Consider the following 69,686-nt stretch of genomic DNA (forward strand, 5'->3'; position numbering starts at 1 on the left):
GGCCGGTCGGGTCACTCCTGCCGTCCGTCCGTCTCGCCGCGGGTTGCTGGCCGGCCGAGCGTGTCTCACCGGCCAGCCGTCCGTCTCGTTGCCCGGCCAGGTGCGTTTCGGTGGCTAGCCAGAAAGTCGTCTCGTCGACTGGCTGCCTCTGGCAGGTCGGCTCCGGCCGGCTGGCACGGTGGGTCTCTCTGGCTCAGCGTGTCTCTGGCAGGCCGGCTCAGCGTGTGTCTCCGACTGGCCGGCTCGGCGTGTGTCGGTGGCCGGCTCGGGGTGTCTCTGTGGCTCAGCGTGTCTGTGGCTGGCTTGCCGAGCGAGCCGGTGGCCATCTGCGTGAGCGCGGCTCTCGCCGTCCCGGCGGGCCTGTCCACGTCCTCCTGGCCCCGGCCCCCGCGGCCTCGCCGGAGGAGAGACTACGGCTCCCAGAAGCGGGACCGGAAGCCGTCTGAGGTGACTCCCGGCCCCCGACCCCCACCCCCGCCGGGAAGGCCGGGGCCCAGGACCGAAGGCCGGGATGGACGGCGCCCGTGGATCTCGGGTCCGTCCCCGGGGTCACTCGCGCCACTCCCGGTCCCCCGGCCGTGGCCCCCGCAGGTATTCCGCACGGATCCGATCACGGCCATGAAGCTCCCGGACTGGCAGCAGCTGAATCCCGACGACTACTACGAGCTGGCCGACCCGTGGCGCCAGGAGTGGGAGAAGGGCGCGCAGGTCCCCGTCAACCCCGGGGCCATCTCCGGACCCGTCGCCAGGTACTGGGGGGCCGCCGGGGCGACCCGCACACCGAGACACCGGGGTCCACGCCCCCGGCTCGTGCCGCCCCCCAGGGTGGTGTCGGAGGGCAGCGCGCCGTGGGAGAGTGCCGGGGACCGGGCGGCGCGGACGTCCGGCCGGCGGCCGGCGGCGTGTGCCGCTGCGACGTCAGTGACGTGGACGTGGCCCGGCTGCGGCTGACCGACGAGGAGCTGACCGAGATGGGTGAGAGACCCCCGGCCCCGGGTTTCGGCCGTCGATCCGTCCGTCGGCGGGATTTGGCGAGCGCCGACCGTGCGCGGAGCACTGGGCTAAGCTCTTGGGAGAGGACAGTGTAACGGAATCGGTAAGCGCCGCTCAGTGGTTAGCGCCCGGGCCTGGGAGCCAAGAGGACCTGGGTTCTGATCCAGGCTCCACCGCTCGTCTGCTCTGTACCTTGCGCGCGTCACTTCATTTCCCTGTGCCTCAGTTCCCTCATCTGTAAAATGGGGACTAGGGCCGTGAGCCCCATGAGGGACAGGAACTGTGGCCGGAGGACCTGGGTTCTCATCCCCGTTCCACCTGCTGCCTGCCGTGTGACCTTGGGCAAATGACTCGACTTCTCAGGGTCTCAGTTTCTCTCGGGGGCACTCGGTCAGTCCCGCCGGTCACTAGAGCGGAAGCCCTTCTTGGGCAGGGTCGGCGTCACATGAGTCCGGGGGCGCTCAGCCGTCGTCTCCTTCCCTCCCGGGGCGTCCGTCCGTCAGGGCCGCCCACCCTGGACGAGGGCACCGTGGAGCGGGTGCTGGAGGAGTTGGACAGCATGAGGCACGCCGTCCAGACGGAGGAGGGGCTGGGCATCGAGTACGACGAGGAAGCGGTGTGCGACCCGTGCCGGTCCCCGGACACCGAGGATGGCAACCAGATGGTCTTCTGCGACCGACGCGACGTCCGCGAGCACCAGGTTGGGGAGGCGGCGGGGCATCCGGAAACCACCCGCCTCCCTGGGGGTTCCCCGGAAACCGTCCCCCCCGCCCCGGGGCTCCCGGAAACCATCCACTTGTCCCGGGGGGAGAGCCCGGTGGATTCTTGCCTGCGGCCGGTGTCTCCCACAGCCCGGTCAGCCTTTCCCTGGGTCTTGGTCTCTGGCCGTGTCTGGGCCTCTCTTTCCTTGGGTCTGGGCCTGCCTCCCATGGTGGCCGTGCCGGCCTCTCTCTCCCCTTGTCTGGGCTTCTCTCTCCTCATTTCGGGGCTTCTCTCTCCTCGTGTCTGGGCCTCTCTGTTCCATGTCTGGGCCTCTCCTCATGTGCGGGGCTCTCTCTCCTTGCGTATGGGCCTCTCTGTCCTGTGTCTGAGCCTCTGTGTCCCATCTTTGGGCCTCTCCTCATGTCTGGGCCTCTCTATCCCGTGTCTAGGCCTCTTTCCCTCCTCCTGTGTGGATCTCTCATGTCTGGACCTCTTCTCACGTCTGGGCCTCTCCTCATGTCTGGGCCTCTCTCTCTCCCTGTCTGGGCCTTTCTGTCTCACATCTAGGCCTCTTTCCCTCCTCCTGTGTGGGTCTCTCTCTTATTGTCTGGGCCTCTCTGTTCCATGTCTGGGCCTCTCTGTTCCATGTCTGGACTCCCCCCGTTTCTGGGCCTCTCCTCATGTGTGGACCTCTCTCTTTCTATGTCTGGGCCTCTTTCTATCTCGCATCTAAGCCTCTTTCCCTCCTCCTCTGTGGGTCTCTCTCTCATGTCTGGACCTCTTCTCAGGTCTGGGCCTCTCTCTCCCCGTGTCTGGGCCTCTCCTCATGTGTGGGCCTCTCTCTCCCCGTGTCTGGGCCTCTCTGCTCCCTGTCTGGGCCTCTTTCTCTCCTCGTGTCTGACCCTCGCTCTCCCCCGTGTCTGGGCCTCTTTCTCTCATATCTGGGCCTTTCTCTCCCGGACTGGCAGCAGCTGAATCCCGACGACTACTACGAGCTGGCCGACCCGTGGCGCCAGGAGTGGGAGAAGGGCGCGCAGGTCCCCGTCAACCCCGGGGCCATCTCTGGACCCGTCGCCAGGTACTGGGGGGCCGCCGGGGCGACCCGCACACCGAGCTGCTGAGCCGCTCTTTTCCCCTGTTGGGCCTCCCTCTCTGCCTCTCTCTCACCAAAACCGGGTTGGCCTGGGCCTGGGCCTCTCTGTCTCTGTCTCCCTCCCCGCGTGTCCGGGCTGGCGCCGCGGGGCGAGGTCGGGGGGCGCCCGCGGAAATCCTGCCTGAGCTTTGGACTCCCCGCGCGGGGAAGGTGAGAGGGCTTTCGGACGCTCCAGCGGCTCTGAGCCGGAGAGCCGAGCCCAGACGAGAGAGACCGGAAACGGCGAAGGCGCGTGGTTCCGCTCCCCCGACGCCCGGGGGGCGTACAATTCGGGTCCAGCCGGGAGGATCTCAATTTGTCCCGCTGGGACATTTATTGTCAAACACGGTCTCTCCCCGTGCGGAAGGACTCGAGCGAGAGAGAGCTTCGATAACCGGCACCGTCGTCTGTCCCAAGTCAGGACGGTCAAACCTCCGTAAGGTTGCCTGGGACATCTTCTGGAGAGCCATCGGCGACGATCACAGCCGCCCGGATCCACGTCGAGGACGTCCCTGTCCCGGAAATGTCCTATCTGGAAAGGGGTCCCGTGGCCACAGCTTTCGTGACCCTTGTTTTTTTTCACCGAGTGCCTCGCCTGGAGTCCTGTCGGATAAAAATCAGGGTGGGATTTTACGGAGGGAGAGAAAAACAGGGGCACGCGAAGAGTCGCAATCAGAAATCCAAACCGAGTCTCCGTAGAGAAGCAGAGTGGCTCAGTGGAAAGAGCCCGGGCTGGGGAGTCAGAGGTCATGGGTTCGAATCCCGGCTTTGCCACCTGTCAGCTGTGTGACTGTGGGCAAGTCACTTCAATTCTCTGTGCCTCAGTGACCTCATCTGTTAAATGGGGATGAAGACTGTGAACCTCACGTGGGAAAACCTGATTACCCTGTATCTCCCCCAGCGCTTAGTACAGTGCGTGGCACATAGCGCTTAACAGATACCCCAGTTATCGTTATTACAGTGATCGGCCCGTAGTAACTGCTTGATAAATAATAATGTTGGTATTTGTTAAGCGCTTACTGTGTGCCGAGCACTGTGCTTAGCGCTGGGGTAGATACAGGGTAATCAGGTCCCATGCGGGGCTCACAGTCTTAATCCCCATTTTCCAGATGAGGTAGCCGAGGCACAGAGAAGTGAAGTGACTCGCCCAAAGCCACACAGCGGACAAGCGGCGGAGCTGGGATTAGAACCCATGACCTCTGACTCCTAAGCCCGTGCTCTTTCCACCGAGCCACGCTGCTTCTCTATAATGTTGGTATTTGTTAAGTGCTTACTACGTGCAGAGCACTGTTCTGAGCGCTGGGGGAGAAACAGGGTCATCAGGTTGTCCCACGTGAGGCTCACAGGTAATCCCCATTTTACAGATGAGGTCACTGAGGCACAGAGAGGTGACTCGCCCACAGTCACACAGCTGACAAGGGGCAGAGCCGGGACTCGAACCCATGACCTCCGCCTCCCAAGCCCGGGCCCTTTCCACTAAGCCACGCCGCTTCTCTTGGGCCACCAGCGGCCAGGCGGCAGGACGGGGATTACTCGATACCTTCTGGGAGGCCGACGCGGCTCGCTGCTCAGCTTGATTCAGCCGGCTCTGAAGGCGCCCGATTTTCATCTGATGCTCCGTCGACAACCTTTCACTCTGTGGACGGGACGCGGCAGGTGGGTCACTCAGCGTGAGCGCTCCCCGTGTGCCGTGCCCTGTACCCAGCGCCTGGGGGAGGACGACGTGTAACTGATGCGCTCCCTGCCCGCAGCTAGCTTACAGTCTAGTGTCCGGGTTCAGCCCCTCGGGCCAACAGGCATTAGATGGGTGGTGGAGGTCAGTGCTCTAACTGATTTTTTAATGGCATCTGTTAAGCGCTCACCAGGTGCCGGACACTCTGCTAAGCGCTGGGATAGATACGAGCTCATGGGCGCGGACACACTCCCTGTCCCAGGTGGGGCTCCAAGTCTTAATGTGTGAGAAGGAGAGGGAGCCAGCGGGAGCCCGGGCCTAGGGGTCCGAAGGACCTGGGTTCTAATCCCTGCTCCGCCCCTTGTCTGCTCTGTGACCTCGGGCAATTCACTCCTCCGGGCCTCAGTTCCCTCCTCTGTAGAACGGGGATTGGGACTGTGAGCCCCAGGAGGGACGGGGCCTGTGTCCACCTTGAGGAGCTCAGACCTACCCCAGCGCTTAGTACGGTGCCTGGCACAGACGCTTAAGAAACTCCATGAGAAACCAAGAAACAAACGCAGAGATGGACCCAGGTGAAATCCATCCCCGTAGGCCTCGAGACTCGTCGGAGGAGCTCCCAAGAAGGTCGTCCCTCTGAATTGGAAGCTCGTTGTGGGCCGAGAAGGTGTCTGCTAAGTCTGTTGTATTGTGCTCTTCCAGGCGCTTAGTAAAGCACCTAGGACCGTGCCCAACCCGATTTGCTTCTACCTACCCCAGTGCTTCGCACGGTGATTGGCGCGTTGTAAGTGCTTCACAAATACCGTGATGATTATTATTACTGTTATTAAAGGGCTCTGCAAACAGTAAGCTCTCTGTAAATAGCAGCTCGGTGTAATGGATAGAACCCAGGTCTGGGAGTCAGAGGGTCACGGGTTCTGATCCTGGCTCGGTCACTTGTCTGCTGGGTGACCTTGGGCAAGTCACTTCACTTCTCGGGGCCTCAGTTCCCTCATCTGTGAAGTGGGGATGAAGACTGTGACCCCCAGGTGGGTCAACCTGATGAACTCGTGTCTACCCAGAGTTTACAACAGTGCTTGGCACGTAGTAAGCGCTTCACAAATACCATCGTTATTATTACTGATCGACCGATGACTGAGGTCGCCCTACCTCGATGGCCTTTTCCTTTGCTGTCTCCAGTTGAGAAATCAAATCCTGTGTGTGCAGCTTCTGATGACTCAGTTGACTTCTACCAATCAGGAGAGACCAAGGACATGGATTAAGGCAGCAGAACACTAACTTTTTTCTTTTTGGGGGGTATTTACTATGTGCCAGGCACTGAACTAAGCACTGGGGTCAATACAAGCCATTCAGGTTGGACCCAGTCCCCCTCTCACGTGGGGCTCGCGGTCTACATCCCCCTTTTACAGATAAGCTAAATCTGCAGCAACAGATATTGAATATATCGATGGGAAATGCTTTCATTCTTCTTTTATTGGTTCAGTCGTCTCTACTGAGCGCTTACTGTGTGCGGGGCACTGTGCTAAGCGCTTGGGAAGTACACTTCGGCAACAAATAGAGACAATCCCTGCCCGCTAAGGGCTCACAGTCTAAACCGTGAGCTCCATGTGGGACAGGGACTGTGTCCGACCTCATGATCTTGTATCTACCCCAGCGCTTAGAACAGTGCTTGGCACATAGCGCTTAACAAATACCATCATTATTGTTCCTGGAAGCCCTGTGTCATTTATCTCCCCCAGTGCTTAGTACAGTGCTTGGCTCACAGTAAGCTCTCTGCCTCAGTCACCTCATCTGTAAAATGGGGATTAAGACTGTGAGCCTCACGTGGGACAACCTGATCACCCTGTATATCCCAGCGCTTAGAACAGTGCTCTGCACACAGTAAGCGCTTAACAAATACCAACAGTATTAACGTTATTATTAAGCACTTAAGTGCCACAGTTATCATTATTAAACGGTAAGTTTGTCGTCTCAAGGCTGTAAGGTCAGTAGGGGCAGGGGATATGTCTTCCAACTCTGTCGAACCGTTCTCTCCCGAGCGCTCAGCACAGTGCTCTGCACACAGTGGGAGCTCTGTAAATACCACTGATTGATTTCTGGACCTCCCCAGTGGAAGAACCGTGAGCCCGATTAGACCGTGAGCCCGTCATCGGGCAGGGATGGTCTCCATCTGTTGCCGACTTGTCCATTCCAAGCGCTTAGTACAGTGCTCTGCACATAATCAGCGTTCGATAAATACCACTGAATGAATGAAAGAAGAGTTCTCCCTGCGGTCCTTCACCGCCGAGAACACGAGACCCAGAAATGTCAGTCACTTTGGGTTCTGTGGATAGAAATGTCGGCCACGGGACAGAGGCGGCGTGGTCTGGTGGAAAGACCTTGGGCCTGGTGGGGGTCGGAGGACCTGGGTTCTAATCTCAGCTTTTCCACCTCTTTTCTTTTCTACATATGGTATGTGTTAAGCGTTCACTATGTACCAGGCACTTACTAAGCCCCGGGGAGATAAAACCAACTCAGGTCGGACGTAGTCCATGTCCCACATGGGGCTCATAGTATTTTTTTTGTTTCACGGCGTTCGTTAAGTGGCAGGAACTGTACTGAACTGCTGGGGTAGATACAAACTAGTCAGATTGGACACAGTCCATGTCCGGCCTTCCAAGCTTTAGTGAAGGCACACCTCCTCCAAGAGGCCTTCCCTGCCTACGCTTTCATTTCCTCTTGTCCCACTCCCTTTTGCGTCACCCTGACCCGCTCCCTTTATTCATCCCCGTCCTTGGGAGAGGATAAAAGAGGGGGTAGACAGTATCCCCCGATTAGACCGTAACCCCGTCAAAGGGCGGGGACCGTCTCGATCTGTTACCGATTTGTCCATTCCGAGCGCTTGGTACAGTGCTCTGCACGGAGTAAGCGCTCAATAAATACTACTGAATGAATGAATGGTCCTGCCAACAAAGAGTATACAGTCTATCCTGAGCATAGCACCGTACTAAGCGCCTTCATTACAAGCGAGTTGGTAGACATGAGCTCTGCCCTCAAGGAGCTGACAGTCTACCGTGGGCAGAGCTCTGGACTGAGGGCTTGGGAGAGTCCAACAGAGTGGTTGACGCCATCCCTCTCCTCAAGGAGCTTCCAGTCTACCGCCGTGTGCACAGCACTATGCTGAGCGCTTGGGAGGGTACGGCAGAGGTAGCAGGCACGATCCCTGTCCTCAAGGAGCGTCCAGTCTACTGTGCGTGCAGCACTGTGCCATCACCACCACCCCAACTACTGCCCAGGGGGCGCTCAGTACATTCATAATAATAGTATTCGTTAAGCGCTTACTCTGTGCCAAGCACTGTTCTAAGCGCTGGGGGAGATACAAGGTGACGAGGTCGTCCCCCGTGCGGCTCCCGGTCTTAAGCCCCATTTTACAGATGAGGTGACAGAGGCACAGAGAAGTTAAGGAGAAGCAGCGGGGCTCAGTGGCAAGAGCTCGGGCTTGGGAGTCAGAGGTCATGGGTTCGAATCCCGGCTCCGCCACGTGTCAGCTGTGTGACCTTGGGCAAGTCCTTTCACTTCTCTGGGCCTCAGTGACCTCATCTGTAAAATGGGGATGAAGACCGGGAGCCTCACGTGGGGGACGACCTGATGACCCTGGATCTCCCTCAGCGCTTAGAACAGTGTTCTGCACATAGTAAGCGCTTAACAAATACCAACATTATTAAGTGACCTGCCCAAAGTCACACAGCTGAGAAGTGGCGATTAGAACCCACGACCTCTGACTCCCAAGCCCGGGCTCTTTCCCTTAAGCCCCGCTGCTTCTCTAATTCATTCAGTCGTATTTACTGAGCGATTACTCTGTACAGAGCACTGTACTAAGCGCTTGGAAAGTGCAATTCGGCAGCAAAGAGAGGCGATCCCTGCCCACGCTGGGCGTACGATCTAGAAGGGGCTCCCGTCCCACTGCTGTTGCAGCCAGGGAGCACTCGAGCACTGTCTCGGGACCGGCAGCCCGTCTGTTTTTTGTCGCGTTATACTCTCCCCGGTGCTTAGTACAGTGCTCTGTCCACAGAAAGCACTCGATAAATACGACTGACTGTGCGGCTCTACGCTGTAAACCCGTCAGAGGCGGGGAATGGGTCTGCCCATTCTGTGGTCCTCTCCCAAGGGCTTGGTGCAGTGCTCTGCACATAGTGAGCGCTCAATAAATCCCACTGAATGATTAAAACGTTACTGTTATCAAGTGCCCTCGAGTCGTTTCTGATTGATAGCGACTCTAGGGATGTATTTTCCTCTCTCTCTCTCTATAATAACAATAGTAATAATAATGTTGGTATTGGTTAAGCGCTTACTATGTGCAGGGCACTGTTCTAAGCGCTGGGGGAGATACAGGGGAATCAGGTCGTCCCACGTGAGGCTCACAGTCTTAATCCCCATTTTCCAGATGAGGTCACTGAGGCCCAGAGAAGTGAAGCGACTCGCCCACGGTCCCACAGCTGACGAGTGGCAGAGCGGGGATTCGAACCCATGACCTCTGACTCCCAAGCCCGAAGATAGATGCCATAATCCATAACCTCGCTAACGGTTACTCTTTCCTCATTATTACGTCTTCTCTCTAGCTGCCCGTCTGCCTCTTCCACGCTTTCCGTGGACTTTTCCTAGCATCGGTGTCTCCTCCAGAGAATCGATCCTAACCGATGATGTGTCCAAAACACGCTCATCCAAGTCGAGTCGTCTGGCCTTCCGAAGACCACGCCGACTTGATCTGCTCCAAAAGGCATGCGTTTGCCCATGGCAAGAGCCTCCTCCCGCACCACATTTCAAAAGAATCGCCGCTCGTCTTCCCGGCCCAGGACGGGAAAGAAAACGGCCACCGGCGTCACTGACTTGAGGTGACCGATCCTGGCTTCGGCCGACTCGGTGAGCTTCTTGGTTTCCTCCTTCCAGCGGTTGGTGGCCTTCTGCTGGGCCACCAAGAGTCGTCTCAGCTCCTCGGTGGCGCTTCGGTGGCCCTCTTCCATCTCGCGCAGCTGCGCTTCGAATCCGCGCTCCTTCGCCGAACGCTCGTGCTCCAGGGCGCCGATCTGGGGAATGGCGTCGGTATGCCTCAGTCTCCTCAGTTGGAGAGAGGGGGAGGGAGAGGGGAAGAGAGAGCGCGAAGGGTCTGGGCGTTGGAGCGTTCTGGACTTAAGTAGGGAGGTTGTCGGCAGGTGCGTACGGGAGGCAGGAAAATAAGGTTCGGTGAGTACGGCGTGTACGTGAGGGCGGGCGTGCTCGCGTGTAGGGGGATGACACGCCTGTCTGTAGATCTAGGGAGCCAGAGAGGTGTCCGCTCCCCGTTTTACACAGGAGGCAACTGAGGCAGAGGTAAGGAAGCGACTTGGCCGAGGTCACCCGCCAGTAAAGGAGCAGAGCCGGGATTAGAGCCCAGGCCCCCCCGGGCCCGGGCCCTTGCCGCCAGGCCACCCTGCTTAGCTGAATTCTCCCAAGGGTGTAGTGCGGTGCTCCGCAGAGAGTAACCGACGGCTCGGTAGGCGCTACCGACCCATCGGCTCGTCCACGTCCTCGAACGTTTCCCTCTACTTAGATGATGATAATGACGCCGTTGGTATTTGTTAAGCGCTTACTACGTGCCCAGCACCGCTCTAAGCGCTGGGGTGGACACGGGAATCAGGTTGTCCCCCATGGGGCTCACCATTTTCCAGATGAGGTCACTGAGGCCCCGAGAAGTGAAGCGACTTGCCCCAAGTCACACAGCTGACAAGCGGCCGAGCCGGGATTCGAACCCATGACCCCTGACTCCAAAGCCCGGGCTCTCTCCACTGAGCCTCGCTGCTTCTCTGGGAGCCCGGGAGCCGCACGGGGGACCACCTGATGATCCGTCCACGCTCCTCGGGGATTTTCCGATGAGCAGACCGGGGACAGTTTCAGCCCGTCAGGCAGGCGGTCGTACCGATGGAACGTTAACCGTGTGCACGGCGCCGTACTAAGCGCTTGGGAGAGTGCAGTGCGACGATATAACCGATACATTCCCTGCCCACGAGGAGCTTCCGGTCTGAGCGAACGGTTGAGTGAATGAATAAGAGGCCTTTCCTTCAGCGGCCCCGGAGCCGGAGGTGGTTCCCGGGCCCTCGCCGGTACGGCGCACTGTGCTGAACGCTTGGGAGAGAGCCCACCGAGAGATCCCCCGAGAGCCCCCGGCCCCGGCGATACCTTCAACGTGGCTTTCCGCTGGGCTTCCAGGGCGCTCCTCCTCAGCTCCTCCGCCTCCCCCTGCAGCTGCTCGTTCTCCTGCTGAAGCTGGAGCCGCTGCTCGCTGACGCCGCGACAGTGCTCGCGCTCCGCCTCCAGCGCGCTCCGCAGCTGCCCCGTCGCTTCCCGGCTGCGGGAGGCCTCTTCCTCGGAACTGGAGGGAGGGAGGGAAGGGATGGGGCGATCCCGGGGGGGGGGGGGGGGGGGGGGTCCGAGGAAGCCCCCGCCGCGGGGGCGGACGGGGATTTCGTTCTTTGCTTGGGTTTTCTCCTCTTTTCCAAGCTGGGTCGTTGGCAAGAGGTAGGGAGGGAAAACGGTGGGCCAGGAATCGTGTCCGGCCCGGCCAACGGCAGGACTGCCCGGCCCCAATCCATCGGTCGATCGTATCTATTAAGCGCTCACTGGGTACGGGGTGTCGTGCTCAGTGCTCGGCTGAGGGCGACAGGATCGGTAGATAGGATCCCCGCCCTCGAGGAGCGTCCAGTCTCCCGTGGGCAGAGCGCCTGGCAGAGGGCGACCGAGGAGGCACCGCTCCCCGCCCTCGAGCAGCGTCCAGTCTGCTGCGGGCGGAGCGCTGGACCCAGCGCCTGGGAGAGGACGACGGAGTAGGTAGACGGGATCCCAGCCGGCAGTCCGCTTGCGGGCAGAGCACCGTGCCGAGCGCTTGGGAGGGGACCGAAGCGTCAGGAGACGGGATCCTCGCCCTCGAGGAGCTTCCGTTCTCGGAGGGGAGACGGGCATGAAGAAATTACGGGTAGGGGGAGAGGAGAGCGATCTGGGGGGGGAAGGGGCGCTCGGTACTGAGGGGCGGAGGACTCGAAGGGGTCGGTGAGGCAGAAGTGGGGGAGATAGGGAGCGGGTCTCCTCTCTCTATCCTCTCCCAAGCGCTCGGTCCTGGAAGCTCCTCCTTCTAGACCGTGAGCCCCTTGTTAATAATGTTGGTATCTGTATCTGTTAAGCGCTTACTACGTGCAGAGCGCCGTTTTAAGCGCGGGGGTAGACGCGGGAATCAGGTCGTCCCACGTGGGGCTCACAGTCTTGATCCCCATTTTACAGATGAGGTAACTGAGGCACAGAGCAGTGCAGTGACTCGCCCACAGTCACACAGCTGACAAGTGGCAGATGGGGGATTCGAACCCATGACCTCTGACTCCGAAGCCCGGGCTCTTTTCACTGAGCCACGCTGCTTGTTGGCTGGGATCGTCTCTATCTGTTGCCACATTTATTTTCCAGGCGCTCGGTACGGTGCCCCGCACGCGGTAGACTGGTAACTCTTCGAGGGCCGGGAGAGCGTCTCCTGACTACTAATTTTAACGTCCTCCCCGAAGCTCCGCCCGCAGCAGACGCCCCGGAAACGCCGGTGAGCGATGCGGGCGGACCCCCGTGAAGACCATCCTTGGCCGGAGGTGAGGCGGAGGGTGGTGATAACGGGGAATTTGTTAAGCGCTTACTACGTGCCAGGCACTGTGGTAAGCGCTGGGGCGGATGCAAGCAAATCGGGTTGGACCCAGTCCCACGTGGGGCTCCCGGTCTTCGTCCCCACGTGACAGATGAGGGAACCGAGGCCCGGGGAAGCGAGGCCACCGGCCCCGGGTCACCCAGCCGGGAAGTGGCGGAGCCGGGATCGGGACCCACGACCGAGGGGAGGCCAAGGGGCGGGCGAGGGGGCCGGGTGAGGGAGCCGGCCCGAGGCGGGGCCGTGGCCGGCACTTACGCGATCTCCAGTTGCCGCATCTTCGCGAGGGTCGTCCGGAGCCGGAGCCGCAGGTCGTCTCTGGCCCGTTCCACGAGCAGACATCTCCGCTGCGTCTCTTCCAGCCTCCCGTCGGCCCCTCCGTCGCCCCGCCCTTCCTGGCACCTCTGCGGAACAGCGGGCTTTTTTAAAAAACGATGCCCGTCGCGCGCTCACTAGGCGCTCGCTTACTCCCAGAGCACTGGGGTAGGTCCGAGGTAGTCAGGTCAGTCCCACGTGGACTCCCGGTCTTCATCCCCATTTTCCAGAGGAGGGAACTGAGGCCCAGAGAAGGGAAGCGACTCGCCCGAGGTCACCCAGCGGACCAGCGGCTGGGCCGGGGTGAGAACCCAGGTCCTAATGACTTCCGGGCCCTCGCACTGCCTCTCGCTTCCTCAAAGCCCGTCCCCAAGGGGCAAAAAAGAATAGCCTGCTTACAGAATGGCCTAATAATGATAATGTTGGGATTTGTTAAGCGCTTACTCTGTGCAGAGCACCGTTCTAAGCGCCGGGGGAGAGACAGGGGAATCGGGTGGTCCCACGTGAGGCTCGCAGTGAATCCCCATTTTCCAGATGAGGGAACTGAGGCCCAGAGAAGTGAAGTGACTCGCCCACGGTCACACGGCTGACGAGCGGCAGAGCCGGGAGTCGAAGCCATGACCTCTGACTCCCCAGCCCGGGCTCTTTCCGCTGAGCCACGCTGCTTCCGGTGGTTAGGGCCCGGGCGTCGGAGTCAGAAGGACCTGGGTTCTGATCCCGGCTTGGCCACTCGGGCAAATCACTCGACTTCTCTGTCCCGCAGTGACCTCATCTGTCGAATGAGGACCGCCGGCCCCGTGTGGGACGGGGACTGTGTCCCACCTGATTAGCTTGTACCTAGACCAGCGCTCGGTACAGTGCCTGGCGCACAGCGAGCGCTGAACAATGCCGCCGTTATTACTGCAGCGTGGCTTAGTGGCAAGAACCCGGGCTTGGGGGTCAGAGGTCATGGGTTCCAATCCCGGCTCCGCCGCTCGTCAGCCGTGTGACCGTGGGCAGGTCACTTCCGCTTCTCCGGGCCTCAGTGACCGCATCTGGAAAATGGGGATGAAGATCGCGAGCCCTGCTTGGGACAACCTGGATTACCTTTACCTACCCCAGCGCTTAGGACAGTGCTCGGCACATACAGGCGTGTGACAAATGCCAGACGAGAAAGAGACTCGGTGGCCAGCGGCCCAGTAGGGGTAAAGCTACTTAGCGAGCGCCCGTTAGGTGCAGTGTGTTGTGCTGAGCGCCCGGGGAAGTCGCGAGGCGAAGAACTGGGGTCCCCTTCCCCGATTCACCTTCGCGAGTTCGTCTTCCAGGGTCCGCTTCTCCCGGCCGAGCCGCTCGATCTGGTCCTGCTTCTCACCGCACTTCTGGGAAACGAAGGCCGGGCGCCCGGTTATTCCGTCTGGAGGTAGGAGGGGCCTCGGGGACCCTCAGAGGCGGCTCGGGATCTTAGGGCGGTCGGTCGCCACCCCTGAGGGAAGGAGCCGCGCGGCCTGGCGGGTGCGGCCCGGGCCTGGAAGTCAGAAGGACCTGGGTTCGAATCCCGGCTCCGCCACGCCTCTGCCGGGTGACCCGGGGCGAGTCGCTTCGCTTCTCTGGGCCTCGGTTCCCTCAGGTGTCAAATGGGGATAAGGCTTTGAGCCCCGCGTGGGACGAAGATTACGTCCAACCCGAGTAGCTTGTCCAACCCCGGCGCTTAGCACGGAGTCTGGCGCGTAGCGAGCATCTAAGAAATAACTTTTAAAAAAAAAAGTGTTCCCCGAATAAAAGCCAGGGACGTTAGAGCAAGGAGGGTCAGCCGGAGGTGGTGATAATGTTGGTATTTGTTAAGCGCTTACTATGTGCACAGCACTGTTCTGAGCGCTGGTACCAGGCTGGGAAGCCTAGGAACTCTCTCAGATGTACTCACGAAGCGATGTGGTCTAGCGCAAGGAACCCGGGCCTGGGAGTTCGGGGACCTGGGTTCCAATCCCGCCGGGTGACCGCTGCCAAGTTTCTTCTTTTTCAACAGGGTACTCGTTAAGCGCTTACTAGGTGCCAGGCCCTGTGATCGGCGCCGGGGTCGATCCCGGCTCATCGGGTTGGACCCGGTCCCTGTCCCCCCGTGGATCTTCGCCCGCCTTTTTCAGACGGGGGGGACTGAGGCCGAGGGAAGCCCAGTGGCCCGCGCCAGGACCCCCAGCACCCTTCTGCCTCCCGGGTCTGGGACCCGGCCCCTCTCTGGCCGAGCGGGACGGTCAGTGGAAAGAGCCCGGGCTTTGGAGTCAGAGGTCATGGGTTCGAATCCCTGCTCGACCACTCGTCAGCTGTGTGACTTGGGGTAAGTCACAACTTCTCTGGGCCTCGGTTACCTCATCTGTAAAATGGGGATGAAGACTGGGAGCCCCCCGTGGGACGACCTGATTCCCCTGTGTCTACCCCAGCGCTTAAAACGGCGCTCGGCACATAGTGAGCGCTTAACAAATACCAACATTATTATTATTATTATTATTACCGCGGGGGTCCGGGGGTGGAGGAGGGGGTCCCGGGGGCGGTCCGGCCACCTACCATCTCCAGGTCGGAGATCTCTTCGGTCAGCCGTGCGATCTGCCCGTTGAACAGCTTCCTCGTGCTCTCCACCTGCCAGGCGGGAGATGCGCCCCAGTCAGGGTCATTCGTTCATTCATTCAATAGTATTTATTGAGCGCTTACTACGTGCAGAGCACTGGACTAAGCGCTTGGGACGAACAGGTCGGCAACAGACGGAGACGGTCCCCGCCGTCCGACGGGCTCACGGTCCGATCGGGGGAGACGGACGGACGAGAACGATGGCGATAGATAGAGTCGAGGGGGAAGAACGTCTCGTCAAGACAATTAAATAGAATCGAGGCGACGTACATCTCATTAACAAAATAAATAGGGTAATGAAAATATATACAGTTGAGCACATGAGTACGGCGCCGAGGGGATGGGACGGGTCGTACGGATTGAGGCCGGCGGGGCGGTGGAAGTGCCCGGTGGGCTTCCGCGGGGGTCTGCCGGGCGCCTACTGCAGTACGCTGCGCTCGGCGGGTGCTCAGTAGATCACCCGACTGCCGCCGGGACGGCCACCGCTAGCGGTGTTCAGTACGGTGCACCGGCTTGAGCAAATCCCCCGGAGAGAAGCAGACTCCCGCTAATACCGTCCCCACGCCGAGGCGCTCGGCACAGAGCGGTTTCAGGGTGGTCTCACTAGCAGTCAACGCCACGAAATGGAAGTGAAACGAATGTTATTTCCTGGGCGTAAACTGAACGCAACGCACTGTACCGAGAGCCTGGCGGGACCGATGTCATAATCGTGTGTGGCACTGGTTAGGCGCCTGCTACATGCCGGGTACCGTACTGAGCGCCGGGGTGGATACGAGTAAATCAGGTTGGACGCAGCCCCTGTCCCAGGTGGGGCTCACGGTCTCAGTCCCCATTTTCCAGATGAGGTAACCGAGGCACGGGGAAATGAAGTGACGTGCCCAAGGTCACCCAGGGGACGAGTGGCGGAGCGGGGATTGGAACCCAGGTCCTTCCGACTCCCAGGGCCGTGCTCTATCCACTATACCGCGCTGCTTCACAGCGTTAGCAGCCGTCACGCGGTTTGCTGAACATATACTAAGCACAGTGCGCTGTACTAAGCGCCTAGTAATAGTGGTAACATTACTGCAGCGCGGCTCAGTGGAAAGAGCCCGGGCTGGAGAGTCAGAGGTGATGGGTTCGAATCCCGGCTCTGCCGCTTGTCAGCCGGGTGACTGTGGTCAAGTCACTTCACTTCTCTGGGCCTCAGTGACTTCATCTGTAAAATGGGAGCCTCACGTGGGACAACCCGATGACCCTCTATCTCCCCCACCGCTTAGAACAGTGCTCTGCACGTAGTAAGCGCTTAACAAATACCAACATTATCATCATCATTATTATTATTATTAATAAGGGTCATGTCATTTACTGAGCAAAGGCCCCGGGATGGAGAAGTGACCGAGCTGGGATTAGAACCCAGGACCTCTGACTCCCAGGCCCGGACCCTTTCCATTAGACCGCGCTGCCTCTAGAGACGGAAACCCCCCGACCCCTTACTTCTTTCCTGGTCCGGTCAGCGGCGTCTTGTAAGATCTGCGAAATGGCTCTGTTCATTTTCTCTATTTCTTCTTTCTTTTGCTTCTCTTCAAACAGCACCTTTAAGGAAACCACGAGGCGCGGCAGGACGGCGTGGTGAGTAGCGATAAAGACGGCCCACGGGGCCGGAAAGATGGAATTATTTTTTTTTATGCCGGGGGAAACGCTGATCCAACAGACGGGGGATTCACCGAGCGGCGGTTTGGAGTTCGGGCAGCACACGGATGGGTTGTGAAAGGATGTTCTTTCTTTGGCGATCGTCGGGTCGTGGTATTTATTGAGCATTTTCTACGTACACAGCACTGTACTAGGCGCTTGGGAGAGGGTTTTTTTAAATGGTATTTAAGCGCTTACTATGTGCCAGGCACCGTACTAAGCGCCGGGGTAGATATAAACTAATCAGGTGGGACGCAGCCTTCGTCCCATGTGGGGCTCACAGCCTTATTCCCCCATTTTACAGATGAGGGAACCGAGGCGCAGAGAAGCCAAGTGACTTGCCCGAGGTCACACAGCAGGCAGGTGGAAGAACCGGGATTAGAACCCAGGTCCTTCTGACTGCCGGGCCGGGGGTCTAGCCACGCCGCCTACCCAGCAGAGACGGCAGGCGCGTTCCCTGCCCACAAGGAGCCGACAGTCTGTCGATCGATCAATCCGTGGTATTTACTGGGTGCTTACTGCGTGCAGAGCACTGTACTAAGCGCTTGGGGGGGTAGCGGAACGTATGGCGTATAGAAGAACGTAAGAAGAAAGAAAGGTGACTTGCGGGGATTCGGAAGCCTCCATGGCCTGTTTTTAATAATGTTGGTATCTGTTAAGCTCTTACTATGTGCACAGCACTGTTCTAAGCGCTGGGGGAGAGACAGGGTCATCGGGTCGTCCCACGTGAGGCTCACAGTCTCCATCCCCGTTTTACAGAGGAGGTAACCGAGGCACAGAGAAGTGAAGCGACCTGCCGAGCCACGGCCACCCGGCTGACGGGTGGCGGAGCCGGCATTCGAACCCATGACCTGGGACTCCCAAGCCCGGGCTCTCGCCACCGAGCCACGCTGCTTCCCACAGATGAGGGAACCGAGGCCCAGAGAGGTTCAGTGACCCGTCCAAAGTCACAGATCCCAGAGCCGGGCCCTCCGTCCATCCGTCGCGGAGAGGGCGTCAGAACCCGGGTCCCCCGGCTCCCGGGCCCGGGCTCTTTCGGCGTCGACCCGGCCCGGGCCGCCCCGCCCCCGCCCGCCCCCGCCGCCCGGCGGCTCCCGTCACCTGGCACTTCTGAAGGTTGGCCTCTTCCAGGAGCTGGGTGCTGTCGCGGACTTTGAGGAAGGCTTCGTACTTCTCCTGCTCCAGCCGGACGCATCTGGCCCGCAGCTCCTGGGTCTCCTTTTCCAGCTCCGCCCTCTCGCCGCGGAACCGCTCGACATCCCGGCTGGCCGCCCGCCACCTGGGAGGGAGACCGTCGCCGCCCACTGCTGGGTGAGGGGCGGCCCGGCGGAGCGGCCGCGGCCCGGGACTCAGGAGGTCACGGGTTCCGATCCCGGCTCCGCCGCTTGTCCGCTGGGTGACCTCGGGTAAGTCGCCCCACTTGGGACCCATCCGTAAAACTGGGGATCGAGACTGTGAGCCCCACGTGGGTCGGGGGCTGTGTCCAGCTCGATTTGCCCGTATAATAATAATCGTTAAGCGCTTACTCTGTGCAGGGCACTGTTCTAAGCGCTGGGGGAGATACGGGGTCGTCGGGTGGTCCCACGTGAGGCTCCCGGTCGATCCCCGTTTTACAGATGAGGTGACCGAGGGCCCAGAGAAGCCAAGTGACTCGCCCACGGTCAGCCAGCTGCATTCGAACCCAGGACCTCCGACTCCCAAGCCCGGGCTCTTTCCACTGAGCCACGCTGCTTCACGTTGGTATTTGTTAAGCGCTTACTATGCGCAGAGCACCGTTCTAAGCGCGGGGTTAGAGACAGGGTATTCACCCGTCCCTCCGCCCCACAGCCCTTAGGTCTAAATCCATGATTTTTTTTATTTCTACGAACGTCCGTCTCCCCTTCTAGGCTGGAAGCTCGTGACCGACGTGGTTGTGCCGGACTCGCCCAAGGGCTCAGTCCAGTGCTCCGCACAGAGTAAGCCCTCAATAAATGCCACTGATGGATTTCCTTAATAATAATGTCGGTATTTGTTACGCGCTTACTATGTGCAGAGCACCGTTCTAAGCGCTGGGGGAGATGAGGGGTCGTCGGGTCGTCCCACGTGAGGCTCACGGTTAATCCCCATTTTACAGATGAGGGAACTGAGGCACAGAGAAGTGAAGCGACTCGCCCACGGTCACACAGCGGACAAGTGGCAGAGCCGGGAGTCGAACCCACGACCTCTGCCTCCGAAGCCCGGGCTCTTTCCACTGAGCCACGCTGCCTCCCTAATGTAATAATAGTAATAATAATGTTGGTCTTTGTTAAGCGCTCACTGTGTGCAGAGCACTGTTCTAAGCGCTGGCGTATACAGGGTCGTCGGGTCGTCCCACGTGAGGCTCACGGTCTTAATCCCCATTTGACAGATGAGGGAACTGAGGCACAGAGAAGTGAAGCGACTCGCCCACGGTCACCCAGCTGACAAGTGGCAGATCCGGGAGTCGAACCCACGACCTCTGACTCCGACACCCGGCCTCTTTCCACTGAGCCACGCTGCCTCCCTAATGTGGATGCGGTGTTCCATACAGCGACGAATCCTCACCGGTGGAGCCCGAAGGGCTTAACGGGTTTTCTCATTTAGCTCTTTACCTGGTTTCTAACAGCCTCATATCCGACTGCAGCTGCTGGGAGAACCGCTCGGCTTCTTCCTCCCTCCCCTGGGCAGACGACAGATCTTCTTCCTGGACGTCGGAGAGAGCGGAGCACGCGCTTTGAGGTGACCACAGAACCGGGACTTAAACCGGTAGGTATCGAGCGCTTGCGGGGCTCCGTGCGGAGCGCCGGGGAGGGTGGACGCTCTCCCCGCCCACGACGAGCTTCCGGTGTAGAGGGCGAGACGGAGGTTAATATACGTAACGGCCGCCTGACGGCCAGCGAGAGCCCCCTCGTCCGGATCGAAAGCCGCTTGGGCTCCGAGGAAGCGTTTCTCGTGTCGGCTGCAAGTTGGGATTCGGGCTAGAGAGGGGCGGCGCTTCGCACGAGGTAGACGGTAGACCCCTCCAAGCCCCAGCGGTCGGGAGCTGAGCCGAGAACCTAGAACCCCCATTTCCTCTTCTCCCGCTCCCCTCTGCGTCACCCCGACCTGCTCCTTTTATCCCCCCAGCCCCTCGGCGCTTAGTTCCGCATCCGTCATTTATTGATTTTTATTAGCGTCCATCTCCCCCTCTAGACTTGAAGCTCCTCGTGGGCAGCGCGTGTGTCCGTTCTGTTATTCTCCTGTCCCTCTCCCAAGTGCTCAGTCCAGTGCTTTGGACACGGTGAGCTCTCGCTCCCCATCTCCCCCCTCCCCAGACCCGGATTATGTCCCCGAGCCCCCTTCCCCCCCCCCGCTGCGGTACCTTTTTTTGAACCTGAACTACGAGGTCTCCCATCTCTTTGGTCAGCGCTTCCACTTGGCAAGTTGCTTTTCTGAGATCGGATTTGGTCTGCCTGCCGGGGACAGGAGGAGAAGTCAGTCACTCGGTCGTATCCACTGAGGGCTTACTGTGTGCAGAACGCTGGCCTGAGCACTGGGGACAGGACAATACAACGGAATCGGCAGACACCTTCCCTACCCACCAGGAGCTCAGAGTATAAGAGAAAGAAGGCAGCAGCGTGGCCTAGTGGATAGAGCTCGGGCCTGGAAGTCGGGGACCCTGAGTTCTAATCCCGGCTCTGCTACCTGTCTGCCGTATGACCTCGGATGAGTCAGGCGTGGCTCAGTAGCAAGAGCCCGGGCTCGGGACTCAGAGGTCGTGGGTTCTAATCCCGGCTCCGCCGCCTGTCAGCTGTGTGACTGTGGGCGAGTCACTTCACTCTTCTGGGCCTCAGTGACCCCATCTGGAAAATGGGGATGAAGACCGTGAGCCTCACGTGGGACAACCCCATTACCCTGTATCTACTCCAGCGCTCAGAACGGTGCTCGGCACATAGTAAGCGCCTAACAAGTCCCAACGTTATTATTTCACTTCTCTGGGTCTCGGTTTCCCCACCTAAAATGGGAATTCTCCCTCCTAACTACGCCGGGAGCACCATGCGGGAGGTGGACTGTGTCCGCCCTGATCGGCTCGTATCCACCCCGGCGCTAAGTACAGTGTCTGGAACATGGTAAGTGCTGCGGGGCTGGTAGGTGGGGAGGTGAGAGTAAAGGGAGCAAGCCGGGGCGACGCGGAAGGAAGTGGGAGAAGAGGAAATGAGGGCTTAGGAGAGGCCTCTTCGAGGGGATCTGCCTTCAGTTAAGGCTTTGAATGTGGGGAGAGTCGTCATCTGTCAGTCCCGACAGAGGCGGGACGTGGGGGAGAGGTCGGCAGCGAGACAGACGACATCGGTGAACAGATTGGCCTTAGAGGAGCAAACTGTGCGGGCTGACCTGTAGGGTAGGAGAAGAGTGAGATGAGGGAGGAGAAGGGAAGGGGATTGACTGCTTGAAAGCCAATGTGAGGAGTTTCTGTTTGATGTGGAGGTGGATGGCCACCACTGGAGGTTTCCGAGGAGTGGGGAAACACGGCCTGAAGGTTTTTCTAGAAAAATGATCCGGGCAGCAGAGGGAAGTACGGCCCCCCACGAAGAGGCTGATGCTGTAATCAAGGCAGGACAGGATAAGTGGTTGGATTAAGATGACGGCAATCCGTATGAAGAGGAAAGGGTCGACTTGAGTGATGTTTTCAAGGTAGAACCGATAGGATTTAGTGATAGATCGAATATACGGGTCGAATGAGAGATAGGAGACAAGGATAACACCTAGGTTATGGGCTTGTGAGACACGAAGGGTGGCGGTGCCGTCTACAGTTACGGGAAAGTTGGGGGAGGATGGGGTTTGGGTGAGATGACGAGGAGTTCTGTTTTAGACATGTTCAGTTTGAGCTGACGGCGGGATATCCAAGTAGAGATGTCTTGAAGGCAGGAGGAGATGCGAGACTGGAGAGGGAGAGAGAGAGGGGCCGGAGAGATTGATCTGGAAGTCAGTCATTCGCTGTTATCTATTCAGCTCTTTCTGTGTGCAGAGCACTGTACTAAGCACTCATCTGCACAGAGGTGTAGTTGAAGCCATGGATGCAAGTGAGTTCTCCAAGGGAAAGGGTGTAGACAGAAAATAGAGGGGGACCCAGAAGTGAACCCTGAGGGATTGCCCCGAAGTTAGAGGGTGGGAGGCGGAGGAGGAGCCCGCGGAAGAGACCGAGAAGGAGCGGTCAGAGAGGAGGAGAACCAAGAGAGGGCAGGTGTCAGTGAAGCCGACGTCGGATGTTTCCAGGAGCAGGGGGTGGTCGGCAGCGTCGAAGGCAGCTGAGAGGTGGAGGAGGATTAGGACGGAGTAGAGGCCGTTGGATTTGGAAAGGAGGAGATCATCGGTGAGCACGGAGAGGGCGGTTTCTGTGAGGCGAAGGGGAGGGAAACCAGATGGGAGGGGGTCAGGGAGACGATGGGTGGAGAGGAACTCGAGACGATGGGTGGAGTCAACTCAAAGGAGTTTGGAGAGGAATGGTAGGAGGGAGACGGGGCCAGAGCTGCAGGGAGCCGGCGGGTCGAGGGAGGGTTATTTTAGGAGAAGGGAGATAGAAGCATGTTGGAAAGCAGTGGGCAATCGGTCGAAGATGGTTGTTAGGGAGGGGGCAAGTGTTTTGATGAGGGGTGAAGAGATGGGGTCGGATGTGCAGGTGGAGGGGGTGGATTTTGAGAGAAGGCGGGGGATCTCCTCTTGAGATACTGCTGGGAAGGATGGGAGAGTTGAAGGGACAGGAGGCGGGAGGGACTGGGAAGGAGCTGGGGAGATTTTAGGGAGCTCACGGCCGATGGGTTCAATCTTCACGATCAAGTAGGTCGGCAGCTCGTTAGGGGTGAGGGACTGGGGAGACGGGGGTCGGGGGTTCGAGGAAGGAGTTGACCATCTGGAACAACTGGTGAGGGCGAAGACGGTGGGTGTCAATAAGGTGGGAGAAATAATTTTGCCGGGCAGAGGAGCGGGAGGATTTAAGGACAGAAGGATGAACTTGAGGTGGTCGAGGTCAGCCGGATACCTAGATTTCCGCCAGCAGCGTTCTGTGGCTCGTGCACGAGAGCGAAGGAGGCAGACTGTAGAGGTGATCCAGGGGTGACAGTCGGTGCTGCCAGATGGGCGAAGGGACAGTGGAGCGAATGACTTGAGTTCAGTAGAGAGGGCGGAGTGGAGAGCGTCGATGTGGTCATCGAGGGAAGGTAGTTTGGGTATGCAGGCGAAGGGGGGCATGATGAGTTGAGAAAAACTAGATGGGGTTAAAAGCCGGGAGGTCCCTGCGGGGGAACGGCACGGATGGGCGGGGAGGAGGTGTGGGTGGAAGAGAAGGCAGGGGAGGAGGCTGCGGTCAGACAGGAGAGGGATTTCAGAGTTGGTGAGGGTAGAGACGGTGCAGCGGTTAGAGGTGACGATGAGATCGAGTGTGGGTCGAAGTTGGTGAGCCAGAGAGCTGGGGTGGACCTTCCCGGGTCCTAACTGTGTGCAGAGCAGTGAACTAAGCGCTCGGGAGAGGACAGTAGAGTTGGTAGACACGTTCCCTGCCCACCAGGATGTTGCAGACTAGATGGAAAGACAGGCATTAACAGAAATATATTAGGAATATGGACATAAATTCTCCCTGTTACTTAGGAAGCCCGAAGTGGGACAGGGACTGTGTCCGGCCTAATTAACCTGTAATTACCTCAGCGCTTAAAACAGTGCTTGGTTCAGAGTAAGCGTTGAACACATACTGTTAAAAAAAAAAAAAAATTGCGGTGGGACTGCGGGTGAGGTGAATATCAAGTGCTTAAACAGGCCAGATCCAAGTCCTTGGGTGATCCAGAAAGGAGAGGGAGCTGTATCGAGGAAGGCTTCTTGGAGGAGGTGTGCTTTTAGGAGGGTTTGGAAGGAGGGGAGAGCGGTGGTCGGCAGGATGTGAGGGCAGGGGGGAGGCGTTCCAGGCCAGGGGCGGGATGTGGGCGAGGGGTCAGCGGCCAGATGGAGGTGCGGTGAGTAGGTGGGCGTACGAGGAGCGGAGTGCGCGGGCTGGGAAAATTCATCAGAGTGGAGTTGGCGGAAACAGTTCCTGCCCACGAGGAGCTTATAGTCTACCGGGGGAGACGGACATGACAAATACTGAGTCCGTCGGTCAGCGATGGTAGGAGATGGGTAAGGTAAGGTGGGCTGGGACGAGCCGTCGGAGCGTTTGAAAGTCGGCAGCGAGGGATCTCTGTTGGATGCAGAGCTGGATGGGCAACCGCCGGAGTTTCCCGCGCCCTTTATTCTCCCCTCCGTTAGCCCCGCGGCCCTTATGTCCAAATTCATAAGTGAGTCACTCATATTAACGTCTGTCCTCCTCGTCCAGACTGGAAGCTCACCGTGGGCAGGGAACGCGTCTACCAACTCCGTTAGACTGTCGTCTCCCGAGCGTTCAGCGCCGTGCTCTACGCACGGCGAGCGCTCGGTGAATTGGATTGATTTTGAGGGGTAGGGAAACGTGGACTGAAGATGTTTTCAGCAGAACGATGCGGGCAGCAGAGTGACCGGAGCGGGGAGAGGCGGGAGGCAGGGAGGTCGGCGAGGAGGCCGACGCAGCGACGGGGAGAGGATGAGGGTCGGACGAACTTGGGAGCGGTTGGGACGGAGAGGAAAGGGCGGATTTTTGTGAAGGTCCAACTCCCAGGGTTGCATAAGGGGGTGGAGTGAGAGGGACGAGTCGAGGACAAAGCCAAGTATATAACGGAATACAGGGAAGCAGCGTGGCCTAGTGGGTGGAGCCCAGGCCTGGCCGTCAGAAGGATCGGCGTCCCAATCCCCGCTCTGCCACTTGTCTGCTGGGTGACCACGTGCAGGTCTCTTCTCTGGGCTTCAGTTCTCTCATCTGTAAAATGGGGATGCAGACTGGGAGCCCCACTTGGGGCAGAGACTGTGTCTAACGTGACAACCTTGTATCTACCACGGCGCCCGGTACGGTGCCTGCCACGCTGGAAGTGCTTAACGGATACCTTAAAAAACACACAAAAAACAAAACCCCAAACCAGAAGGTATTAGGGAAGGATTTTTGCGAGTACCTAAGTTGTGTCCGCAGCTGCTCGACTTCTTCCCTCTGCTCGGTCATTGCTTTCAGAAACTCTTGGTTCGTCTGCCGGAGAGAACCGAAATCAAGTGGGAGAATCTGGGGGTTCCACTGGGTTTCTCAGTTTGAGGGCCTGGACCTTTAGAGAAGCAGCCTGGCTTCGAGGAAAGAGCCCGGGCTTGGGAGTCAGAGGTCGTGGGTTCTAATCCCGGTTCCGCCACTTGGCAGCTGTGGGACTCTGGGCAGGTCGCTCAACTTCTCTGTGCCTCAGTGACCTCATCTGTAAAATGGGGAGTAAGCCCGGGAGCCCCACGTGGGACAACCTGATGACCTTGTATCTACCCCAGCGCTTAGAACAGTGAGCGCTTAACAAATACCACCATTGTTATCATTATTAATTGACAGAGCCCGGCCCTGGGAGTCGGAAGGACTTGGGTCTCATCCCGGCTCTGCCACTTGTCTGCTGCGTGACCTTGGGGAAGTCACCTCGCTTCTCTGGGCCTCAGTGACCTCATTCGGAAACGGGGATGAAGACTGGGAGCCCCATGTTGGACCTGGACTGTGTCCGACCTGATTACCTTTGCGTCTACCTTAGTGCTTAGAACCGAGCCTGGCACGTAGTAAGTGCCTAACAAATACCATTCAAAAAAAAAATATATAGCTCGGTTTGCGGCTAGGAATTGAACGTCGCTAAAAATGAACACGAAAGACCAGGAGGCTAAGAGGGCTCCTTATTTGCGCGGTACGGATTCCTCCCGAGGGGCCTTATCGAAATGAAAAGATTCTTCCCGTGGACATCTTTTCTCTATTCACGACTCGGAGTCTGTCTCTCCACTTACCGCCTCGATGTCTTCATTGGCTACGTGGAGCTTCCGCGTCAGCTGCTGGAAGTTGTTCAGTTGATCCTAAAGCCATCAATCAGTCAATCGGTGGTATTTATTCAGCGTTCACTGGGTGCAGAGCACTGGATTGATAGTAAGCACTTGGGAGGGGACAGTAGCATAGAGTGGCTAGACACGTCCCCTGCCCACAGCGAGCTCACGGTCTAGAGACGAGCTTATGAAGGTAATTATAACGGGGGGATTTGGTAAGCGCGTACTCTGTGCTGTGCATCGGGGCAGATATATGAGATAATCAGGTTGGACACAGTCCCCCTCCCACATGGGGCTCACAGTCTTAATCAGTTGAGCCCTTACTGAGTGCAAGGCACTGTACTAAGCGCTCAGGAGAGGAAAGCAGAATGGTCCAGTGCTCACGGTCAGAAGACCCGGCTTGGCGTCCCGGCTCCGTTAGCGTTCTGCTGGGTGACCTTGGGCGCTTCTTTTTGCCTTCGTTCCCTCATCTGGAAAATGGGCATTAAGACCGAGCGCCCCGTGTGGGAACTTTTCTACCAACTCTGTGGTGGTGTCCGAGCGCTTAGTACAGTGCTCTGCACACAGAAAGAACTCAAGAAATCCCACTGGCTGACTGACAGGGACTGGGTCCAACCCGATTAGCTTGGATCTACTCCAGTGCTAAGTCCAGTGCCTGACACGTAGGCCGCACTTAACAGATACCTCAGTTTCCTCATCTGTAAAATGGGGATTGATTCTTGGAGTCCCACGTGGGACAGGGCCTCTATCCATCTCCATTGGCGTGCGTCCAAGCCCGGCGTTTAATGCAGTGCCTGGCACAGAGTAACTGCTTAACAAATACCATAATTATTCATTATTATTAATGGCATACAGTGGGCGCGTAGCAAAGACCACATTTTTATTTTTTTTTTCGGAGGTGGAGTGTAGGACCAGACTCGTGTCCGGGGAGCAGAGGGGGCGAGGCGGAGGCCTTTACCTTTTGCTTTTGCCTTTCGGCTTCATGAACGTAGACGTCGCTTACGTGTTCCCGGTAAAGCCGCTGCAGCCTGGCTAGTTCTCGAGACACCGTCTGCCACAGTTCCACGGCCTGCTGCTTCTCCTGGAAGACCAAATCGAGGCACCGTTCAGCAATACCATCGGTGGTATTTATTCAGCGCTTACTGTGTGCTAACCACTGGGCTCAGCGCTTGGGAGAGGACAGCACAGCAGAACTAGCAGACGCGTTCCCTACCCGGCAGGAGTTTACAGTCTAATAAGAAGAAGAACGTTGGTATTAGTTAAGCGCTTACTATGTGCAGAGCACTGTTCTAAGCGCTGGGGGAGATACAGGGTAATCAGGTGGTCCCACGTGAGGCTCCCAGTTAATCCCCATTTTACAGATGAGGGAACTGAGGCACAGAAGTGAAGTGACTTGCTCATGGTCACACAGCTGACGAATGGCAGAGCCGGGATTCATTCATTCAATAGTATTTATTGAGCGCTTACTATGTGCAGAGCACTGTACTAAGCGCTTGGGATGAACGAGTCGGCAACAGATAGAGACGGTCCCTGCCGTCTGAGGGGCTTACGGTCTAATCGGGGGAGACGGACGGACGAGAACGATGGCAATAAACAGCGTCGAGGGGAAGAACATCTCGTAAAAACCCATGACCCAAGCCCGGGCTCTTTCCACTGAGCCACGCTGCTTCTCCAGCGGGGAGGAGTCTAGAGGGGAGAGGACATTAGTATGAATTAATCAGCAATATATAATGGGTAATTTAAAGATTCAATAGTATTTATTGAGCGCTTACTGTGTGCAGAGCACTGTACTAAGCGCTTGGAATGTACAAATCGGCAACAGATAGAGACAATCCCTGCCCATTGACGGGCTTACGGTCTAAGCGGGGGAGACAGACAAAAACAATAGCAACAGAATCAAGGGGATGTACATCTCCTTAAAACAATAGCAATAAAAGTCACTCGGCTTCTCTGGGCCTCAGTTCCCTCATCTGTAAAGCGGGGATTCCATACCTCTTCTCCCTCGTACTGAGACTGTGAGCCCCACGTGAGGTCTGATGGTGTTGTGTCTACCTCAGTGTTTGACCCTCCGCTTAACTCCGCTGCCCGGATCGATTTTCTACAGAACCGTTCAGTCCACGTTTCCCCGCTCCTCAAGAACCTCCAGCGGTTGCCCGTCCACCTCCGCGTCCACCAGAAACTCCTTACCCTTGGCTTCAAAGCCCTCAATCAGCTGGCCCCTTCCTACCTCACCTCCCCGATCTCCTTCTGCAACCCAGCCCCCACACTCCGCTCCTCTAGCGCCAGCTTACTCACTGTACCTCCATCCCACCTATCTCGCCGCCGACCCCTTTCCCACCTCCTCCTTCCGGTCCCCTCCGGAGACGCCAGACCGCTGCTCTCCGCACCTTCAAGGCATTACTACGGTGATTCTCCTCCGAGAAGCCTTCCCCGCTAATCCCTCTTTTCCCCCGCTCCCTCTTCCTTCTGCGTCTTCTATGCACGTGGACCTGTGACTTTTGGATATTGGCTCTTCGCGCCACCTTCAACCCCGCCTATCTCCAAATTATATATCGTCAATGATTTATCTCTATCAAGGCCTGTCTCCTCCTCTAGAACGGACGCTCGCCGTGGGCAGCGAACCCGTCGACCAGCTCTACTGCACTGTCCCAAGCGTTTAGTTCGGTGCTCCGCCCTCAGTAAGCGCTCCATATATAGCACCGGCTGATTGACGGATACCACAGTCATTACTATTACGCAGTAAGCACTCGGCTAATACATTAATAATGATCCCGATGGTGATTGTGATAACGACGATGACAGTGATAATCTGGTTCCCACCCACGGAATCAGGTTTCCACTCACTTGGTTAGCGAGCTGCAGCTGTTCTTGCAGGTTCCTGACGGTTTCTCCATCCGCAAAGGACTCGGTCTCCGAAGCCAGCGCCGGGGGAAGACCGTCCAGCCGCTTCTCGACGGCCTGTTTCAAGGCGCCGTGCAGCCTGGAGGGGGACAGAGGGGTTCACGGGCCGGAGTCAGCCGCGTCGTCCCGGCCTGCGCCCTGGGTTCCCGATTTGCTTCTGCCCCTTGGTGACGGTGTCTGTTTCTTTCATTTTTTTTTTCTAAGCGCTTATTCCCCTCTCAGGATGGCACCTGGAGAGTTGCCAGTCCTCTACCAGTCTCGGCTACGGGAGGGAGGGTCGAGCAGAGGCTTGGCCAGTGGCTAGCGAGCGGCAGGCCACCTGCTACAAGGCAAAAGTCCCCCGTGCTGGGCAGCAGCGGCACGGGAGAGGGTCGAGGGCGGAGACTCGAGTTGATTGCGCGGAAGACGGCGCTGGTAAAACACTCCCGGATTTTTACCAAGAAAACTCTCCGGATGCACGACCGGAAAGATCGCGGATGGAGAGCGGGGCGCCGTGAGAGAGATGCGCCCGTGCTCTCGCGAAGGCTCGGAAACGACTCCGCGCCATAAGACAAGCGCTTACTAAGTGCCGGGCACTGTTCTAAGCGCTGGGGTGGATCCTGGATCGCCAGGCCGGGTCTCTGTCCCACCTAGAGCTCACACACGCTCTTAATCTCCATTTTCCAGATGAGGAAACTCTGGCCCAGAGATGTGAAGCGACCGGCTCAAGGTCACACAGCAGACAGGTGGAGGAGCCGGGATTAGAACCCAGGTTCTCTGACTCCCAGGCCCGGAGTCTTTTGGAGATTTATCTGACTAAATTTGGCACTCTGCCGGTGACCTGAAAACCGGTTGGAAGAAAACCCATAGGAAAACTTCTCTGACGAGGCAGTGAATGTAAAAAGTGGAATTTAGAAGATGGAGGGTCGTTGGTTTTTTTTTTTTTCTAAATACATGTTTGTTAGTTTAATTACATCGTGTGCCCAGAAGGAGAGAGACTTTCATCATCACATCAAAATACTTTTGAAGTGGATAATACTTCATCTTTCCTTTTACCAAAAGTCTGAATGGTCTCAGTTCCGATTTTCCAAAGGAAACCTCGCCTCTCTTTTGAAAGCACGCAAATCAATTTAAATCTTCAAGAACAGTTCTCAGAAAGAGACGACTGAAGCTTTGAAGCTGTAGCAAGCTGGGTAATGAGCGAAAGGAAAAGCTCAAAAGAGAAACAGGGTATCCTCTACTACTTAGGTGGAATAACTTTGTAAAATGAAAAATTTAATTCCTATATACAGCTCGCTGACATTCACTGTCAAGAAAGATGCTTTCGGAGAAAAAAAGGAGATTTTTGAAAGTAGTTTTAAGCAAGCCAACTAGGAATTCTTTAGTTCCTAGAGGGTGAGCTCCACAAGGGACAAGAATTGTATCTAATTGCCACCTGCGCATTCTCTCCCAGTGATGAGTACAGTGCTCTGCACACAGTCGATGCTTCTTAAATGCTATTATTCATTCATTCATTCAATAGTATTTATTGAGCGCTTACTATGTGCAGAGCACTGTACTAAGCACTTGGAACGGACAGATGGGTAACAGATAGAGACAGTCCCTGCCCTTCGACGGGCTCACGGTCTAATCGGGGGAGACGGACAGACGAGAACAATAGAAATAAACAGAATCTATTACTGCTGCTGATAGACGGCGCAAAGTATTCACCTGGTATAAACTGTCTGCACAGAGTTCTCTCGAGTTGATCTGATCATGAAAAAGGTTTGGTTTTCACTGATTCATTCGATCGTATTTATCGAGCGCTTACCGTGTGCAGAGCACTGTCCTAAGAGCTTGGAAAGCGCAATTCAGCCACAGATAGAGACAATCCCTGCACACAACGGGCTCACAGTCTAGAAGGGGGGAGATTTATGCCTCTTTTGCCTCTACTTTATGAGGTTTTAGTGGTTTTAGAGTAGAGGTTTGAGGCCTCTACTTCAGGAGAGTGCTATATCCCCAAGTCTACTTTTAATCCTATGGCACGTGCCGTTTAATCTGGCCATAAATGTTATTTATTGAGCATTTAATGTATGCAGAACACTGTACTGAGTGCTTGGGAGAGTACAAGCGTAGCTCAGTGGAAAGAGCCCGGGCTTGGGAGTCAGAAGTTGTGGGTTCGAATCCCGGCTCTGCCACTTGGCAGCTGGGTGACTGTGATCAAGTCGCTTCACTTCTCTGCGCCTCAGTTTCCTCACCTGTAAAATGGGGATGAAGACTGTGAGCCTCACGTGGGACAACATGATGACCCTGTGTCTACCCCAGTGCTTAGAACAGTGCTCTGCACATGGTAAGCGCTTAACCAGTACCAACGTTATTATCACAGAATTGGTATATTTCATGCCCACAATGAGATGCCAGTCTAGAGAGGGAGACAGGTGTTAATAGAAATGATTAAATTACCGATAAGGGCGTAAGTGCTATGGGGTTGAGAGTGGGGTGAATAAAGGGTGGAAATCCAAGTGCAGGGGTGACACAGAAGGGAGTGGGAGAAGAGGAAATGAGGGCTTAGTCAGAGGAGGCCTCTTCTCCAGTCTTCACCGTCGCTAATGTTTCCCTTGAATCCTTCTCTGTAGAAGTAGCGACCCGGACTTCAATCGCGACTCCTACGATGTGAATCTTGTCACCCTGCACGTACAGTCTCCTGTGCTGAAGACAGCTCCGTGGTTTTTCTCTCTGGGGTAAGAACTTCTTCCTTCTTTTGGTCTCAGACTGGCTCCCTTCAAGGTTTGAGGGCCTAATTCATGGTCCTGAAGGGTTTTCCAATCAATCAGTGGCATTTACTGAGCGCTTGCTGGGTGCAGAGCACAGTTCTAAGCTCCTGGGAGGGGACAATCTGAGAGCCTTCTTGATTTTGCAGACGTCAAGCTTTTAGCCTCCCATCTGAGAAACGATACAGCCTCTGGGCCTCAATTCCTCATCTGTACAATGGGGATTCAATGCCTGTTCTCCCTCCAACTTAGACTACTTAGTGAGGCCCACATGGGACAGGAATGCGCCTGACCTCATGATCTTGTACCCACTCCAGGGCTTAGCACAGGGCTTGGAACATAGTTACGACTGTCTCTGTCACCGATTTGTACATTCCAAGCGCTTAGTACAGTGCTCTGCACGTAGTAAGCGCTCAATAAATACTATTGAATGAATGAAATACCACCGTTAATATTATTATGTCACCCTGCCCAGGCACTTCTCTTAAGGGAGGTTACCCAGTCTTCTAGCAACACACATTCCCAAGCTGAACCAACTGTCGGATTGTACTTCTGACACTTCTTATGATTATTATGATCTTGTCCCTTTGGTGAGTTCTGAGACACGGAAGATGGAGAGTGAGGAATCAGTGTCATTGATTCTCTTCCTTAATATAATGTTAGACCCTGAGCTGGTCCTAGTGATTTACGAATTATTATTATTATGGTGTTTGTTGAGCACTTATGACGCGTCAAGCACAGGTGAGTATTGAATGGAATCCAGAGGTATTCATTTTCTTCTTACTATCCTATCCAACCTGATATGCTTGCATTCCCCGACACTGGTTGGCCAAAATCCCAGTGCTTAGTACAGTGCCTAGTGCCTAGTAAGTGCTTAAATTCCACAATTATTATTATTACTAGACTGCAAACTCGTCTCTAGACTAAACTCGTTAAGGGGAATGGGTCTGCTAATTCTGTTGTCTGCTAATTCTATCCAGCGCTTAATACAGTCGATCAGACCGTAAGCCCGTCAAGCGGCAGGGACCGTCTCTATCTGTTGCCGACTTGTTCATCCCAAGCGCTTCGTACGGTGCTCTGCACATAGTAAGCGCTCAATAAATACTATTGAATGAATAGTAAGTGCTGAATAAATACTATCGATCGATTGATTAGTATAGGCTGAATTAACATCCCTGAACATCTCAAGGAACGCAAAACTATTTTCAGGATCGTTGCCGAGGACGAAAGGATTCACCCTGCCTTTAAATAATAATAATTGTGCATTTCAAGCGCTTAGTACAGTGCACATGGTATGCGCTCAATAAATACTACTGAATGAATGAATGAATACTTAATAATATGGACGGTGTCTGTTAAGTACTTACTGTGTGCCAAGCCCTGTTCTAAGCGCTGGGGCAGATACAAGGTAATCAAGTTGGACCCAGTCTCTGACCCCCATGGAGCTCACAGTCTTAATCCCCATTTTAGTCAGAGCCCCTCTGACTCCTGTGGCCGGGCTCCAGCCACCAGGCTGTGTTGCTTCCAGCATGGGGAAGAAGGTAGGGGTGGGGAGAATTCCCCAGATGGTGCACAAAGCCCGAAGGGAAACAGACAGAAAACCTTCTCGGCACCCAGGTTCACGCTGGAAAAGAATCGCGATGCGAAGCGTCGTCACTGCCGAGACCTCAGATTAATTCTCATCCTGAAGAAAGGTACCTTTTGATATTCACGGAAACGTGCATATTTACAAATGGACACACACATATACAAACGCAATCGACCAGTGGTATTTATTGCGCGCTTTCTGTGCGCGGAGGACCGTACTAAACGCTTTTCTTAACGGTATTGGTGAAGAAGCGCTTACTATGTGCTGGGCATTAAACTAAGTACCGGGGTAGAAACAAGATAATCAGGTTGGACACGGTCCCTGTTCCACGTAGGGCTCACAGTCTTTATCCCCATTTTCCAGATGAGGGAACTGAGGCCCAGAGAAGTGAGGTGTCTTGCCCAAGGTCACAGGGCGGACAAGTGGCGGACCCGGAATAAGAGCCCAGGCGCTTTCCACTAGGCCGCGCTGCTTTTACACTTGGGAGAGGACGATATTAGAGCGGTTTTTTTAACGGTATTTGTTAAGCACTTACTATGTGTCAAACACCGTTCTAGGCACCGGGGTAGGTACAAGTTTATCAGGTTAGACACAGTCCCTGTGAGTTGGTAGGCGTGTTCTCTGCCCAAAAAAGAGCTTACGGTCTCATCCATAAATACTATTGAATGAATCCATCCATCCATCCATCCATGCTTAAACACATACACACAGGCACACACACACTCCCTCGAATGATTTCATCTTTGGCTGGATGGTTCCATACCCATTTGGGATAACGTGTTTTAGTGGCTGCCGAACGAATAACCACACTAACTGTACCTTGGTTTCGTCTATTTCACCGCTGACCCCTCGCCCACGTCCCGCCTCTGGCCTGGAACACCCTCCCTCCCTCTTATCCCGTGGATGATCACTACTCTCCTCTCCCTCAAAGCCTTTTGGAAGGCACATTTCCTCCAAGAGGCCTCATTTCCTCTTCTCCCACTCCCTTCCGCATCACCCTTGCACTTGAATTCACTCCTTTTATTCGCCCCTTGGCCCCTTATCGGTCATTTATTTGTATTAATGTCTGTCTTCCCCTCTAGATTGTATGATAGCCGTGGGCAGGGACTGTGCATACCAACTCTGTCGTGTTTTGTTTAGTACGGCGCTCTGCACACAGTAAGCCCTCAACGGATACGTCCGACGGACTGATCGATTACAACTGGGCAGAGATTTTCCCTTTGAGGTGAAGAGGAAAAATCCGGGGCCGCTTCCCTGATGGTTTACCTCTCGTTCTCCTTGGTGACGCCCTCCAACTTGAGCCTCATCTCGCCCATCTGCGTCTGTGAGAAGAGAATGGGAGAATCCGTTTTTCTGATGGGACGGAGGTACGGTGAGAAGGTTGGTATCGGATGGGCCGAGTGTGCGGGCCGGGCTGTAGCAGGCCAGTAGCCAGATGAGGTGGGAGGGGACGAGGTGGTGGAGGGCTTTCAGGCCGACGGGGAGGGGTTTCCGCGTGATGCGGAGGTGGAGGGGCAACCACTGGAGGTTCTCGAGGAGCGGAAACAAGGACGGAACGTTTCTGTAGAAAAATGATGCGGGCAGCAGAGTGAAGTCTGCACTGGAGTGGGGAGAGACGGGAGGCAGGGAGGTCAGCCAGGAGGCTGATGCTGCGGTCATCCAGGTGGGAAAGGATAAATACTTGGATTAACTTGATGGCAGTTAGGAAGGAGAGGAACGCGTGGGTTTCCGGACCGAGAGCCCCACGTGGGACAGGGACTGTGTCCAACCCGATGAGCTTCTATCTATCCCAGCACTCGGTACAGTGCCTGGCACATAGTAAGCGCTTAAATGCCAGAGAGAAAGTGCCTTCTCTCTTTTGCTGAGAGTATGCAGGAGCGTTAGGCCACCTCTTCTCAAAGGCAATTCTTCCAGGAATCTCAAAGGAAATTCCTTCCCAATGATAATAATAATAATAAAAATAATGGCATTTCTTCAAAGATCGCTATGCACCAAACACTGCATCGAGCGCTGGGATAGATAATTAATTAATTAATGTTGGTATTTGTTAAGCGCTTACTATGTGCCGAGCACTGTTCTAAGCGCTGGGGTAGACATAGGGGAATCAGGTTGTCCCACGTGGGGCTCACAGTCTTAATCCCCATTTTACAGATGAGGGAACTGAGGCACAGAGAAGTGAAGTGACTTGCCCACAGTCACACAGCCGACAAGTGGCAGAGATGGGATTCGAACTCATGAGCCCTGACTCCAAAGCCCGTGCTCTTTCCACTGCGCCACACTGCTTCTCCAATACACGATACACGATAATCAGGTCCCATTTGGGACTCACAGTCCAAGTAGTGGCGAGAGCTCGTCTCAGTGGAAAGAGCATGGGCTTGGGACCCAGGGGTCATGGGTTCGAATCCCAGCTCCGCCACTTGCCGGCTGCGTGACTGTGGGCAAGTCACTTCACTTCTCTGGGCCTCAGTTCCCTCGTCTGTAAAACGGGGATTAAGACTGAGCCTCATGTGGGACAACCTGATTACCCTGTATCTCCCCCAGCGTTTAGAACAGTGCTGTGCACATGGTAAGCGCTTAACAAATACCAACATTATTATTATTATTATTCTTAACACCCAGTCTGCAGGTGAGGGAACTGAGGCCCAGGGAAGTGAGGTGACTTGGTCCAGGTCACACGGCAGACAGGTGGCACAGCAGGGATTAGAACTCTCTTCCCCTCTTCAAAGCCCTGTTGAGAGGTCACCTCCTCAGGGAGGCCTTCCCACACTCAGCCCTCCCTCTCCCTCTGCTCCTTCTCCCCTCCCCATTCCCCCATCTCCTTTCCTCTGCTCCCCCCCCACCCCCTCCCCACAGTAAAGGGAAGAGCCTGGGCCTGGGAGTCGGAGGACCTGGCTTCTAATCCCCCTTCTGCCACCTGCCGCTGTGTGACCGTGGGCGAGTCGCTTCACTTCCCTGGGCCTCAGTTCCCTCACCTGTAAAACGGGGATTAAGACCACGAGCCCCACGTGGGACCTCGGCTGTGTCTGACCCGACAAACCTGTATCCACCGAGCCCAGAGAGCGGCGTTTGATGCACAGAAAGCATTTAACTGATACCGTAAAATGATTAAAAAAAAAAAGTGCCGCATCCAGGATTAAAACCCAGGTCCTCTGACTCCCAGGCCCGAATGCTTTCCACTAGACCACACTGCTTCTGGTGCTGTTTTCCTGCTGGACAAGAGATTACGTACTGTGGCACAGCCAGAGCCTCGTACCTGATAATATTCCAGTTGTCCATTCATCTCTTCCAGATGTGCATCAAACTCTTCAATGAGGGGAGCCAGAAACCTAGAGACACAAGTCAGTCACTCATTCGTATCGACTGAGTGCTTTACGGTGTGCCGGGCACTGTACTAAGCCCTCGGGAGAGGACAACACAACAATATAAGAGACACATTCCCTGCCCACAACCGGCTTCCAGTCTTGGAAGTCTAAGGCAACCTCGCCTTAATGTCCGTCAGCTCTTCGAGGGGAGGGAATCTTCCTGCAAATTCTCCATCTCTCCCCCGAGGGCTCAATACAGCGCTAAGCCCACCACTGGTGCTCAGTACACTCCACTGACGGATTGATGATTGTTCAAATGGACAGTGGACTCGTCGGCGAACCATTCCACTTTGGACGAGTTAAATCCATTTTTTTCAAAAGTGTGAGTCTTCCTTTCTAAGTCCGTTTTCAACTCTCTCTCTCTAAAGACCGGCCCTTCCAAATAAGGATAACATCACGCTCTGAATATTTCTTTGCTCAGAATTAACGACTTGCTCGGTTGGAAAATCTTCCGTGGGCCTGTTTTCTTGTGCTCTGTCCCTTCTCTACAACTTTTTCAACTTTCTTTGCTTTCCAAATTTCACACCCTCCTAAAATCTCTGCGACCTGCCAGCCCGAATGACTTTCTGTGAATTTTCTTTAGTTTTCCATTGAGTTAGACTTGTGTCTTGGGGCTTTGTGATCATAGACCTGCTTTTATTTTTTTAAAACGTATCTGATAGAGTGCCTGGCACGTAGTAAGCGCGTAACACCTACCACCGTTATTATCTGTTGAACGCTTACTGTGTGCCAGGCGCTGAATAAGGGCTGGGACAGATGGAAGTCAATCAGGTTGTCCCACATGGGGCTCACAGTGTTAATCCCCATTTTTCAGATGAGGTACCTGAGGCCCAGCAAAATGACTTACCCAAGGTCACACAGCAGACAAGCGGTGGACCTCGGATTAGAACCCAGGTCCTCTGACTCGCAGGCTCGGTCTCCGTCTGCTAGGTCTCGCTGCTTCTCCGGCAGCTATTGAACCGAGATGCTGTTTATGGCCCTTAGATTATCTGGTGCAGTGATCTGTAATAAATTCTTAAATAATAGCACCCTACAGTCTCACCCTCTGTTGGCATCCAGGGTACTTAAGTCCTCACTATACGCTGAGTGCCAGGGTGGATACAAGACAATCAGATGAGATCCGGTCTATCGATCAATTAATCAGTCTATCGATCAATTAATGCTTACTGTGTGCAGAGCACGGTACTAAGCACTTGAGAAAGCACAATATAACAGAGTCGGTGGTTCCTCTCCCACCTGGGGCTCACAGTCTAAGGAGGAGGGAGAACCGGATCCGAATCCTCATTTTACAGGTGAAGGAACTGAGGCATAGAGAACGTCTTGCACTGTGAAAAAAGTTCTTCCTTGATGCCACACGGTGTCTAGGAAATGGGGGAAATGATATGTTTGATTAACTAGACTCACCTGCTGTCGGCTGTGAAGGTCTCCATAGTGCCGTCTTCGAATTTTTCGGAGACACCTGAGAAAGGCAGAGATTTTACGCTTTCAAATCAGTCGATGGTATTTACCGCCCGTTGAGTACGGTGAGCGGCCCTGAGGTGGCTTACTCCCGTCGCTTGAACTTAACCTGTCTGAAACAGAACCCTTTACCTTCCGACCCAGACCCGTCCTCTCCCCGACGTTCCCAGGACTGTAGACGGCCCCACCGTCCTTCCCGTCTCCCAAGCCCCTAACCCTGGTGTTATCCTTGTCTCCTCTCTCTCGTTCAACCCCCGGATTCAATCCATCGCTCCATCCTGTCGGCCCCACCTTCACCACGTCGCTGAAACCCGCCCTTTCTTCTCCATCCCAAGTGCCACCGCCTTAATCCGGTCCCACCTTGCTTAGAGGATCAGCCTCCTCGCTGACCTCCCCGCCTCTTGCCTCTCCCCATTCCAGTCCATACTTCACTCCGCTGCCGGGGTCATTTCTCTACACAAACGTTCAGGCCGCGTTCCCCCTCTCCTCGGGAACCTCCAGGGGTTGCCCACCCACCTCCGCATCAAACGGAAACTCCTCACCGTCGTCTTGACGGCGGGCGATCACCTTGCCCAATCCTAACTCGCCCCACTACCCTCCTACTCCGGCCCAGCCCGCGAACTTTGCTCCTCTAATAGTAAACTTCTCACTGTCCCTCCATCTTGTCTACCTCGCCACCGACCTCTCACCCAAGTCTGGCCTAGACTGCCTTCCCTCCTCATCTCCTTGTAGGACGACGAATCTCCCCCGCTTCAAACTCTTGTCGAAGGCCCATCTCCTCCAAGAGGCCTTCCCCGACTAAGCCCTCCTTTCCTCTTCTCCCCCTCCTTTCTCTTTTTATCCCCCACTTGCTCCCTTTATTCAACCTCCTCTCAGCCCCACGGCAGTCAGGTATGTATTTGTAATTTATTTCCATTCATGTAAGCTCGACGTGGGTGGGGACGTGGCTGTTGCCTGTTGCTCAACTAATCTTTGGAATCAGATCATTTTGTTTGCCATCTTTGGAGTCTAGGGGATTCAGGTGATTTTTGTTTCCTATCTTTGGAGTCCGGCGCTGGCTCTTTGCAAAATACCGTCACCGCATTTTGGCAGATCGACTCTGTAGTGTTTATCCACGCAAAAGCCTGTTTAATTTTTAATCTTAGGGTGGACTTTAAAACATAAAGTCTTTGGTTTGACTATTAAGTCAGGTCTTTTCTGCCTTATAGTAATAGAGGCATATTTCATCCCCTGAAGTAGTTTTAATTCGCCCTTCTAACCTGATCTTCTCCTTACACAGATCTAGAAATGTCTGTTTTTGGGTGGCGGGAGGCGTGGGCTTTATATTTTAAAATCCTCTGTGGATTCAGGCAGAACGACTAGATCCAGTGAGAGCGAACCGTCCCGTGAAAGCATAGCGTGGCCTCGGCAGGGACTGTCTCTATCTGTTGCCGAATTGTACATTCCAAGCGCTTAGTACAGTGCTCTGCACATAGTAAGCGCTCAACAAATACCATTGAATGAATGAAAGAGGCCGGGCCTGGGACTCGGAGGACCTGAGTTCTAATCCCAGCTCTGCCACTTCTCAGTCAGTCAGTCATATTTACTGAGCCCTTACTGTGCACTGAGCACTGTACTAAGCACTTGGAGAGTCCAGTACAAGAAGAAAAAGACACACTCCCTGCCCATGATGAGCTTAGGGTCTAGAGGGGGAGACAGACATTACTCTAAATAAATAATTGACAGAAATGGACCTTAGTGGTGTGGGGCCGGGAGGGGGGACGAATAAAGGGAGCAAGTCAGGGCGTCGCAGACGGGAGTGGGAGAAGAGGAAATCAGTCAGGGGAGGCCTCTTGGCGACTGTGTGACCGTGGGCAAATCACTTCACTTTCCCGGGCCTCGGTTCCCTCATCTGTGAATTGAGGATTCGATCCCTCTTCTCCCTTCTACTTGAACCTAGAGCCCCGTGTGGGACCCGATTAGCTCGTATCTACCCCAGGGCTTAGGGCTGTATGTGACATAGAATGAGTGTTTAATAAATATCATTAAAAGTGAAATACAGTAGAGCTGGTGGACATAATCCCTGTCCACAAGGAGTTATAGGGGGTGACAGGCAGTAATTTGAGTATAAGAATATCCCTCTCCAGCCTCCTGCTCCATGTGGGACGGGGGCTGTGTCCTCCCTGATTAGCTTCTATCCACCTCTGCGCTTAGAACAGCGCTTGACACATAATAAGCGCTTAACCAACAGCATGCTCATAGAGCTGAAATGCCACCGAACCAACCCCATTTCGACGAAGGTCTCACTACAGTTAAACTCTTGCCAATTCCCTCCGTAGCCGTCAGCCCTAGAATTTGGATCTCATTTTCACAAAATGTGAAACTCATTATAATGAGAGGTTTCCCCAGATCAGTCACCTTGGGCTTTTTACTTTGAGCCTACTTGTGCCGAATAATTAGGATTCCCGTCCGTTCCCTTTCTCTCCCCACCATTATTTTAAAATTCAGAGCTTCGGGTGAGCAGTCCTAGGGGTGGGAGTCATTTTTGCTCTCGCCTTGCTTACCGATTCCGTTCCTTTAATTTCCTACATATCAGACTTATCGACCCGTCACTCAAGGTCTTAGTAGCGTCCGGTAAGCACTCAATAAATATGACTGATTGATAATCGGTGAGCAGTGGAATTTACTGAGTGCTTTTTTATGGTATTTGTTAATAATAATAGTATTTGTTAAGCGCTTACTGTGTGCCAGACACTGATTGGATTCAGGTTAATCGGATCGGACACAGCTCCTGTCCCACATGGGCCTCACAGATTTTATCCCTATTTTCCAGACGAGGTAACTGAGGCCCAGAGAAGGGAAGTGACTTGCCTAAATTCACATAGCGAACAAGTGGCAGAACCGGGATTAGAACCCGGATCCTCTGAGGCCCGGGCCCTTTCCACTAATAATAATAACAATAATTGTGGCATTTGTTAAATGCTTATTATGTGCCAGGCACTGTTTTAAGCACTGGGGTAGACAGAAGCAAAGCTGGTTGGACACAGTCCCTGTCCCACATGGGTCTCACAGTCTTAATCCCCATTTTTCAGCTGAGGTAACTGAGGCCCAGACAAGTGAAGTGACTTGTCCAAGGTCACAGACAAGTGGCGGAGCCGGCACGAGAATCCCGGTCCTTCTGACTCCCAGGCCCGGGCTCGATCTCAGACCCAGATGGTGAGTTCTCATCCCGGCTCCGCCACTCATCAGCTGTGTGACTTTGGGCATGTCACTTTCACTTCTCCGTGCCTCAGTTCCCTCATCTGGAAAATGGGGATGAAGTCTGCGAGCCCCACATGGGACAACCTGATTACCTTGCATCTACCCCAGAGCTTAGAAGAGTGCTTAGCATATAGTAAGCGCTTAACAAAGACCATTGTTATCATTATCTCAGCCTGAGCCCTGTGTAGGAAGGGGCTGGGTCCGATCCGATGATCTTCTGTCAATCCATTGGGGGTATCTACTGAGTGCTCATTACGTACGGCACTGTAGTGAGTGATCGAGAGAGTACAGTTCAAGGAGCTTGTGGTCTAGAGGAGACGGACATTAATAGAAATAAATGAGTTCTGGACACAAGTCAATCCTTGGTATTTATTGAGTGCTCACTGTGAGCACAGCACTGTATTAAGCGCTTGACGGAGTATGAGTCGATACACACGTTCCCTGCCCATAAGGAGCGTAGGGTCTAGAGGAGGAGACGGAATTAATAGAAATAAATGAATTCTGGATATCGATCAATCGGTGGTATTTATTGAGCGCTGACTGCGTGCGGAGTCCTGTGTTGGGAAAGGACAACACGAGAGTTGGCAGGCAAACAGTGAGCTTTCGGTTGGTCGATCGTATTTATTGAGCGTTTACTGTTTCCGGAGCACTGTACTAAACTCTTGGGAGAGGAGCGTAACACTGTCACGGACACATTCCGTGCCCACAGTGACCTTACGGTCTGAGGTGCTTAGCAAATACCACAATTATGATTTTCAATCCCTCCTAAAATCTCCCTTCCTCCCCAAAGTCTTCCCCTTTTAGTTTCCACCAACCAAAGTTGAATCAACTCATCGGCTCCTCGGACTTTGGATTTATTCTCGCCTCTGCCGTATAGCGGCGCGTCCAATTAGCTATTTTAATCCCATTATTGGACAAGATTTTAACATCTCTTTTCCCCGGTGACAGCGTAAGCCGTTGATGGAGAGGCCGCTCGGCTTGTGTTTCTGTTGCGCTTTCCCGAGCGCTTAGCACGGCGCACCGCAGGAGGCCTCTGACCGTCGCGACGCTAAAAAGCCCGTGGAGGGCCGGAGACCCTTAAGAACCGAATCGGCCCACGGGGCCGACCGAGCGCTCGCCGTGCGCGGAGCACTGTGCGAAGCGCAGCCGACAGAGTGGGCGGACACGCGCCCCGCCAACAGCCGGCTCACCGATTAGAGCGGGAGACGGACGGTAATTGGAACGGGGGGCAGGTACGGACACGCGTGCCGTGGGGCTGAGGGTGGGGGCGAGGCCAAGGGTCCAGAGGTCACAACGCACGGACGACGCGGGAGGGAGAGGGAACGGGGGAAAAGAGGGCTTACTCCGGGAGGACCTCTCGGAGGAGATGCCGTCCCGATAAGCCTGGGAAGGTGGTCCGGGGCGGGGAGCGGAGTGTGGGGGCTGGGCCGGAGGAGAGCGGACCATCAGCGGTCGTCTCTTTTCAGCGTGGCGGAAGGTTGGACTCAGTGACCCCCGGCGGGTCCCCGTCCCCTCTGCCCTTCCGACGGTGATGAGAGGAAGGCGGCGATGGAGTCCGTGGCCCGTCCTCCGGCCCGGCCGGGCCGGGACCGCCGGCCTCCTACCGCGTTTACCCCAACGTTTAGTAGTGATAATACCAGTAATATGGATGGTGTGGCGCGCCGACTATGTGCCGGACACTGTTCTTTCACTGACTCGTACTGATTAAGCGCTGTGCGCCGAGCACCGTACTAAGCACCCGGGAAACAAAAATACAACAGTGACGTTCCCTGTCCGCGACGAGCTGACGGTCTAGTTCACGCCGTCCTAAGCGCCGGGGTGGATACAGGTTGGTCACGGTGGACACGTTCCCCGGCCCATATGGGGCTCCCAGCCCAAGTAGGAGGCTAACGCTAATGGCTGTGATATTTATTCGGCGCTTACTATGTGCCAAACCCTCTTCTAAGCGCTGGGGTAGTCAGGAGCTCATCGCAGTGGACAGACTCCCCGGCCCACGTGGCGTTCGCCGGGTTAATCCGTGCTGTACTGACGAGGGAACCGAGGCCCGGGGAAGTGAAGTGACTGGCCCGAGTCACACAGCAAGCTGGATTAGAACCCAGGTCCTTTCGCTTCCAGGCCCGTGCTCTTTCCACCTGACCGGGCCGCTTCTCGGGGCTCCGCGTGATCATCATCAGTGGTATTGATTGGTGCGCAGGGCACTGTCCTAAGCGCTAGGGAGAGGACAACGCGGCAGTGAGGGCGGATCCGTCCCCTACCCGCGACGAGCTGACAGTTGAGAGGGGGAGACAGACGGTGATATTGGTGAGTAATTTATATCATTTAAAGATAGGTGCGTAAGTGCTGAGGAATGCAAGCACACAGTAAGGAGTCAATAGTGTTGTTTAATTGATTTTACCCATCAGAGGCATTTATTGAGTGTTTACTATGTGGAGAAGATAACGGGAATAAATGATTTATAATATATTATTTATGCGCAAAACTGCCGTGGTCCGCAGGGACCCAATAACACCGACTGCTTTGTCGACGGACCCGGGCTCTCGCCCCGGCCCTGCCGCTCGTCTGGGTGACCCTGGGCACTTCCCTGGGCCTCGGTGATCTCATCTGCAAAATGGGGGTGAAGACGGTGAGCCCCAAGTGGGATCTGGACCGTATCCCCGTGCTGAATCCTTTCTCTGGAAGCAGCGTGAGCTGCATGGGAAGGGGAAGCATCGGGGTTCCAATCCTGGCGTCAGCCACTTATCTGCTGGGTGACCCCGAGCAAGTCACTTAACTTCTCTGGGCCTCAGTTTCCTCACCGGTCCAGGGGTGATTCAGATTATGAGCCCCGCGTTGGACAGGGATTGTGTGCATCCCCATTTTGTTGTATTGTAGGCTCCCAAGCGCTCTGCACACAGTAAGCGCTCAATAAATACAAATGAATTGAACTGAATCTACCCCCAGGGCTTAGAACAGGGCTTGACGGACTAAGTGCTCAACCAACACCGTCATCATCATCTACCTCAGTGCTTAGTGCCGTGTCTGGCACATAGTTTGCACTTAAACAGCGTGGCTCAGTGGAAAGAGCTCGGGCTTGGGAGTCAGAGGTCATGGGTTCGAATCCCCGCTCCGCCACTCGTCAGCTGTGTGACCGTGGGCAAGTCACTTCACTTCTCTGGGCCTCAGTTCCCTCATGTGGAAAATGGGGATTAACTGTGAGCCCCACGTGGGACAACCTGATTCCCCTGTATCTCTCCCAGCGCTTAGAACAGTGCTCTGCACATAATAAGCGCTTAACAGATACCAACATTATTATTGTTATTATTATTATTAACACCATTTAAAAAAATCACTCATTGTGGCCAGGGACCGTGTCTGCCAACTCCATTGGCCTGTTCTTGGCCGAGCGCTTAGTGCAGTGCTCTGCGCACAGTAAGCACTCAAAAAATATCGATTGAGGGTGAGCAGGGAATGCACCTACCAAGCGCTTAGTACAGTGCTCTGCACATAGTAAGCGCTCAATAAATACTGTTGAACAGCTGGTAAGGTGTCCTCTTCCAAGCGCTTAGGACAGTGCTCTGTGCACAGTCAGCTCTAATAAATATCACTGATTGATCGTGAGCAGGGAAGGAGCATAACCAACTGTTCTATTGTCCTCTCGCAAGCGCTCAGAACAGTTCAATCATTCATTCAATAGTATTTATTGAGCGCTTACTATGCGCAGGGCACTGTACTAAGCGCTTGGAACGAACAAGTCGGCAACAGATAGAGACGGTCCCTGCCGTTTGACGGGCTTACGGTCTAATCGGGGGAGATGGACGGACGAGAACGATGGCGATAAATACAGTCGAGGGGAAGAACATCTCGTAAAAACAATGGCGACTAAATAGAATCGAGGCGATGTACAATTCATTAACAAAATAAATAGGGTAACGAGAATATATACAGTCGAGCGGACGAGTACAGTGCTGTAGGGAGGGGAAGGGAGAGGTGGAGGAGCAGGGGGAAAAGGGGAAAAAAGGGGGTTCAGCTGCGGAGAGGTAAAGGGGGGGTGGCAGAGGGAGTAGAGGGAGAAGAGGAGCTCAGTCTGGGAAGGCCTCTCGGAGGAGGTGAGTTTTAAGTAGGGTTTCGAAGAGGGGAAAAGAATCAGTTCGGCGGAGGTGAGGAGGGAGGGCGTTCCGGGACCGCGGGAGGACGCGGCCCGGGGGTCGACGGCGGGACGGGCGAGACCGAGGGACCGCGAGGGGGTGGGCGGCGGAGGAGCGGAGCGTGAGGGGTGGGCGGTAGCAAGAGAGAAGGGAGGAGAGGTAGGAAGGGGCACGGTGACGGAGAGCCTCGAAGCCTAGAGTGAGGAGTTTCTGTTTGGAGCGGAGGTCGACGGGCAACCACCGGAGTCGTTTAAGAAGGGGAGTGACAGGCCCAGATCGTCTCTGCGGGAAGATGAGCCGGGCGGCGGAGTGAAGAATAGACCGGAGCGGGGCGAGAGAGGAGGAAGGGAGGTCGGAGAGAAGGCCGACCCGATAGTCTAGCCGGGATATAACGAGAGCCCGTAGCGGTAAGGTAGCCGTCTGGGTGGAGAGGAGAGGGCGGATCTTGGCGATATCGTAGAGGTGAAACCGGCAGGTCTCGGTTCCCGTGGGGTGAACGAGAGAGACGAGTCAAGGATGACACCGAGATCGCGGGCCCGACAGACGGGAGGGACGGTCGTGCCATCCACGGTGATAGAGAAGTCCGGGAGAGGACCGGGTTCGGGAGGGAAGATGAGGAGCTCAGTCTCGCTCGTGTCGAGTTTTAGGTGGCGGGCCGACATCCAGGCGGAGACGTCCCGGAGGCGGGAGGAGATGCGAGCCCGAAGGGACGGGGAGAGGACGGGGGCGGGGATGTAGATCTGCGTGCCATCTGCGTAGAGATGGTAGTCGAAGCCGTGAGAGCGGATGAGTTCACCGAGGGAGTGAGTGTAAATGGAGAACAGAAGAGGGCCAAGAACTGACCCTTGAGGAACTCTGACAGTTAGAGGATGGGAGGGGGAGGAGGAGCCCGCGAAGGAGACCGAGAATGACCGGCCACAGAGGTGAGAGGAGAACCGGGAGAGGACGGAGTCCGTGAAGCCGAGGTGAGATGAGGTATGGAGGAGGAGGGGATGGTCGACGGTGTCGAAGGCAGCAGAGAGGTCGAAGAGGATCAGAATGGAGTAGGAGCCATCGGATCTGGCAAGAAGGAGGTCACGGGTGACCTTAGAGAGAGCGGTCTCGGTAGAGCGGAGGGGACGGAAGCCAGATCGGAGTGGGTCCGGGAGAGAATGGGAGTTAAGGAATTCTAAGCATCGATTGTAGACGACCCGTTCCAGGATTTTGGAAAGGAAGGGTAGTAGGGAGATGGGGCGATAACTGGAGGGGGAAGTGGGGTCGAGAGCGGGTTTTTTTAGGATGGGGGAGACGTGGGCGTGTTTGAAGGCAGCGGGGAAGGAGCCATTGGAGATCGAGTGGTTAACAGTGCTCTGCACACTCTAAGGGCTCAGAAAATATTGACTGTGAGCGGGTAATGCGCTTGCAAAAAGTTCTACTGGCCCTCTCTCAAGCGCTTAGAACACTGCTCTGCACACAGTAAGGGCTCAATAATAATAATTATTATTATGGTATTTGTTAAGCGCTTACCATGTGCACAGCACTGTTCTAAGCGCTGGGGTAGATACAGGATACTCAGATTGTCCCATGTGGGCTCATTTTTTAATCCCCACTTTTGCAGATGAGAGAACTGAGGCCCAGAGAAGTGAAGTGACTTGCCCAAGTACACACAGCAGACAAGTGGCAGAGCCGGGATGCGAACCCATGACCTCTCACTCCCAAGACCAGGCTCTTTCCACTGAACCGCGCTGCTTCTTGAGCCACACTTGTCAGCTGTGTGACCTTGGGGAAGTCACTTCACTGGGCCTCAGTTCCCTCATCTGGAAAAGGGGGATGAAGTGTGAGCCTCACGTGGGACCACCTGATGCCCCTGTATCTCCCCCAGCGTTTAGAACAGTGCTCTGCACACAGTAAGCGCTTAACAAATACCACTATTACTTCTCTGTGCCTCAGTGACCTCATCTGTAAAATGGGGATTAACTGTGAGCCTCACGTGGGACCACCTGTTGCCCCTGTATCTCCCCCAGCGCTGAGAACAGTGCTCTGCACACAGTAAGCGCTTAACAAATACCATCATTATTATTATTAAGCGCCCAGGACCCTGCGTGGATTGACAGTGGGGGGGGGGGGGGCAGGACTGGCTTTTCCCGTGAGCCCCCGCGGCCGGAGGGGGGAGGAGCAGGGGGAGGGAGGGGGGTTGGCGTTTCCCGTGAGCCCCCGCGGCCGGAGAGGTGAGGAGGGGGGAGGGGGTGGCGTTTCCCGTGAGCCCCCGCGGCGGGAGGGGAGGGAAGGGAAGGGCAGAGCGGAATAGCGGGGCCGCCGCGGCCCACCGAGGCGGGACAAGCGACTTGGTTTACCTCCAGGAGGGCCGGGGGGCCGTGCGATCGCTGCGCTCGCGCCCTTTCCAACGGGCCAAAGCCCCACTTCCGCCTCCTCCGCCCCCGGCGCCGCCTACGTCATCACGTCGCCCGGGCGGCGGAGCCCCGGACGCCGGCGTCGTGACGTCACCGGCCCGCTGGGCTCGCCGCGCCCCCCCCCCGGCCGTCCTCGGGGCCGCGCATGCGTGGAGCCGATGCGGCAGGCCGCAGGCCCTAAAGGCGTGGGAATGGTAATAATAATAATGTTGAGGTATTTGTTAAGCGCTTACTATGTGCAGAGCACTGTTCTAAGCGCTGGGGTAGGCACAGGGGAATCAGGTTGTCCACATGAGGCTCCCAGTCTTCATCCCCATTTTCCAGATGAGGGAACTGAGGCCCAGAGCAGGGAAGTGACTGGCCCACAGTCCCACAGCCGACAAGTGGCAGAGTCGGGATTCGAACCCATGACCTCTGACTCCCAAGCCTGGGCTTTTTGCACAGAGCCACGATGCTTCTCTAATCCTGCCTCCGAGGTCGTGGGTTCTAATCCCCACTCCGCCACTTGTCAGCCGGGTGACTTTGGGCGAGTCACTTCACTTAACCGTGCCTCCGTGACCTCATCTGTAAAATGGGGATTAAGACTGAGCCCCATGTGGGACAACCTGATCACCTTGTGTCCTCCCCAGCGCTTAGAACAGTACTTTGCACATAGGAAGCGCGTAACAAATGTCATGATTATTATCATTATCTACCCCAGCGTTTAGCACAGTGCCTGGCACGCAATAACGATTGGCTGCCAAACTGTACTTTCTAAGCAGTTAGGACAGTGCCCTGCACACAGTAAGCGCTCAATAAATACGAATTAATGAACGAATTTAACAAATACCATAAACGGCCCAAAAAAAAACAGGAAAAAGAAACGTCCCCTGAGGAGCAAAGGTCACATGAATCACCACATGATTGTCAGCCCTCTCTCTGTGGGCCCACAGCCAGGAACGCCACGGCAGGGAATTCTCCATTCTCCACTAGTTCGGTGAATTTCCAGAGAACGAGAAGGTAGATTTGATCTCCAGGTTTTCCGGCCTTTTAGAATTAACCCCCCGAACGTAGCTCCCCTCGCACCCCGGCCTGGCTCCCTCCCCTCCTCTCAATTCTCTTCTCTCCGTGTCGCTGCTTGGGAAGCCGGTCCCCGTTTGCCCACCAAGGCCACTTCCCCGACCCTCCGTCCCGAAGGTAGGTTGGCGTCGGCAAATCGAAACCGACGTCACCAGGAGAAACCTGTCTGCTGGGTGACCTCGGGCAAGTGACTTGACGCCCCTGGGCTTCTGCTGTAGCATGATAATGTTGGTATTTGTTAAGCGCTTACTATGTGCAGAGCACTGTTCTAAGCGCTGGGGTAGATACAGAGTAATCAGGTTGTCCCACGTGAGGCTTACAGTTAATCCCCATTTTACAGATGAGGTAACTGAGGCACAGATAAGTTAATAATAATCATAATAATGTTGGTATTTGTTAAGCGCTTACTATGTGCAGAGCACTGTTCTAAGCGCTGGGGTAGGCACAGGGGAATCAGGTCGTCCCACGTGGGGCTCACAGTCTTAATCCTCATTTTACAGATGAGGGAACTGAGGCCCAGAGAAGTGAAGTGACTTGCCCACCGTCACACAGCCGACAAGTGGCCGAGCAAGTGACCTGCCCACAGTCACACAGCTGGCACGTGGTGGAGCCGGGATTCGAACCCATGACCTCTAACTCCCAAGTCCGGGCTTGGGATAACATGGGGATGAAGACTGAAGAGAAGCAGCGCGGCTCAGTGGCAAGAGCCCGGGCTTGGGAGTCAGAGGTCAGGGGTTCGAAACCCGGCTCCTCCACTTGTCAGCTGGGTGACTGTGGGCGAGTCACTTATTTCTCTGTGCCTCAGTTCCCTCTTCTGCACAATGGGGATTAACTGTGAGCCTCACGGGGCAAGCTTATGACCCTGTATCTCCCCCAGAGCTTAGAACAGAGCTCTGCACGTAGTAAACGCTTAAAAAATACCAACATTATTATTAAGACTGGGAGCCCCATGTGGGACGGGGACCGGTGCCCCGCCTGATTCGCTTGGCTCCACCCCGGCGCTTAGGACAGTGCCCGGCACGTGGTCAGCGCTTAACAAATACCGTAAAAAATGGGGCGAGGTTCCACAGCGTACCTGTGTCTGCGTGTGCTTCGTCTCAGAGCCCGGCGATGGAGTTCCCGGTCGGACACACGTGGGACGGGGTGGCCGTGAGCCACGAGCCCGTGCGCGTCACGCTGAGCGCGGAGGCGGGGGGCTTGCTGCTGGGGGTGAGGGCGCCCTTCTTCGACGACCCCCCGGCCCCCGAAGCGGAACCGGGCCGTCCCTGCGACCGACTGTGGGACTCTGAAGGTGCGTTTGAGCCGGGAGGCCTCCAGCCCTGCCCGCCCGTCACTCGTGTCACCTCTCCTCCACCCGACCCGCCCGTCTCTGACCGAATCCGGGAGGCCGGCTTCGTCTCCCGCTCTTTGTTTCTCCCTTTCTCACTCTCTCCTCCTCTCTCTTTCTCTCCAAAAGTGGTTGAAGCGTTTTTCCTGAATGACCGAACTCAGCAGTATTTAGAAGTGGAACTCTGCCCGTAAGTATTCTTGCATTCATTCAATAGTATTTATTGAGCGCTTACTATGTGCAGAGCACTGGACTAAGCGCTTGGAATGGACACTTCGGCAACAGAGACGATCCCTGCCCATTGACGGGCTTAGAGTCTAAGTGCTCGGCACATAGTAAGCGCTTAACAAATACCAACATTATTATTATTATTATTATTATTAATCGGGGGAGACAGACAAGTATAAAGACCGATTCTCCTTTGCTACCTAAAAAAAAAGCTCTTTTTTCCCCCTGTGGCGAAAGTTGTAGTTTTTGTCCATGGCTTTGTTATTTTTTATTTTTCACTGTGGATAATGAGAAGCAGCGTGGCTCAGTGGAAAGAGCACGGGCTTTGAAGTCAGGGCTCATGAGTTCGAATCCCAGCTCTGCCACTTGTCGGCTGTGTGACTGTGGGCGAGTCACTTAACTTCTCTGTGCCTCAGTTCCCTCATCTGTAAAATGGGGATTAAGACTGTGAGCCCCACGTGGGACCACCTGATTCCCCTATGTCTACCCCAGCGCTTAGAACAGTGCTCGGCACATAGTAAGCGCTTAACAAATACCAACATTATTATTATTATAATCTGTTTAGGGAAGGGTGGGTGACCATTTGGATATTACCCATCAACCCTAACCTCTTCCCGGTTTTCCTCCCGATGCTAAATCTTGTAGCCACGTTGCTGGTCTTAATAATAATAATGTGGTATTTGTTAAGCGCTTATTATGTGCAAAGCACTGTTCTAAGCGCTGGGGGGGAATACAAGGTGAACAGGTTGTCCCGCGTGGGGCTCACACACTATCTAGACTGTAAGCTTGTTGTGGGCAGAGAATATGTCTCTTATATTGTTATATCGTGCTCTCCCGAGTGCCTAGTACGGTGCTCTGTACACGTTGAGCGCTCAATAAATACGATGGAACGATCCTGGGCTTTGGATTCAGAGGACCTGAGTTCTAATTCTAGTTTCCCCACCGTATGCCGCGTGACCTTGGGCGAGTGATTTTACTTCTCTGGGCCTCAGTTTCCTCATTGATCGAAACAAAGGCCCAGGTGATGTTTTAAATATACGATTTTCGGGTAGGCCCTAGGTTAGTGGCCCGTAAATTTTTCCTCAGAAAATAATAAGCTCCTCTGGATCGCTTAGGAATTTTATTTTAAATATCGTGCCGGTTTCCTCTCTCCTAGCAGGGTGAGTGGGAACTGGGAATAGCAGGAAAAGCACTGTGGCCTCGTGCAAAGAGCCTGGTCCCGGGAGTGGGAGAACCTGGGTTCTAATCTCAGCTCTGCCACGTGTCTGCTGTTTGTCCTTGGGCAAGTCACTTCATTCTCTGTGCCTCAGCTTCCCCATCTGCAAAATGCGGAATTAAGACTGTGAGCCCCATGTGGGGCATGGACGTGTCGAACCTGATGAGCTTGGATCTACCCCAGCAGGTAGTACAGTGCCTGGAAGAGAGTAGGTGTTTAACAAATTCCATTTAAAAAAAAGAATCGGGTCGCGGGGGGAATTTCTTTTTTTATCCCGATGGTGTTTTTTAAGCACTTAGTATGCGTCAAACACTCTTCTAAGAGCTGGGGTAGATACAAATGAATTAGGTCGGACATCGACCCTGTTCCACATGGGCCTCGCTGTCTAAGGGGAAGAAAGAATATCCTGAATACTATCGGTTGATTAATTGATTTATTGAGCCCCATGTGGGACGGGGACTGTGGCGTGGTGGATAGAGCAAGGGCCTGGGAATCAGCTGCTCATGGATTCTGATCTCAACTCTGCCACTTGCCTGCTGTGTGACCTTGGGTAAGTCACTTCTCTGGGCCTCAGTTACCTCATCTTTAAAATGGGGATTAAGACTGTGAGCCCCTTGTTATTATTATTATTATTATTATTGTCATCCACCCCGGCCCTTAGAACAGTGCCTGACGCCTGGTAAGTGCCTAACAGGTGTCATTATTATTATTACGGTTGTTATTTTCCCAAAGTAATACCTACCATTGTGAAAGGCAGCGGGAACCACGGTTGATTTTTTTTTTTTTTTTTTTACCGCGCTCATGACCGATTTTCATTTCAACAGTCACGGGCAGCATCTTGTCCTTCTGCTCTCTGGGAGAAGAAACGTCTGGAAGGTGAGTGATGAGTTCATGGGTCGTCCACCCCCTTCTCCTGGAAACATCATCCAAGCTCGCCTTCACCGAAACCGGCTTCTCCCGGTTCTCCTATCTCTCTGGCCGCTCATTCTCAGCCTCTTTGTCGGGCTCCTCCTCCTCCTCCCACCCCCTAACTGCGGGGAATCCCTCAAGGCTCCGTTCTGGGTCCCCTTCTCTTCTCCACGTACACCCGCTGCCTTGGAGAACTCATTCGCTCCCAATCATCCACCTCTGTGCGGGCGATTCCCAAATCTCCATCTCCAGCCCTGACCTCTCTCCCTCTCTCCGGTCCTGCATTTTCTCCTGCCGTCAGGACATCTCTCCTTGGATGCCTCACCGATACCTCAAACTTAACATGTCCAAAACTGGGCTCTTGATCTTTCCACCCAGACCCTGCCCTCCCCGGGGCTTCCCCATCGCCGTCGACAGCCCCACCGTCCTTCCTGTCCCACAAGCCTGTATTCTTGGCGTTATCCTCGACTCGCCTCTCTCATTCCACCCACGTATTCAGTCTTTCACCGAATCCTGTCAGATCAACCGTCACAAAATTGCTAAAATCCCTCTTTTCCCCTCCATCCCAAATGCTACCGCCTCCATCCAAGCATTTAAGCTGCCTTGTCTCCACTCCTGCGTCAGCCTCTTCGCCGACCTCCCTGCCTCCTGTCTTTCCCCGCTCCAGTCCATACTTCACTCGGCCGCCCGGATCATTTTTCTACAAAACTGTTCAGGCCGTGTTTGCCCGTCCACCTCCACGTCATATAGAAAGTCCTCACCGTTGGCATTTAAGCCCCCAGTCACTTTGCCCCCTCCTGCCTCACTCGGCTATCATTCTACTACAACCCAGCCCGCACTCTTAGCTCCTCCGGTGCCAACCTACTCACTGTACCTCACCCTCCTCCAGCTCGCCACCGACCTCTCACCCGCGTCCCGCCTCTGGCCCGGAACTCCTTCCCGCTTCATATCCGACAGACGATGACTCTCCCCGCCTTCGAATCCTTCCCGCAGGCCCATCTCCTCCAAGAGGCCTTCCCTGACTAAGCCCTCGTTTCCTCTTCTCCCGTTCCCTTCTGCGTCACCCCGGCGCTCGGATTTGCTCCCCTTTTCCACCCCTCCCTCGGCCCCACGGCACTGATGCCCCTATCCGTAATTTATTGATTTCTATTAACGTGGGTCTCGCCCTCTAGACTGTAAGCTCATCGTGGGCAGGCAACTTGTCTACCGACTCTGTGATATCAACCTCTTCCAAGCGCTTGATTCAGCGTTCCGCACACGATACGCGCTCAGTGAACCCGATGGACTGATGGGCGGGAGTGGTATCCAGCCCACGGGGCGTCCGAGATCCATCTCCACCCTGTCTTCCCGTCCGCAGCAAGGATTGCCTCTGGCGTTCGAAGTGTCCCGATCCGGCGCCCGGTGGGAAGGAAAAGCGCATCTCCCCTGGAGTTATTTCCCTCCAGGCGTGAACAAGTTCAATTCGTTTGCAATTCACGGATCGGGAGCGGAGAGGGTGTACGAAGCGGCCTACCCTGTGCCTCCGGCGGAAATACGGGAGGGGCAGAAACCTGATTTGTAAGTAGAAAAGTCATCCATTGCAACGTTTCAAAATCTGCGGAAACGTCTCAGGAATTGCCCTTTAATTTTTATTTTATTGGGTCTACGGTATTCGTTAAGCGCTTCGTATGCGCCGGGGTAGACGCAAGCTAATCAGGGTGGGCACAAGTCCGTGTCCCCCGTGAGGCTCACGGTCTTAAGAAGCAGGGAGGGAGGGCGGCCTCTTTGTCCCCACTGTACAGAGGAGGAAACCGAGGCCCAGCCCCATCAAGGTCTGGAGCCAGAGCCGGGAGTAGAACTGGGAACTAGGTTCCGACACTAGCGCTCTTCCCACTGAGCTACACAGCCTGCTGCCTGCCTTCCAACTTTTTTTAAAAAAATGGCATTAAATGCTTACTACGCGCCAAGTACCGTTCTAAACGCTGGGGTAGAGCCGAGCGAATCGGGTCGGACGCAGTCCGTATCCACGGGGGGCTCACGGTCTTAAATCCCCACTTTCCAGATGAGATAACTGAGGCCCAGAGGAGTGAAGTGACTCACCCAAGATCGCCCAGTATACAAGTGGTGATGGGCGAATTAGAACCCAGGCCCTTCTAATAATAATGACGATAGTAGTAATATCTTCATCACCCTATTTATTTTGTTTATTTTGTTTAATGAGATGTACATCACCCTCATTCTATTTATTTGCCATTGTTTCTAGGAGATGTTCTTCCCCTTGACTCTATTGCCATCGTTCTTGTCCGTCCGTCTCCCCCGATCAGACCGTAAGCCCGTCAAAGGGCAGGGACCGTCTCTACCTGTTGCCGACTTGTACATTCCAAGCGCTTAGTACGGTGCTCTGCACATAGTAAGCGCTCAATAAATCCTATTGAATGAATAATAATAATAACGATAGTTGTTAAGCCCTTACTGTGTCCCAGGCACTGCTCTGCGGTAGATACAGGTTAATCAGATCGGACACAGTCCCTGTCCCGCATGAGGCTCCCGCTCCTAATCCCCATTTTACAGATGAGGTGCTCGAGGCCCGGAGAAGTGAAGTGACTGGCCGAAGGTCACACGGCAGACCTGTGGCGGAGCCCTGAGTAGAACCCGGATCCTTCTGACTCCCAGGCCCGGGGTCTCTCCCCCGGGGCTGCACCGCACCTCTCCTCAGCCCCTCTCTGACCGCCTCGCGTATTTTCTCCCCAGCCACCTCCTAGAATATTTCCGGCCTCTTCGTCTGAGCACTTTGTTCGGGGAAGACTGGGGGCAGCCGGCGTCGGAACTTTGGAAGTCCCTGGAGGTGGCGGAAGAAAGGAGCAAGAGTCGTGAATGACCGGAAGCGGGCTCACCGGGTTCCGGGCTCCACGATAAAGCCACCCCCCGCCGCGCCCCCGGTTCAGCGACGGCGCTCTTCACCTATCCTGGTTCATAATAACGATGATGCTTTGGGCATTTGTTAACCGCTTACTATGCGTCAAACACTGTACTAAGCGCTGGGGGAGTTTCAGGACCATCAGGTCCCACGGGCTCACGGTCTGATCGGGAGGGAGCACAGAGATGGGATCCCCATTTTGCCGACGAGGGAACCAGGGAAGTGACTTGCCCAGGGTCACGCGGCAGGGCGGTGGCGGGGCTGGGGTGAGAACCCAGGTCCCCCGACTCCCAAGCCCAGCCTCTTTCCGTTAGCCCCTGCTGCTGGAGTCAATATGCCCAACCGGCCGTGCTTCGGTCACTCAATCGATGCGGTATTTAGCGGGCGCTCGCTGTGGCCGGAGCACTGTACTGAGCGCTTCGGAGAGGACAGTAGAGGTGGTAGGCACATCCCTACCCTCGAGGAACGTCTGGGCTACTGTGTGCAGAGCACTGTACTGAGCACTTGGAGGAGGGCAAATAGAGTTGGTAGACGAGAGTCCTGCCCTTAATAATAATAAAGTTGGTATTTGTTAAGCGCTTACTATGTGCAGAGCACTGTTCTAAGAGCTGGCGTAGATACAAGGTAATCAGTTTGTCCCACGTGAGGCTCACGGTCTTCATCCCCATTTTACAGATGAGGTCACTGAAGCCCAGAGAAGTGAAGTGACTCGCCCACAGCCACACAGCTGGCAAGCGGCAGAGCCGCGATTAGAACCCATGACCTCTGACTCCCAAGCCCGGGCTCCTTCCGCTGAGCCACGCTGCTTCTCTTCTGCTTCTTAAAGACTCTGGGCCTCAGTTTCCTCACCTGGGGAATGGGGATTCCCTTCCTCTTCTCCCTCCTACTTGGCCCGGGAACCCCGTTTGGGACAGGGACAGCGTCTGACCTGATTAACTCGTACCTAGCACAGTGCTCAACGCAGAATAAGGGCTTAACAAATACCTCAATCATCATCATCATCATCATCATCCAAGTAACCTGAATCTGGCCGGTACCTCGGTACCCCGACTTTTATGAACCACAGAGGAGCTGTTGTAATCCGAGGACTTTGCCATAAATCGCCGTCGATTTAGCCGTCGAATCTGGGGGGAGCAGCAAGGCAGTCGGGATGACGCAAGAAACTCATTTTTAAATGTTGTAATTTGCGTGCTAATAAAGGGCAACCGGATGTGGCAACCGGCTATGTAATGATTGAATCGCATTTACCTCCCCAAAGCACTTCAGGACGTTTGAGTAACCCGCCTCTGCCCCGATCTAATGCCAGCCGTCGCGATGGACCGCGCTCCGTGTTGGGAAATGATTGCCTTTAAATATATGTAGCTCGGCCCAGCTTCCTGGAGGTTTGCTCGCTCCCAAATGAGAACCGACCCATCTGGCAGATCCAGTACCAGAGAACAGGTGGGTAATGGTGCTGGGGAAACTGTGCCGTGAGGAAAAAAAAAATCATTCCAATGTATCGACTGAGCGCTTACCGTCTGCAGAGCACTGTACCAAGCCCTTGGGAGGGGAAAATACAACAGAGCTGGTAGACTCGTTCCCTGCCCGCAAGGAGCTTACAGTCTAGAATCAATCAGTGGTATCTATTGAGTGCTCCCTGGGTGCAGAGCACTGTGCTGAGCGCTTGGGAGAGGAAAATACACCCGAGTGTATTCTTCTTTGCGGAGAAGCAGCACGGCTCAGTGGAAAGAGCCCGGGCTTGGGAGTCTCGGGGGTCATGGGTTCGAATCCCGGCTCCGCCGTTCGTCAGCTGTGTGACTTTGGGCAAGACACTTCACTTCTCTGGGCCTCAGTTACCTCGTCTGTAAAATGGGGATGAAGCCTGTGAGCCCCATGAGGGACATCCTGATCACCTTGCATCCCCGCCAGCGCTTAGAACAGTGCTTTGCACAGAGTAAGCGCTTAACAAATCCCAACATTAGTACCGTCAGTCCCGGCTAGCCAAGCCTCTGGCCTGATGGAAAGAGCCCGGGCTTGGGTGAGAGACTCCGTCTTCTGGAACCAGCTCCCTCACCTGCTCCGGGACCTTTGGTCAGTCATTTGACTTCTCTGTCCCTCAGTTTTCCCATTTTAAAAATGGGAATCCGTAACCTGTTCTTCCTCCTTACCTAGACCAGCTGCCCCATGCCGTGCCTATCCTGCTTATCATGAATCAGTCAATCCGCGGTATTTATTGAGCACTTACTACGCGCAGAGCACCGTACTAAGCGCTTGGGAGAGCCCAATCAAATTAAGTGCTCAGAGTGTAGTTAGAGTTTAAAACAAGTTCTGCTATTATTATTATTATGAGGAATTTTCACTCGAAATGGGCCTTCCATTAATGTATAAGTTAATCACAGTGCATGCCACAAGAAATCAATCGGTGGTATTGATTATTATGTGTAGAATGCTGTACTAACCGCTTGGGAGAGTATGCTATGACAATAAGGTGACATTTTCCCCACCCATGACCAGTTGACGGTCCCAGAGGAGGAAACTGGCATGAATATGAGTGAGGAATTTATATAAAGATACGTTCGTAAGTGCTGTGGGGTGGCAGAGACTATGCAGAAGGGAAAGCGAGCCGGGGAAAGGAGGGCGTAATCCGGGAAGGCTTCTTGAAGGAGATGTGACCTTAGTAGCGCTCTGGAGGTGGAGAGAGCGGTGGTCTGGTGTATATGGAGGGAGGGGGGCAGTTCCAGGCGAGGTGGGGGGCTTGGGCAAGGGCGAGAGAGCCGAGATCGGGGCACGGTGAGCAAGCTGGCGCTAGAGGAGCGGAGCGTGTGGCCAGGACTGGAGTGATGAGGTGAGTTAATTTAATTAATTTAATGGTGGTATGTGTTACTATGTGCAAAGCACTCTTCTAAGCGCCGGGGGATACAAGGTGATCAGGTTGTCCCATGTGGGGCTCACGGTTTTAATCCCCATTTGACAGATGAGGGAACTGAGGCACAGAGAAGTGAAGTGACTTCCTACCTCAGCTCGCCGATCTTCTACTACAGCCCGGCCCGCTCACTTTGTCTTCTTCTTCTCCTCCTCCTCTGCCTTTTCTTCTTCCTCCTGCTCTGTCTTCCTCCTCCTCCCTTCTCCTTCTCTCTCCTCCTTCGTTCATCCATTCCTTCGTCTTTATTGAGCGCTTACCGTGTGCAGAGCACTGTACCGTAGTGGCTTAACGAAGCCCACGATCATCATCCTTACGAGAACGTTGGGACCCCCCCAAAATGGACTCAGTGGGCAGGTGGGAGACCCCTTCCCTTTCAATTTTGCGTACGGAGAAGCGACGAGCACCAGAAGGTCCCACCGAGAGGGAACTCAAAAACGCCAATGTAATTAAATTCCTGAAGCTTCTCTCCGAGATCTTCACGTTCGGTAAAAATAGAGACAATCCCTACCCAACAACGGGCTCAAGGTCTTGAAGGGGGGAGACAGACAACAAGACAAAACAAATAAACTCTTCCTCCCTGCCTACTTCCTCTTCTCCTCCTTCCCTTCCTCCTATTCCCGTGCGCGGAATGAACAGATTAACTGAGTGGGTTGACACGTTCCCCATTCACAGTGGGCTCACGGCCTGGTGGGAGCCTAGCGCGTCGTAAGGGCTCAATAGATACCCCCGATGGATTGATTTGCACCTAGGTGGTGTTCAGTACATACCTCTCTCTTACCCCCAGATGGCTAACAGAGCAAGAGGCAAACGGCAGAAGGCGGATTTGGCAGGAATACCCGACTGCCGCGTCAGTGCTCTTCGGCACAAGTACGAGAGGCCGTTTGAGCCCGGGCTGGGAGATGGAAACATATGTTTCCGTGGGAAATTGGAGCCGTGGAACAGGCGAGATGCTGCAGAGGCGGGCCCGGGAGTTCTTCCGGTTGGAGCGAGACCAGATTCGTCGCGGGGAGACCGGCTCCATAAACATAATTCACTTAAAACGAGAGGGTGATTAAAGGGCCCTTTCCGTCTTGCCTTGGGTGGGGATAAATTACCCCCCGAGCTCCCGAAATGTGCTGTTCGGGCTCAGGATGGAGCGTATTTGGTGTAATAAACATCTCTGTGGCGTTCCGCTGCTTTCCACCAGACAGCTCAATTAGGGCCGGCTGATAAAAGTACAAGTTCCGTGCACTTGGCGAGTACTTAACGTGACGGAGAGCCCTTTAGCCGAGAATCTCCCCGGAAACAGGTCCTGTCAAGTGTTTAAGGAAATTGAATTGCCTGTTGTATTTAACGCGCGGATCTAAAAACCGGGCCATCTCGGAGAGAAGCTTCAGGAATTTAATTATGTCGGCGTTGTGGAGTTCGCTCTCGGTTGGACCTTCTAGTGCTCGTCGCTTCTCCGTACGCAGGATTGAAAGGGAAGGGGTCTCCCACCTGCCCACCGAGTCCATTTTCGGGGGTCCCAACGTTCTTTTAAGGTTGATGATCGTTGGCTTCGTTAATCAGCTTGGCTCAATGGAAAGAGCCCGGGCTTGGCAGTCAGAGGTAATGGGTTCGAATCCCTGCTCTGCCACTTGTCAGCTGTGAGACTGTGGGCAAGTCACTTCACTTCTCTGTGCCTCTGTCACCTCATCTGTAAAATGGGGATTGAGACTGCGAACTCCACATGGGTCAGGGACTGAGTCCACCTCAATTTGCTTCTGTCCATCCCAGTGCTTATTACAGGGAAGCAGCGTGGCTCAGTGGAAAAGAGCCTGGGCTTTGGAGTCAGAGGTCACGAGTTCGACTCCCGGCTCTGCCACTCGTCAGCTGGGTGACCGTGGGCAAGTCACTTCACTTCTCTGGGCCTCAGTTCCCTCATCTGTAAAATGGGGATCAACTGTGAGTCTCACGTGGGACAACCCGATGACCCTGAATCTCCCCCAGCGCTTAGAACAGTGCTCTGCACATAGTAAGCGCTTAACAAATACCAACATTATTACAGTGCCCGGCTCATAATAAACACCATCACTAATATTAAGCGGTCAGGTTGAAACCGGTGGATGGGATTTGCTCACCAATGCGTTCGTTCCCCCGGGGGCTTCAGGGAGGAAGGAGGTGATTGGCCCCTGGATGCGGGTCTGAGCAATCTATCGGTGTCAGAGTCAGTTTTCATCCTGTGAATTTTTACATTCTGACAATTAGGCCGATTAATCCGTTAAAGCCAACTAAGCCTAAACAGATAATGTTGTTGTCACGGACATTAAAATGTCATCAGCGTGTCGGGATCATTTATCTTGTCAGTGATTAACCGTAATCCCTCCGCATCTCCACCGAGGATCACTACGGCCCAGCTAAGAGCTTTCGAGCCGGAAGAGATCGGAGAAGGGGTCGAGGGTGACTTTTGGCCTGGGTAGATGTCGGACGGATCATTCATTCGTATTTATTGAGCGCTTACTGTGCGCAGAGCACTGTACTCAGTGCTTGGGGGAGTACAATAGAACAACCCACAGACACATTCTCTGCCCACATTGAGGTCGCAATCCATGGGGGAGGCAGATGTTAATGTACTTGCATAAATAAATAAATTACAGTTATATCCAGATATATGTGATGTGGGGATGGGAGGATGAACGAAGGGAGCAAGTCAGGGCGATACAGATGTTCTTCCCCTCGACTCTATTTATTGCCAGTCTTCTCGTCCGTCCGTCTCCCCCGATCGGACCGTAAGCCCGTCAAACGGCAGGGACCGTCTCTATCTGTTGCCGACTTGTCCATTCCAAGCGCTCGGTACAGTGCTCTGCACGTAGTAAGCGCTCAATAAATACTATGGAATGAATGAAAGGGAGCGGGAGAAGAGGAGGACTTAGGGAAGGCTTCTTGGAGGAGATGTACCTTCGATAAGGCTTAGAAATCGGGGCGAGCAATTATCTCTCAGTGGAAAAGAGCCCGGTCTTGGGAGTCAGAGGTCATGGGTTCGAATCCCGGCTCGGCCACTTGTCAGCTGCGTGACTGTGGGCGAGTCACTAAACTTCTCTGTGCCCAGCGCTTAGAACAGTGCTGTGCACATAGTAAGCGCTTAACAAATACCGACATTATTATTATAGGAGGAGGGAGGGTGTTCCAGGCCAAAGGTAGGATGTGGGCGAGAGGTCAGCGGCGAGATAGTTGAGATGGAGCTACAGTGAGAAGATTAGTATTAGATCAAGGGAAGAAGTGTGGCCTAGTGGAAAGGGGCCGGTCTTGGAGTCCGAAGGCCTGGGTTCAAATGCTGGCTCCGCCACTTGTCTGCTGGGTCACCCTGGGCAAGCGATTTCACTTCTTTTTGCTTTAGTTTCTTCCCCCGTAAAATGGGGATTCAATACTGTTCTCCCTCCTCCTTAGACTGCGAGCCCCGTGCAAGGACCGCGTCTGACCTAATCAACTTGGAGGTAACCCAGTGCTTAGAGCAGCGTTAGACACTATTTATTTAACGTCTCCCCCTCCGGACTGTAATCTTGTCGTGGGCAGGGAATGTGTCCTTTTTATTGTTCCATTGTACTCTCCCATGTGCTCAGTACAGTGCTCGGTACACAGTAAGCGCCCAGTAAATACAATTGATTGGCGCATAGTAAGCACTTGACAGATGCCGTTAAAAAAAAAAAAGAAAAATGAGGAATAGGAGGGGTTTTTTTGTGTTTTTCAACAGGGACACTTTTTTTACGGCATGGTATTCATTAAGCACTCATTATGTGCCGGGCAGAGTACCAAGCACGGGGTTAGATAGAAGCTAATCGAGTTGGACCCAATCCATATCCCACATGGGGTTCACTGTCTTGATCCCCATTTTACAGATGAGGCAACTGAGGTCCAGAGAAGCAAAGCGACTTGCCCAAGGTCACCCAGCAGATAAGTGGCAGAGCTGAGATTAGAACCCAGCTCCCCTGCCTGCCAGGCTCGGGCTGTAGCCGCCGACTAGGCCATGACTGTAGTCTGTGGTGAAGAGAATAATGGCCTTTCCCAACTAAATCCTCATTTCCCCATCTCCCTCTTCCTTCTGCGTCCTCCTTGAACTTGGATCTGTCCCCTTTAAGCAGCGTGGCTCAGTGGAAGGAGCACGGGCTCGGGAGTCAGAGGTCATGGGTTCGAATCCCAGCTCGGCCACCTGTCAGCTGTGTGACTGTGGGCGAGTCACTTCACTTCTCTGTGCCACAGTTACCTCATCTGTAAAATGGGGATTAACTGTGAGCCTCCAGTGGGACAACCTGATTCCCCTGTATCCACCCCAGCGCTCAGAACAGTGCTCGGCACATAGTAAGCGCTTAACAAATACCAACGTTATTATTATTATTATTATTGGGAGTCAGAGGTCATGGGTTCGAATCCCAGCTCGGCCACCCGTCAGCTGGGTGAACTTGAGCAAGTCGCTTAACTTCTCTGTGCCACAGTGACCTCATCTGTAAAATGAGGAGTAACCGTGAGCCTCCCGTGGGACAACCTGATTACCCTGTATCCACCCCAGCGCTTAGAACAGTGCTCTGCACATAGTAAGCGCTTAACAAATACCAACATTATTATTATTATTATTATTACTTAATTCACCCCTCCCTCAGGCCCACAGCACTGATGTCCAAATTCACGATATATGTGTTGATATTAATGTCTGTCTCCCCTCTAAAGAGTGAGCTCCTTGTGGGCGGGGAACGTATTTATCGATTCTACAGTATTCTAGTCTCCCAAGTGCTCAGTCCAGTGCCCTGCACATAGTATCTCTCCCCCGATTAGACTGTGAGCCCGTCACTGGGCAGGGATTGTCTCTCTCTGTTGCTGAAATGTCCATTCCAAGCGCTTAGTACAGTGCTGCGCACATAGTAAGCGCGCAATAAATACTATTGAATGAATGACTAGTAAGTGCTCAATAAATGCCGTTGATTGATGAGCTTATATACCCAGGGGAGGATTGTTAAGGCAGTGTTGTAGTTTAGCATTTTGTTGTCATAGGATTTGATGAGAGCCCGGGCTTGGGAGTCAGAGGTCATGAGTTCGAATCCCGGCTCTGCCACTTGTCAGCTGTGTGACTGTGGGCAAGTCACTTCACTTCTCTGTGCCTCAGTTCCCTCATCTGTAAAATGGGGGTTACCTGTGAGCCTCACGTGGGACAACCTGATGACCCTGGATCTACCCCAGCGCTTAGAACAGTGCTGTGCACATAGTGAGCGCTTAACAAATACCAACATTATTATTATTATTTTTTTTTTTAGGGTGCTGGTTAAGTGCTTAACTCTGTGCCAGTCATTCAGTCAGCCAGTTGTATCTATCGAGCTCTTACCGTGTGCAGAGCACTGAGCGCTTGGGAGAGCCTCAGTCTCATGCTGCCGACCCGTAGCGACTCCGTGGACACAGGTCCTCCGACTCCCAGTCCCGGGCTCTTTCCACTTGGCCACACTGCTCCTCTGGGATCTTGGGCAAGTCACTTTGAGAAGCAGCGTGGCTCAGTGGAGAGAGCCCGGGCTTAGGAGTCAGAGGTCACGGATTCTAATCCCGACTCCGCCACCTGTCAGCTGTGTGACTTGGGGCAAGTCACTTCACTTCTCGGGGCCTCAGTTCCCTCATCTGTAAAATGGGGATGAAGACACTGAGCCTCACGTGGGACAACCTGATTACCCCGTATCTACCCCAGCGCTGAGAACAATGCTTGGCCCACAGTAAGAGCTTAATAAATGCCATCATTATTATTATTTACCAATCCATCCGTTTCAGGTTCTGAAAAAGGGATCTGGGCTTGTGCCCTTTGGGGCTGGTGAAATGTGCCAGCAAGGAATTTTACCGAAAGCCCCCCTTATTGAAAAGCTTTATTCAAAGCACACCCCCTCCAAGAGGCCTTCCCTGACTAAGCCCTCATTTCCTCTCCTCTCTTCCCTTCTGCATCGCCTTTGCACTTGAATTTTCACCCTCAATTCACCCCGTCTCATCCCCACCTCACTTCTGTCCATATCCGTCATTTATTTATATTAACATCTGTCTCCCCCTCTAGACTTTAAAGTCACTGTAGGCAGGTAACGTGTCTACCAACTCTCTTAGAGTATATTCCGCCAAGTGCTTCATCGGTCAGTCAATCGATCGTATTTATTGAGCGCTTACTGTGTGCAGAGCACTGTACTAAGCGCTAGGGAGAGGACAGTAAAACAGTATAACAGATACATTCCCTGCCCGCAACGAGCTCACGGTGTTCTGCACTGCACACAGTAAGCGCTCAGTAGAGAAGCAGCGTGGCTTAGTGGAAAGAGCCTGGGCTTGGGAGTCAGAGGTCATGGGTTCGAATCCCAGCTCTGCCACTCGTCAGCTGTGTGACTGTGGGCAAGTCACTTCACTTCTCTGGGCCTCAGTGACCTCATCTGTAAAACGGAGATGAAGACTGGGAGCCTCCCGTGGGACAACCTGATCACCCTGTATCTCCCCCAGCGCTTAGAACAGTGCTCTGCACATGGCAAGCGCTTGACAAATACCAACATTATTATTATTATTATCATTGTTATTATTACCACTGATTGAAGGAAGCCTCTTCTCGGTCTGCAGTTCCTCCTCTTGCTTTGAAATGATGATGATGGTGGTATTTGTTACGCGCTTACTACGTGCCAAGCACTGTTCTAATCGCTGGGGTAGATACCAGGTAATTAGGTTATCCCCCATGGGGCTCAGTCTTTATCCCTATTTTACAGATGAGGTAACTGAGGCACAGAGAAGTAAAGTGGCCTGCCCAAAGTCACACAGCTGACACATGGCGGAGCCGGGGTTAGAACCCACGACCTCTGACTCCCCAGCCCGGGCTCTTTCCACTAAGCCACGCTAATGATGATAATCACAGTAATGACGATGGTATTTGTTAAGTGCGTATTATGCGCCGAGCACTGTTCTAAGCACCGGGGTAGACACAGGGTCATCAGGTCGACCCACGTGGGGCTCACACTCTCCATCCCCATTTCACAGACGAGGTAACTGAGGCTCAGGGAAGTGAAGTGGCTCGCCCAAGGTCACACAGCAGACAGGTGGCAGATCTGGGATTCAAGCCCGGGTCTTTGGACTCCCGAGCCCGGGTTCTTTCCACTAAACCACGTTGCTTCGCGGTTCAAACTCAAATACCTGGGTTTTTTAAATGATTTATTCTTCTCCTTCTCCGGTTATTTGAATGGGGCAGCTGTAACTAATTTAGCCATCAAGCACCCGCTGTGCTTATCACAGCTCTGTTTAAATATTAGTCTGTGATCTAGAGTATTTAATCTCAAAATATTCAAAAAGGGATTGATGATCATTAACTTGTCACAGACCCTACCGCGCCCCCCCCCCCCCCACCAAGAAACGCGTATGCCATGAAACCGAGCGGATCGAGTAGGAAAGCGGCCTGACCTAGCGGAAAGAGCCCACCCCGGGAAGTCGGCCTCATTGTGCTATTGGTTAAGCACGTACTGTGGGCCTAGCACTGCGCTAACTGCTGAGCGACCCCTGGAGGTTCTCAAACAGTGGGGGGAACAGGCCTGAACGGTGCTTCGGAAACGTGTTCCGGGCAGCAGAATGAAGTAGGGAAAGGAGAAGGGAGAACTGTGGCTTAGTGGATTCAGCCTAGCCTGGGATTCAGAAGGACCTGGGTTCTAATCCCGCATCCGCCACATGACCTTGGGCAAGTCACTTTTCCGGGCCCCAGTCACCTCATCTGTAAAATGGGGATGAAGGGCGTGAGCCCCAGGCGGGACGGGGACTGTGTCCAACCCGGCTAACTCGTATCCGCCCAGTGCTTAGAACAGTGCTTGGCGCACACCGTAAGCGCATAGCAAGTAATAATAATAACGTTGGTATTTGTGAAGCGCTTACTATGTGCCGGGCACTGTTCTAAGCGCTGGGGGAGACACAGGGGAATCAGGTCGTCCCACGTGGGGCTCACAGGCTTAATCCTCATTATACAGATGACGTAACTGAGGCACCGAGAAGTGAAGTGACTCGCCCAAAGTCACACAGCCGACAGGCGGCCGAGCCGGGATTCGAACCCATGACCTCTGACTCCGAAGCCCGTGCCCTTTCCACTGAGCCACGCTGCTTATAATTATTACTAGTATCCGAGGTCCGGAGAAGTGACTCGCCCAAGGTCACCCAGATGGCAGGTGGCGGAGCGGGGATCGGAACCCAGCTCCCGCCGACTCCCAGGCCCGGGCCGTCTCTCCGCGGGCCACGCCGCTGCCTCGTTTCTCTTGGACGGCCCCGCCGCATCGATCCGCTGACCGAGAGCAACGGGAGCGATCAGACTATTAGGGAGATCGGATTTTTCCGGGGCTTCGCTCCGGGGTCCCGCCCTGATTAACAGGAAAACGATTCTCTAAATAATGGCTGTGATTCCAGGAAATCTGAGTGAGGACATTTCTCTCTTTGTGAGGGGAGTTGTGGGGAGAACCTGGAGAAAGTGATCCTTCAAAAGCTCTCAGAGGGGAGAGGAGAGGCCCTGGTTTTCCCGGACTGCCCCTCCTGTCCTGACGTTTGAACGGCAAAAAAAAGGGGCATTTCATGAACGATTAGGAAGGCGTGACCTTCACGGCGTCACCAAATCCGCCCTCTCCTCTCCACCCGAATGGCTACCACGTTAATCCAGTCACTCGTCCTCTCCCGCCTCGACTCCCACGTCGGCCTCCTCTCTGGCCTCCCTGCCTCCCGTCTCTCCCCACTCCAGTCCAGACTTCTCTCTGCCCCCCGCATCATTCTTCTGCAAAACCATTGAGTCCACGTCTCCCCAGTCCTCAAGACCCTCCAGCGGCTGCCCGTCCACCTCCGCGTCCAACAGTTTATTGGATGTATAATCTGGTTCCTTGCTCATCTTCCATTTTTCTTTCCCCCCGCCTCTGTGAAAAGCAGCTGAGTTGAAGCGTGGTCAGCGAAAAGTGTGTAAAGCCTCTTCAGATTGCCGGAAGCGATGATGATAGTAACGATAGAGGGATTTGTTCAGCGCTTACCGCGTGTTGAGAAGCAGCGTGGCTCAGTGGAAAGAGCACAGGCTTTGGAGTCAGGGCTCATGAGTTCGAATCCCAGCTCTGCCACTTGTCGGCTGTGTGACTGTGGGCAAGTCACTTCACTTCTCTGCGCCTCAGTTCCCTCATCTGTAAAATGGGGATGAAGACTGTGAGCCCCACGTGGGACAACCTGATTCCCCTATGTCTCCCCCAGCGCTTAGAACAGTGCTCGGCACATAGTAAGCGCTTAACAAATACCAACATTATTACTGTCCTAAACGCTGGGGTGGATACGAGATCATCAGACCCCCACATGGGGCTTACAGTCTGAGTTGGAGGGAGAACGATAAAAATAATAATAATGATAGTGGGATTTGATAAGCGCTCGCTAGCGGCATGGCTCAGTGGAAAGAGCCCGGGCTTGGGAGTCAGAGGTCATGGGTTCGAATTCCCTCTCTGCCACTTGTCAGCTGTGTGACTGTGGGCGAGTCACTTGACTTCTCTGTGCCTCAGTGACCTCATCTGTAAAATGGGGATGAAGACTGTGAGCCTCACGTGGGACAACCCGATTACCCTGTATCTACCCCAGGGCTTAGAACGGTGCTTGGCACAGAGTAAGTGCTTAACAGATACCATTATTATTATTATTAATAATATAAATGATTAATCGCAAGTGTTTTGGTTCCCCCAGTCAAGTTGCCCTTCCTCGTTCACTTTCGTTTTCAGTGGTGTTTATTGAGCGCTTACCATGTGCAGAGCACAACACTAAACATTGGGAGAGTCCAGTGAATCAGAGCTAATAGTCACATTCCCTGCCCCCAGCGAGCTTCCGGCCTCGAGTATTCCAGTCTTCACATCGCCCCTTGGGACCGCGGGCCCCATCAGTTAATAATAACACTAATAATGATAATAATTGTGGTATTTGTTAAGTGCTTACTAGGGGCCAGGAACTGTAATAAGCATAATAAGCCCATCGGGTTGGTCACAGTCCCCGTCCCACGAGGGGCTCCGAGTCTCAATCCCCATTTTACAGACGAGGTAACTGAGGCCCAGAGAAGGAAGGCGACTTGCCCGAGGTCCCACAGCGGACAAGTGGCAGAGCTGCGATTAGAACCCGTGACCTTCTGACTCCCAGGCCTCTGTTGTTCCCGGCTGCTGGGTCCCGGGTCCGGGGGGGGGGGGGTGGAATTCTGTCCCATTTAACGCACGGGACTCGTCCGCGTGTGACGAATTCCAGCCGGGGAACCGTCGGAGGCCGACCCGCTTGCCAGAGTCCGAGGATGCTCAGATCGCCATGGCGACGGCCGACCCGCCAGGTTCCTCGGCCGGTATTAGAGGCTTGAAACTTAATCAGGGTATTTTTGCCTCTCTGCCATATTTCAATATCACTTCAGCAAATTGAATTCCCGTCAGCTGTCGGTCGGCTGCTTTCCCTTTGGCCTTCTCTCAGCAGAAGCGGCCCCTTTAGTGCTCTCCACTGATGATCAGAGAGTAATTGAAATCTGCTGCTGTTTGTCAAGCTATTTCTACAGGCCTTCCGCTCGGTCCGCCTCCCCGCTGGGGGCCGTGCCGGCCACAGTTAGGCTCAGCAGCCTTTTGGGGTTAAATCATCATCACCACCCTCATCGGCGGTATTTACCGAGCACCTACCGGCTACGGAGCACTGGACTGAGCCCTCGGGAGGGGATGGCGGAACAGCGTTCAGTTCAGTCGTGTCTTTTGAGCGCTTACTGTGTGTGGAGCACTGGGCCAAGCGCCTGGGGAAGCGCGATACGGCAACAGAGACGAGTCGGCGGACGCCTTTCCCGCTCGTCTCCCTTTCTCCAGATATCCCCCGCGCCGGAGACCAGGAGTCAAAAGACCTGGGTTCCGGTTCTGGTCCGGCCGCTTGCCTGCTGTGTGATCTCGGTTGAGACACACTCCCCGTCGGCCTTCAGTTTCCTCATCTGTAGAACGGGCAGAAGAGGTGCGTTCTCCCCCCCTGTTGAGGTGAGGGACAGGGACTGAATCTTGTCAGATTCTTTTGTCATTACCCCAATGCTTAGCACAGGGCCGGGCCCTCAGGAAGCGTCTAATCCCCACCTGGATTCTTATTTCCTCCATTCCATTCTTAGCCTCGGGATACCCACCCTGGAGGATGCCTTTCAGCTGTTAACGTCTTTTGGCGTGAGGTTCAAGGGAAGGCCTTTAGCTCAAACAAATCGTGCCGGATACGCTGCCCGGTACAGTGGGGTTATAATGAGTGGGACGGAGCGGTGTTTTTATTTCTCGTTTAATGGCATTTGTTCAGCACTTACTACGTTCCGGGCACTGTACTAAGGTACAAGTCAGGTTAGAGACAGTCCATGTTATTCATTCATTCAGTAGTATTTATTGAGCGCTTACTATGTGCAGAGCACTGTACTAAGCGCTTGGAATGGACAATTCGGTAACAGATAGAGACAGTCCCTGCCCAGTGATGGGCTCACAGTCCAATCGGGGGAGACAGACGGACAAAAACAAGATGACTTAATCGCGATAAATATAATCGAGGGGATGGACACCTAATTAACAAAATAAATAAGGTAATAAAAATCTATACAAATGAGCACAGTGCTGAGGGGAGGGGAAGGGAGAGGGGGAGGAGCAGAGGGAAAGGAGGGAAAAAGGGAAGCTCACTGTGGGAAGGCCTCTCGGAGGAGGTGAGC

At 54.5% G+C, this 69,686-nt stretch overlaps 2 protein-coding genes across 6 annotated transcripts; one reads left to right on the top strand and one right to left on the bottom strand.

Annotated features, from left to right (window-relative positions):
- Positions 1-3,140: 3,140 nt before the first annotated feature.
- Positions 3,141-47,503, bottom strand: SCLT1 (sodium channel and clathrin linker 1). The gene is made up of 20 exons (XM_029067445.2): positions 47,416-47,503; positions 37,665-37,719; positions 36,152-36,224; positions 34,165-34,220; positions 28,525-28,660; positions 26,639-26,761; positions 25,648-25,713; positions 24,804-24,874; positions 20,123-20,213; positions 19,374-19,465; positions 17,866-18,043; positions 16,570-16,668; positions 15,037-15,108; positions 13,782-13,856; positions 12,442-12,587; positions 10,689-10,881; positions 9,363-9,559; positions 5,646-5,724; positions 4,368-4,463; positions 3,141-3,430 (listed from the first exon to the last, which is right to left on the bottom strand). The coding sequence occupies exons 2-20, from the start codon at positions 37,688-37,690 to the stop codon at positions 3,407-3,409; spliced, it is 1,893 nt and encodes a 630-aa protein (XP_028923278.1). The 5' UTR covers positions 37,691-37,719; positions 47,416-47,503; the 3' UTR covers positions 3,141-3,406.
- C6H4orf33 (chromosome 6 C4orf33 homolog) lies at positions 41,907-55,238 on the top strand. 5 transcript variants are annotated; one of them, XM_029067448.2, is made up of 6 exons: positions 41,907-42,190; positions 49,633-49,822; positions 49,988-50,048; positions 52,127-52,178; positions 53,569-53,768; positions 54,942-55,238. In XM_029067448.2, exons 2-6 carry the CDS (start codon positions 49,642-49,644, stop codon positions 55,066-55,068), a joined length of 621 nt encoding a protein of 206 aa, XP_028923281.1. In that variant the 5' UTR covers positions 41,907-42,190; positions 49,633-49,641; the 3' UTR covers positions 55,069-55,238. The 5 variants fall into 5 exon arrangements, with proteins under 5 accessions (XP_028923281.1, XP_039768343.1, XP_028923284.1 ...); XM_039912409.1 differs by lacking the exon at positions 41,907-42,190 and adding an exon at positions 46,030-46,047; XM_029067451.2 differs by lacking the exons at positions 41,907-42,190; positions 54,942-55,238 and adding exons at positions 48,311-48,648; positions 54,454-54,494.
- The last annotated feature ends 14,448 nt before the right edge of the window (positions 55,239-69,686 follow it).

This window comes from Ornithorhynchus anatinus, chromosome 6 (genome assembly GCF_004115215.2).
Source record: "Ornithorhynchus anatinus isolate Pmale09 chromosome 6, mOrnAna1.pri.v4, whole genome shotgun sequence".
Classification (NCBI taxonomy): domain Eukaryota; kingdom Metazoa; phylum Chordata; class Mammalia; order Monotremata; family Ornithorhynchidae; genus Ornithorhynchus; species Ornithorhynchus anatinus.

Excerpts from the sequence above, each read along its gene's own strand:
- C6H4orf33 (XM_029067448.2), top strand. The coding sequence starts at position 49,642 with ATGGAGTTCCCGGTCGGACACACGTGGGACGGGGTGGCCGTGAGCCAC. Across the intron at positions 50,049-52,126 it reads TTAGAAGTGGAACTCTGCCC|TCACGGGCAGCATCTTGTCC; the intron begins GTAAGTATTCTT and ends TCATTTCAACAG. Across the intron at positions 52,179-53,568 it reads GGAGAAGAAACGTCTGGAAG|CAAGGATTGCCTCTGGCGTT; the intron begins GTGAGTGATGAG and ends TCCCGTCCGCAG.
- SCLT1 (XM_029067445.2), bottom strand. The coding sequence starts at position 37,690 with ATGGAGACCTTCACAGCCGACAGCAG. Across the intron at positions 28,661-34,164 it reads GTCACCAAGGAGAACGAGAG|GCTGCACGGCGCCTTGAAAC; the intron begins GTAAACCATCAG and ends GTCCCCCTCCAG. Across the intron at positions 4,464-5,645 it reads CAAAGGAAAAGGCCATCGAG|AGTGAAAGGTTGTCGACGGA; the intron begins GTAGGGCGACCT and ends TCCCGTCCACAG.